Below are 72,089 nucleotides of genomic sequence, written 5' to 3'. Positions count from 1 at the left end.
GAGGGTGGAACAGAGAGGGAAACGGACGCTGCCGCTGGAGCTGCCCTGGAGACGAAGCAAGATCGCCGGCGCACCAACCTCCACCCCCCATCCCCGACGTTGTCGCCACCGCCTGGCCGTGTGGAAGTGCTGCTGCCTGCAGCGCTTTCACATGGAGGTGAGAGGCGCTCTCATGTCAGTGCAGGGGGCCCGGCACAGAGGGGGGAGGGAGCGGCGGTGAGGAGGGTAGCTGGACATTGTAAATTTTAAAGGCCCTCTTTGCGCCCTAGGAATACCCTTCTCCAGGGACAAAGGGTCTGTACTTCCAGTATGTGTTCGCCCGCCTGCCTAAATCCTACAACATGGGGGGAGGGCAGGGAGGAGAGAGGAGGGTTGCTGGACATGGGGAGAGAGCATGGCAGAGAGGAGGGTTGCTGGACATGGGGGAGGGCAGGGGAGAGAGCAGGGGGGAGGCCAAGGGACAGAGGAGGGTTGCTGGATATGGGGGGAGGGCAGGGGAGAGAGCAGGGTTGCTGGACATAGATCGGGAGAGAGGAGGGTTGCTGGACATGGGGGGAGGGCAGGGGAGAGAGGAGGGTTGCTGGATATGGGGGAAGGGCTTGGGAGAGAGCAGGGTTGGTGGATGGGGGGGAGGCCAAGGGAAAGAGGAGGGTTGCTGGATATGGGGGGAGGACAGGGGAAAGAGGGTGGATGGGGGGAGGCCAGGGGATACAGGAGGGCTGCTGGACATGGGGGGGAGGGCAGGGGAGAGAGCAGGGTTGCTGGACATGAATCGGGGGAGGGGAGGGCAGGGGAGAGAAGAGGTTTGCTAGACATGGATGGATGGAGGTGAGAATTATTACATTTTGCAAAACACAAATCTCGCCCGTTTTAACGGGCTTAACGGCTAGTTTGTTTCGATTTTGCTCACACCTTTTTCAGTAGTAGCTCAAGGTGAGTTTCATTCAGGTACACTGGATATTTCCTGCCACCATGTGATGAAGCCCATCATTGCAATATAGTCTTTTGTTTTTCCATGTAATGCCCCACCCTCCAATGTACTTAAAACCTTCTTGGTAACACCAGGCTTTGAGCCACTTATTGAAGTTCTCAGTATTTTGTAGTCTTTCCTGTCCCTTTCCGTAAGTAGGTAGAACTTCAGAAAAAGCTACAGTTTGTACCAAAGGTTTTAACTCCCCCAACTTCTGGAAAGCTCTCTGTGCTCTAAGCAGAGTATTACTGGCTACATCACTTGTGCACAGGTGGATGACAACATCAGTGTTAGAACCCTTAGTGGTCCTTTAACTAAGCTGCACCGAAAAATGGCCTGCGCTGTTGTAGATGCGTGTATTGGACGTGCGCAGGTCCATTTTTCAGCGCACCTGCAAAAAAGGCCTTTTTCGGGCCAAAAATGGACGTGCGGCAAAATGAAAATTGGTGAGCGCCCTTTTTTGGGCCTGAGACCTTACCACCACCCATTGACTTAGCGGTAAGGTCTCACGTGTTAACCGGGCTGTAATCGTCTGTGCACGTACAATGCCGATTACCACACTATTAGCGCTGCGCGCCATAAATTTTCCAGGGTGCATCGTGGGCACGTGTAAAAATGAAATTACCGCCTAGGTCGGTCAGTCATTCCAAATTGGCGCATGGTAGCACCTATGCAGCTTAGTAAAAGGGCTCCTCAATCTCTTCTCTGATTATAATCAGTATTTGCCTGCAATCTCTTCTCTGATTATATAGTCAGTATTTGCCTGGTCCTCCTGCTAGCTGAGGATCCAGGAAGGCATTTTACTTTGCTGGGCTCCTTGAACTGTGTTCCAAAGTTTATGCTTCTGATAATGGAATCCTCTAACAATTTTCTGATTTGAGTTTTATTTATGCTTTGGGAGTGTCTTTTCTCTTAAGCTACCTCCATTGGTTCTTGTTCCGTCTCAGTTCTATTTTCTTGTGCCTCACAATACTCTAGTGCAGTAAAAAAAAAATGATGTATGGGCAGCAGCTGTGAGGGCCGGTGCTTCTGTGTCATCCGTCTTAAATCTGCCTGAGCCTACTCTGACCCATCTATTCCTGGGTTGTTTTATTCTTTGAGGCAGGGGTGGTAAATTGGTAAGATTTTGGTAAAATTAAACTCTGGAATTTGTTGGCAGAGAATGTGGTAAAAAGCAGTTAGCTTAGCGGGGTTTAAAAAAAAGGTTTGGATACCTTCCTAAAGAAAAGTCCATAAGCCATTATTAAGATGGACTTGGGGAAACTCCACTGCTTATTTCTAGGATAAGTGGCATAACATGCATTATACTGTTTTGGGATCTTGCCATATTTGTTGGCTGACTACCTCTGGGAGCCTTAAATTGAGCCCGGGTGTGATGGCGGGGAGAAATTAACGAAGCTGAGCCGAGCGGACCGACATTTAAAACTTTTTGCATGTATAAATATAAATCTAAGGCAATAAAACAGCCTTCAAATCTTTCAGGCTTCAATTTTTTCCCTTTTTTAGATTAGTACAAATTCTCATTAAATCCTATAGAATTTCTCAAGTGTTGACAAGAGCAATTTTTTTTTTTAAAGGGATCATACTCCCCCTCCCACACATTTAGGGGCCCTTTTATCAACCAGCAGTAGGGATACCGCCGGGGTAGCATGAAACAAATTAGTCCTACCTCTGGGCTTTCCAAGGAGTCCAGAGGTAGTTCTGTTTCCGCCACACTCTGTTTCCAATGCTAGAAAGTAGTTTTTATTTTCTAGTGCCAGTGAGCGGGGAGTGGGTGTGGCCGGTGGTATTCGGGCAGTACCGTGTACTGTCTGATTACTGCCAGGTTACCGCTGGAGCCCTAAATTTATTTTGTTACATTTGTACCCGGTGCTTTCCCACTCATGGCAGGCTCAATGTGGCTTACATGGGGCAATGGAGGGTTAAGTGACTTGCCCAGAGTCACAAGGAGCTGCCTGTGCCTGAAGTGGGAATCGAACTCAGTTCCTCAGTTCCCCAGGACCAAAGTCCACCACCCTAACCACTAGGCCATTCCTCCACTCCCCAATTTTTTAAGTAGCGCACGGCCATTTACTGCCTCTATTCAGAAAATTCCTTTTACCCGCTGCGGTGGCCTCGGCATGCGGCAATTCCATACACTGATGCCACTGTGGGCCACCTTTTACTGCCACTTGGTAAAAGGGCCCCTTAATTTCTTCTGGATAATTTGTTTTATATATGCTTGATAATATTACTCCAAACTAACCTGTTTAAAAAGGCATACCCTACCGATCTCTGCAACACAACCAAACTAAAGCACGTAATGAACATAACACAACTCTTCCGTTCTCCGATTCCCTAATGTGGCTGTGCCCCATGAACTTTATCGTACCACAATATCACTTTGTATTTGTTCACACCGGAGTCTGCAAACGCCTCTCCGGTACTATGAGGGGCATAATCGAACGTCGCCGGCGAAATAGATTGCCGGCGATCTATTTTGGCGGCAGCGCAACAGCTGGCTGGAACCGTATTATCGAAAAATATGACCGGCCATCTTTTTTTTCGATAATATGGTTTAGCCCAGCCAAATGCCAGAGTTTGCCGGGTTTGAGATGGCCGGTTTTGTTTTTCAGCGATAATGGAAAAAAATGCTAGCCATCTCAAATCCGGCGAAATCCAAGGCATTTGGTCATGGGAGGAGCCCGCATTTGTAGTGCACTGGTCCCCCTGACATGCCAGGCACCAAACGGGCACCCTAGGGGGCACTTCTAAAACTTTTTAAAAAATATACAAATACCTTCCAGGTGCATAGCTCCCTTACCTTGGGTGCTGAGCCCCCCAAATCCCCCCCAAACCCACTGCCCACAACTCTACACCATTACCATAGCCCTTATTGGTGAAGGGGGGCACCTACATGTGGGTACAGTGGGTTTGAGGGGGGGGGTTGGAGGTCTCAACACTTAGCACCACAAGTGTAACAGACAAGTGTAAGAGGTAGGGGGGGGATGGACCTGGGTCTGCCTGCCTGAAGTGCACTGCACCCATTAAAAACTGCTCCAGGGACTTGCATACTGCTGTCAGGGAGCTAGGTATGACATTTGAGGCTGGCATACAGGCTGGCAAAAAAAGGTTTTTATTTTTATTTTTTTTAGTGTGGGAGGGGGTCGGTGACCACTGGGGGACTACGGGGAGGTCATCCCCCATTCCCTCCAGTGGTCAGTTGGGGCACCTTTTTGAGGCTTGGTCATGAAAATAAAAGGACCAAGTAAACCTGGTGAAATACTGCTTAACGCCGCTTTTTTTTCCATTATCCGCGAAAGCTGGCCATCTGGTAGCCACGCCCCTGCCCGCCCATGTCCCGCCTTTGCTACGCTGCTGACATGCCCCCTTGAAGCGTCGCCAGCGCGGTGACGGAAAAGCGGTGATGGTGTAAAAAAAAAACCGCTTTCGATTATACCGATTTCGCCGCTTTTGAGAGATCGCTGGCCATCTCCCGATTTATGTCGGAAAATGGCCGGTGATCACTTTCGAAAATAAGCCTGTATGTAAGCCACATTGAGCCTACAAATAGGTGGGAAAATGTGGGATACAAATGTAATAAATAAATAAATATTTCTGAACTTACTGGTTTTAATTGTTCCAGTTTCTTACACCCCCACTAATCACAGAATCAATGGTTTTAGGTTAACTCTAAGGGCCCTGTTTACTAAGCCACGTTATAAGCGCGTTAATCATGTACGTGCGTTAACTGTGTATACGCCTACAATATCCCTATAGGTGCCTACACGGTTAGCGCCCACACTAATTGTAGGTGCGTTAAAAACACTAACACGCCTTAATAACCAGGGCCCTAAATGTAGTTTTCACGTCAGCTCTCAGCCACGTTCACAAACGCTCACACAGACATTCCATTTTTTAAAACAAATCTTATCACACTTTCACTTTAACCTGGGCAAAGTTAACCTCGGTTCCTCAAACCAAATTTCTTCAGTAAAATTTCCCTTTTCGAGTCCCCTTCGTACCCAGCCGTGTTCTTCAACTGCCAACTCGTTTATCCCCTAGACTTCTATGACACAGAACTAAAGAGAAAAAAAAAACCTTGAGTACTTCCCTACATTTAAATACCTGTTGCACAAACTCAGATTCCGCACTTCCTTCTCACACACACAAACACAACCCCTAAAACACCAAATCTATTGCACAATCCAACACACAATCTACCCAACGTCTAACATTCCGCACTATCATGTGGACAAGAACAAACAAACCAGCCCTACTATCCAATCAAACTCATCTCCCCAGTTCCTGTTACTTCATAATTTTCCTTTTCCTGCCTCTGATCCATACATTCTATCCCCACAATCTCAATTTAACCCACCGCATTAAGGGGTCCTTTTACAAAGGCACGCTGAAAATGGCTTGCGGTAGTGTAGGCGCGGGTTTTGGGCGTGCACTGATCCATTTTTCAGCACGCCTGTAAAAAATGCCTTTTTAAAATTTTTTTGATGAAAATGGACATAGTAACATAGTAAATGACAGCAGATAAAGACCTGTACGGTCCATCCAGTCTGCCCAACAAGATAAACTCATTTTACATGGTATGCGATTCTTTATATGTATACCCGAGTTTGATTTGTCCTTGCCATTCTCAGGGCATAGACCGTAGAAGTCTGCCCAGCACTGTTCTTTTATTAAAAGTTCTGAAGATTCTGGAATCCTAAAGAGTTACAAGATTCCGGAATCCCAATTAGTAGCAATATTCCATGTAGAACCCCAAAGAGTAACTTGAGTAACATAGTAAATGACAGCAGATAAAGACCTCTATGGTCCATCCAGTCTGCCCAACAAGATAAACTCATTTTACATGGTATGTGATACTTTATATTTTTTATTTTAGTTACATTTGTACCCCGTGCTTTCCCACTTATGGCAGGCTCAATGCAGCTTACATATACAGGTACTTATTTGTACCTGGGGCAATGGAGGGTTAAGTGACTTGCCCAGAGTCACAGGGAGCTGTGCCTGAAGTGGGAATCAAACTCAGGTCCTCAGGACCAAAGTCCACCACCCTAACCACTAGGCCACTCCTCCACTTTTTATATGTATACCCGAGTTTGATTTGTCCTTGTCATTCGCAGGGCACAGACCGTAGAAGTCTGCCCAGCACTCTGCTTGTACTAAACGTTCTGAAGCTAACTTCGAAGCCCCTTAAAGTTTACACTCCGGCCCATCCCTATCTATTCAGCCACGATCAGAGCATAGACCTGATCGTGAAAATTGCCGTGCGTCCATTGTGGGTCTGAGACCTTACCGCCAGCCATTGACCTAGCAGTAAAGTGTCACGCGGTAACCGGGCGGTAATGACCTACACACATCAAATGCCACTTGGTGTGCATCCAAATATTTTTCAGATGTATGTATTGGACGTGTGCCAAACATGACAATTACCACAAGAGCCACGCAGTAGTAGGGCGGTAACTCCATTTTGGCGCATGTAGATGCTTACATGGCTTAGTAACCAGCCCCATTCTTTGGTCCCATGAGTCATCTGTGCATATGCTCTATGTACAACCATCTCATCTGAACCAGTTAAAACACAGACCTGTGCATATGTCAACTTTGTCTTCCAAGAAGACTTTTAACCACTTAACTCCTTTCATGAGCACCCTCAAGCATGCACATGCCCACTCCACTGCTGCTCCTCCATACCGGCCTCCAAACAACTGGACTCAGAGTGCCAATCGTACACTGCGTGCACTTCTGGGTTCACAGCTATGTTAGAACCCCATCTTTGGTCAACGCTAACAACCAACAACACCATGTCCTGTAAACATATGTGCTTCAGATGTCTCCTACAAACCACAAGGTAGGGGTGGACCAAAAATTCTTTGTAGCCAAAGATTGATAAAAAAAAAACAAGCAAGTATGAAAACAGATGATACATAAAGGACATAATACAACAAAAAAGAAAAAATTAATATTCAAAGAAACAAAAGATATAGACAATGAAATACAAAAATGTCATTTTTATTTTCTTTTTCCTTTTTTTAAATTGTTTTCTCTTTTGTTGTATTATGTCCTTTATGTGTCACCTGTTTTCATACTTGCTTGTTGTAACTTATTTGGTTGTTTTTATTACTTTCATTGCTGTAATATACATATATTTGTTTTGTACAATGTCAGACCCCTGAGGCAGACTGTTGTTCCTCGGTCGGGTCATACACTACTTTGGTGCAGACAGGGCCGCCGAGAGACTGGGCCGGGCCCGGGACAAGGCCGCCCCTGGGCCCCCCCCCCCCCCCCCCCCGAGGTCACTGCTGCTCCCCCCTCCACCCGCTCCTCTCCATCCGTCACCGGGCCGGGCCCCTGCACTATATGTAGATCCTTCAAGAGGTAGTGTGTCATGATTTAGGCTCTACACCTTTTCGGATGTTTTGGTGCCACCTCAGTAAGGCCAAAACACAGTCTCTCCACTGCAAAACACTATACACAAACTTGTGCAAAAACCCACTCATAACCTTACCAAACCATAACAGCACTAATTCCAAGGACAGGACAAACTACAACCTTATGCGTGGAAAGGCAGCACTGTAATTACACCAGGCTCTAAAACACCAGTACACAACCTAATGAAAAACAAAACAAAAAGGGGCTGCAAATACTACACACTAGCGGAATACTGTACCTTGATCACACATGAAAAACACATGGCAACAGATATGACACAAGGAACTAGAAATAAAAATAATATGAAGGCAAAATACTGAACTAGAAAGCTACCTCAAGAAGTCAGACTCAGCATGCAGCAATACTAGAAAAATTGAAACTTGTATGAAAAATATCACAGATACACATTTCCAAAAGCTGACATATTCCAATTAATAAATTCTGAATAAAATACTGTTTTCTACCTTTGTTGTCTGGTCATAGTTTTTCTATTCGCTTTGGTCCCGTCTTCTGTTTTATGCAGTGTCTTCTTTCCATTTGCTATTTTTTCTTTCACCATGTCCACCATCCTCCTGTGTCCATATGCGTCCTGTCTACCTTCTGTAGCCCTGTCCCTATCCTTCCTCAAGTTTCGGCATCTGTCCTGAAAGTGTTCCGATCCAGCCCTTAAATTCAGCAACTTTCCCTCCATCCATATCCAGCATTTCTCCTCACTCCCTTCGCCTCCATCCGGGTGCATCTCATTCCTTTGTCTTTCCTTCCCTTCCCTTCCCTTCATCCTTGTCCAACATTTCTTCTCTCTTCCCTGCCCTCCACTCCATCCATCCATGTCCAGCATTTCTCATCTCTTCCCTCCCCTCCATCCATGTGCATCTCCTTCCTGACTTTCTGCCCTCCATCCATCCATGTCCCGCAACTCTCCATTCTCCCCTGGCCTCTCCTCGATCCACCCATATCCAGTAAATTTCCTCTCTCCCCTGCCCCCTCCAATCATCCATCCATGTTCAGCAATTCTCCTCTCCCCCCTGCCCTGCCCTCTTGTCCAGCAATCTCTTCTCTCTCCCCCCTGCCCTCCCCTCCTGTCCAGCAATCTCTTCTTTCTCCTCTCTGCCCTCCCCTCCCTCTGAGATCCAAGGCCCCCCTCCATCCCTCCCTCCCTCTGTCCGAATTTCAAAAGCAATCTTCTTACTTCGTCAGGATTACGGTGACAGCAACACACAGTGAAAAGCGTGCAGGCTCGCGCTTCAGCCTTCCCTTGTCTGTCTCTCAGCTCTGGTCCCGCCCTCATTTCCTGTTCCCACAAGGGCGGGACCAGAGCTGAGAGATAGACAAGGGAAGGCTGAAGCGCGAGCCTGCACGCTTTTCACTGCATGCTGCTCTCGCCGTAACCGCAACGAGGTAAGAAGATCGCTTTTGAAATTCGGAGGGAGGGAGGGACGGAGGGCGGGCCCTGGAACTCGGAGTCGGAAGGAGGGAGGGACAGAGGGCGGGCCCTGGAACTAAGAGGGAGGGAGGGGCGAACACCTACGGACTCGGCGCCTATGCATGCAAAGGACATGCGGCGCCGGGCCCCCCGGAGGCCCGGGCCCGGGGAATTTTGTCCCCCCCTCTCGGCGGCCCTGGGTGCAGAATAAAAGTTGTTTTTATCAACCTTTGGCTACGAAGATTTTTTGGTCCATCCCTACTTTTTGGTTTGCTGTTTGTTTTTTTATGTAGGGTTTTTACCTCTACCTTCGGGTTCGATCAGATGTGTCCTGAACATCTCCAATACCATGGGTGAATTTCCTCTTCTTATTTTTTTAAACACCTTCCTTCCAATGAAAGAATTTAACCATTGGTTCCATAAGGTTCAAGGCAGGACAGGATATAACATTTCTTTAGATTCATTATCGATTGGAACACATATTTCTTGCTACTGTCCTGTCACTCCCTTTCAATTTCACAGGCTTAATAGTGATTCTATCAATGCATGTAAGACAATACTTAATAAGCACTAAAGAATGTAAACTAATAAAACAAAGGCATGATTAACAAGGTAGGAAAAAAAAATCTTAGTTCCAAGAGAGGCAAAACATTCTAAAGGCTGCATTATTCAGTCTTATAAAGCTTTGTTGCAATTGTATGTAGGTGATAATTCATAGCACTACTGTCCTTAGCGTCACCCTGTTAGATTTTTATCTTCCTGTTAATAGCAGTTCCTCGCCATGGTCTAAAGGACAATGAAAACAGGAAAAAATATCTCTCTAATGCTCTGGAGATCTCTAGTTCATGAACTGCTGGAAGTCCTCTGGGTAAATCAAAGCTTATTACTGAGTATGAGTTTACCTTAGGCTGGTCCTCCTTCCTAAGATCAAGTTTGCTGTAGATGGTTAAGGTTTCTTTCGGAAGGGGAGAGGTTGCTATTATGCTCAGGCCTGGTGATCCTGGGTGGCAGATGAGCCAGCAACATTGTTCATTCCCTCTGGTTAAGGTAGCTTATGAGGAGAAGGTCCTGATGCTGTTGGGCCTTGTATTTGGATATGGGCATTTTCATCGAGGTTTTAGTTAGGGTTCCATATGTCCGGATTTACCCGGACATGTCCTCTTTTTGAGGGCATGTCCGGGCAACTGGGTGGGTTTCGCCAATCTGCCCCTTTGTCCGGATTTCTGGACAAACGGGCAGGATGGTGGGTGGGCCGGACTGCCCATTTGTCCAGAAATCCGGACAAACGGGCAGATTGCTAGCCTTCCCTCCCCTTACTTACTAGTGTCATGATGGTCTAGTGATCTCTTCCGCCTTTGGGGCAGGAAAGAGCCCCCTCTTTCCTGCCCGGAGCACTGCCCTGCATCCTTCCTGTTGCTGATCCTCGGCGCCGATTCAAAATGGCCACCGAGAGTTGAAGTGACCTCATGAGACTTCAACTCTCGGCGGCCATTTTGAATCGGCGCCGAGGATCAGCAACAGGAAGGATGAATGCAGGGCAGTGCTCCGGGCAGGAAAGAGGGGGCTCTTTCCTGCCCCAAAGAGGTCACTAGACCACCAGGGCAGTAGTAAGGTAAGGGGAGGGGGGTGACGGGGAGAGGGGGGATGGGGTATGTGACAGGAGGGAGGGGAAAATGTGACAGGGGCGGAGCAAGGGTGTGAAAGGGGCGGGGCGGGGTTTGTGGTGTGGCAGGGCATATGTCCTCCTTTTTGGGGGACAAAAAATGGTAACCCTAGTTTTAGTGGAGACTTGCACTGATGCACCTTTCAGTGGCGTAGCTAGGTGGGGCCCAAGGGGAGCGGTCACTCCCCCAAACAGAGTTCTGCTGGTGCCGGCACCTATTTTTTTTCGTTTTGCAGCACTGAAACTGTGCACCGGCAGAAGTCTGCTCTCGCTCCCCCTGCGCTGTCAACTTGGCTACGCTTCTGGCACCTTTCACATACCCTGGTTGTGGAAGGTTACCCCTCCTCTGGCTCTTTGGGATGAACTGTGAATGAAAGACCTCAACAGATTTTAAGTGGAAGTTCTTCATAAGGTGCTGCAATAGCTGAAAACAATCCCTCCAAAATTCAGGCGGCGGCAGAGAGTGTTTTTTTAAATGCCTACTGTCACTGGTTAGTTTAGTCCCCAGTATTCAGTGCCAGGCCATGTTCGGGCACAGGCACTGAATATTGGGAGGTAAACGAGGGTGGGCTGGCTTCCGGAGCTTATGCGGGCCTGGCCAATATTCAGCCAGGACCCACATAAGAAAGTTGTGCGGACCCCAGCTGAATATCAAACTGGGACCTGTATATTTTAAAAAATTCTTTTCCCTTTTCCTGCTCTCCCCTCCCCCCACAAGGTCTGTAGGACCCCCCAATGTGTGGCAGTAGCACCCCCCAACAAAAGCACCCCCTGATCAGCATCCCCCTCCCATCCCCTCACCCACCCTCTACCTCCCAGTCAGGATAAGAGACATATCCCCTGGGCCTACCTGACCTCCCTGGTCATCCAGCAGGGTGTCGGGGGCAGAAGCGAACCTTCCTCGTCCCTATCTCTAGTGATAGCTTCCTCAAAATGGCTGCTGTGACAATTTGCAGCAGCCTCGCAGTACTGAAAATACCGTAAGAGGTCACAGGCAGCCATTTTGAGGAAGCTGCCACTAGGAGCAAGAACAAGAGGGGTTTGCTCCTGTCCTCAATGCCTTGCTGGACCATCAGGGGGTCAGGTAGGCCCCAGAGGGGTCTTTTCCTGACCAGGAAGTGGGGGGTGGATGCTGACCGGGAGGGGATTTTGTTGGGGAGGTGCTGCCGCACATCAGGGGGGCCAGGAGGGAGACCTACAGACCTCGTCAGGGGGAAGGGGGAAAATAAATTTTTTTAATGTGGGTCCTTGCCCAATATTCAGCCGGGGCCTGCATAAGATAAGCTGTCCTAAATTCACCTGCTTAACTTATGCGTGCCTTGGCTAAATATTGCTGGCATCTATGTAAGCCCCAGCACCACCCCCTGACCCACCCCTGACCGGACCACTATTTTGGGGCCAGTCAGAGGTGATATTCAGCGGCACTCCCCACTTTAGTGCTGGTGAATATCGGTAGTTGGGTGGTGACAGACAATTTAAGCAGGCAGGAGAGGATCTTTGGAGCTTCAGGTTAATAAGGTGGTACAAAAATCATTCTTATGCGAAAACTACAATGTATTCACAAATTCTTTCATACTTATCAGTTTCAGCTATCGGTTCAAGCTTTGTTATTGAGTTCATTGGATAACTGTAATGTTATTTATTTAGGCTGTTCTCAAGTTCTTATGTGCAAGTTATAGACAATCCAGAATACAGCGTTAAGGTTGATTTTTTTTTTTCTAAAATGTTCTGATCATTTATCAGAATATTATTCTAAAGTTCATTGGTTGCCAGTAGCCGCAAGGGTCATGTTCAAATTAGCCTGTTTGAACATGACCCTTGCGGGTCAAATTAGCCTGGTTTCTTATGGTCTAGCTCCTGTTTATTTGACTCGTTGTTTTGCTTTGTCAAATCTATCAATTTATTCTCCTTTCCATCAATGAGGGGCAAAGTAAGAAAGAAATGCAAAGACTTTCTGCTCTCTTATCAGGCAGCTAAATTAAGTAAAGATGCTTTTCCTTTTATAATTCAGGAGTCGAATTATGCACATTAGTCCATAACATCATTCACGGTGAAGCCCCAGCCTACATGTCGGATTTAATAGACTTACCACCAAGAAACGCCAAAAGATCATCCCGAACTTTCCTCAACCTCCACTTTCCTAATTGCAAGGGCTTGAAATACAAAACACTGCACGTGTCAACCTTTTCCTACATGAGCACGCAGTACTGGAATTCATTGCCACGCAACCTGAAAACGATCCACGAGCAAAAAACCTTCCGCAAACTACTGAAGACCCACCTCTTTGAGGAAATTTACGGAAAGAACCAAAACACATAAAACTGCACTCACTGTTCAACAATGCATCACTACAGCCACTCTGAATTCCCATCCCCTACCTCACCTTCTCATCTCCCGCAAACTTACCTCACTCATACCTTACTCACAGAAAATGTATACCAAATGCTTGCCTGTTATTATATACCGCCCCTCCTGCATCCCGCGGGTCCCCTCCAATGTATCGCCCCTTTTAGTTTCCCGTTCTTTCCTTCCAATGTCTCAATGATCTTTTCCATTATTATATTCCTTGTTACAAAACTTGTCTCTCAAAACGCTTCATAATGTAATCCATAACTGAGCTGTAACAAAATGTACTTCCAGTTTTCATAACGTATTGTAAGCCACACTGAACCCGCAAAAAGGTGGGAAAATGTGGGGTACAAATGCAATAAATAATAATAATAATTGGCTCCCACTCAAAGAACGCATCACGTACAAAGTGTGCACCCTAGTTCACAAAATCATTCACTGGGACGCACCAGCCTACATGTCAGACCTGATAGACTTACCACCAAGGAATGCAAAAATCATCCCGCACATTCCTTAATCTTCACTTCCCTAACTGCAAAGGTCTGAAATACAAACTAATGCACGCATCAAACTTTACCTACTTGAGCACACAGTTATGGAACGCATTGCCGAGCAAATTAAAAACGATTTACGAATTAACGAACTTCCGCAAACTACTGAAGACCCATCTGTTTAACAAGGCTTACCACAAAGATCAAACAATGTGAACATACACAACTCCTCCACATATATTCAGAACTGTCTTACAATATCTGCTTGTTATACTACCATTAGGTTTCATTATTATAATGTTGCCCAAGATCCTTCTGTAACACTAACCAGCTTATAATTGAAAAAGAAAAACGCCTATATTGCGACCCAAATCGGGAGATAGACGTTTATCTCACAAAAACGAATAAAGCGGTATAATCGAAAGCCGAATTTGGCCGTTTTCAACTGCACTCCGTCGCGGATGCGGACAAAGTTGATGGGGGCGTGTCGAAGGCGTGGTGAAGGCGGAACTGGGGCGTGGTTATCGGGCGATCAGAGATGGGCGCCTTTAGCCGATAATGGAAGAAAAATATGCGTTTTTAGCGAGAATTTAAGGCACTTTTCCTGGACCCTGTTTTTCCACGAATAAGGCCACAAAAAGTGCCCTAAATGACCAGATGACCACTGGAGGGAATCGGGGATGACCTCCCCTGACTCCCCCAGTGGTCACAAACCCCCTCCCACCACAAAATATGCCGTTTCACAACTTTTTATTTTCACCCTCAAATGTCATACCCACCTCCCTGGCAGCAGTATGCAGGTCACTGGAGCAGTTATTAGGGGGTGCAGTGGACTTCAGGCAGGTGGACCCAGGCCCATCCCCCCCACCTGTTACACTTGTGCTGGTAAATGGGAGCCCTCCAAACCGCCCCCCAAACCCACTGTACCCACATGTAGGTGCCCCCCTTCACCCCTTAGGGCTATAGTAATGGTGTAGACTTGTGGGTGGTGGGTTTTGAGGGGGATTTGGGGGGCTCAACACCCAAGGGAAGGGTGCTATGCATCTGGGAGCTCTTTTACCTTTTTTTTTTTTTTTTGTAAAAGTGCCCCCTAGGGTGCCCGGTTGGTGTCCTAGCATGTGAGGGGGACCAGTGCACTACGACTCCTGGCCCCTCCCATGAACAAATGTCTTGAATTTATTCGTTTTTGAGCTGGGCGCTTTCATTTTCCACTATCACTGAAAAACAAAAACGCCCAGCTCACAAATTGTCGAATAAAACATGGACGTCCATTTTTTTCGAAAATACGGTTCGGTCCGCCCCTTCACGGACCCGTTCTCGGAGATAAACGCCCATGGAGATAGACGTTTTTGTTTAATTATGCCCCTCCATATGTCTTACATTATCTGCTTGTTATTCTACTATTATGTTTCATCATTATCATGCTGCCTAACATAGTAACTTAGTAAATGACAGCAGAAAAAGACCTGCATGGTCCATCCAGTCTGCCCAACAAGACAAACTCATATGTGCTACTTTTTGTGTATACCCTACTTTGATTTGTACCTGTCCTCTTCAGGGCACAGACCGTATAAGTCTGTCCAGCACTATCCCCGCCTCCCAACCACCAGCCCCGCCTCCCACCACTGGCTCTGGCACAGACCGTATAAATCTGCCCAGCACTATCCTCGCCTCCCACCACCGGCTGGCTCTGCCACCCAATCTCTGCTAAGCTCCTTAGAATCCATTCCTTCTGAATCGGATTCCTTTATGTTTATCCCACGCGTGTTTGAATTCTGTTACCGTTTTCATTTCCACCACCTTCCGCGGGAGGGCATTCCAAGCATCCACTACTCTCTCTGTGAAAAAATACTTCCTGACATTTTTCTTGAGTCTGCCCCCCTTCAATCTCATTTCATGTCCTCTCGTTCTACTGCCTTCGCACCTCTGGAAAAGGTTCGTTTGCAGATTAATACTTTTCAAATATTTGAACGTCTGTATCATATCACCCCTGTTTCTCCTTTCTTCCAGAGTATACATGTTCAGATCATCAAGTCTCTCCTCATACATCTTGTAACGCAAATCCCTTACCATTCTCGTAGCTTTTCTTTGCACCGCTTCAATTCTTTTTACATCCTTTGCAAGGTACGGCCTCCAAAACTGAACACAATACTCTAGGTGGGGCCTCACCAACGACTTATACAGGGGCATCAACACCTCCTTTCTTCTGCTGGTCACACCTCTCTCTATACAGCCTAACAACCTTCTAGCTACGGCCACCGCCTTGTCAGACTGTTTCGTCGCCTTCAGATCCTCAGATACTATCACCCCAAGATCCCTCTCCCCGTCCGTACCTATCAGATTCTCCCCGCCTAACACATACATCTCCCGAGGGTTTCTATTCCCTAAGTGCATCACTTTGCATTTCTTCGCATTGAATTTTAATTGCCAAACCTTAGACCATTCTTCTAGCTTCCTCAGATCCTTTTTCATGTTTTCCACTCCCTCCCGGGTGTCCACTCTGTTGCAGATCTTAGTATCATCCGCAAATAGGCAAACTTTACCTTCTAACCCTTCGGCAATGTCACTCACAAATATATTGAACAGAATCGGTCCCAGCACCGATCCCTGAGGCACACCACTACTCACCTTTCCCTCCTCCGAGCGAATTCCATTCACCACCACCCTCTGGCTTCTGTCCATCAACCAGTTCCTAATCCAGTTCACCACTTCGGGTCCTATCTTCAGCCCTTCCAGTTTATTTAAGAGCCTCCTGTGGGGAACCGTGTCAAAAGCTTTGCTGAAATCTAAGTAGATTACGTCCATAGCTCCTTCTGTTACACTAATTGTATATTTTCTAATATATTTCCACCATCCATGTTGTGCTGTAAGTCACATTGAGCCTGCAAAGAGGTGGGAAAATGTGGGATACAAATGCAATAAATAAATAAATTGCTTAAGACTTAATCTATTTAGAAAGAACAAACCTTTGCACACAAAAGCAGAAGTTCAAACAGCAAAGGTGACACAAAAGTCCAGCAAACGAATGTTGTGTAGTAATTTATTCAAATATTAATAACAGCTGACACAGAGTCTACTCATTCCTGAAGCTCTTCACAGTGAATAAATAGTCCACACAATTAGGTTGCTTCAAACTTTGATGGGTTTACTGCAACTTTGATAGCCAACAGAGGTAATATCAGCAACAACTCTGTATTCCAGCAAAGTTAAAGAAGTTCAGATTAGATATCAACAGTTATACTCTTCAATATTCTCCTTCCTCATTCTCCTCGCTTAGTAGCAGTATTTAAAGCAAAGGTGTTACTCTCCCCAGAGGGAAATCTGGCATGGAGGCTTTTACCTTAGATACAGTGTGGGTCCAGTTAGATTTTCAAGCTTTTCCTCTCCCTTTCTTCTTTCTGTTCACTCAGGCAGGGGTAGAGGACAGGCCAGGGAGCTGAACCAAAGACAAATACGCTCCCCTTAGTCTGAGTATGTACACTAGCCTTGTTTTCCCTCCACTAGCCTTGTTTTTCCTCCAAGGGCTGGATCCTCCCACCCTTTCAGTCAGGCAGGAAAAATGCAGGCCTTGTTCTGGAAGTTTTAGAGGTCAGTTAAAGGCAGTGCTTTTTTATTGTAGGAACATAAAGGGATCTTTCACTTGCTCATCTTCCATTGTGGTATATATCATTCAGTGTAAAAAATGTAACGAAGGATGCTATATTGGAGAAACAGGCCAGATGCTTAAGACAAGATTCAATTTACATAGACATCACATGAACAATACAGCCAGTAGGGCCCCCACCCCGGTGGGACAGCACTTCACAGAACCAGGACACTGTACCAGTGATTTCACAGTGAGAATACTGAAAGGTAACTTTAAAACCATACAAGAACATAAGACCTTTGAAGTCAGAATGATTGAATATTTTAACACCCAACAGAAAGGACTTAACAAGGATCTGGGGTTCCTAGCCCATTATAAACCATAAAGCTGTATGTCTCTGTTGATCACCCTCACCTATCCACACCCATCCTGTTAGAATATCAGTGATATGCTTTGATGTCCCCATGCATACCTCCTACTCACCCCCATCCTCCCACCCTGTCAGACTGTCATAGTAATGCTTGAATGTTTTCACTTATATACACTGTCAGCTAGCACATTTGCTTATTTCCGATCTGACGAAGAAGGGCAACCTTTGAAAGCTAATCAAGAAATGTATTAAGTTATGTCCAATAAAAAAGGTATCATCTTATTTTCTTTTCCATGTTTTATTTTGTTTGATTTCTATTGATAACCTTAAGAGTGGACTAACACGGCTACCACACTCCTCTACTTATTGTAGGAAAAAAGGTACTGGTACTCATTATGGGTGAAGTCACCATCTATGGCTCCGCCCATATGGTAGCCACACCCCTTATACCAGCCATGGCGCATATAAACAGGTATCACTGAAAATACTATACCACTATAGGAGAAAAAAAATAACTTGTGATTTTTTTTTCATTATAAATAATTTCTGTACGCTGTTACAGCTCCAGGATACCCAGTGCAAAAAAAACACAGATGTAAATTCTCAAATTGAACATATTCCAAACACTAAAATGAAAATAAAATGATTTTTCTACCTTTGTTGTCTGATGACTTTGTTTTTCTGATCATGTTGGTCCCAGTATCTGATTCTGCTGCTCTCTATCTGTTTCCTTAACTCCGTTTCCAGGGCTTCCTTTCCATTTATTTCTTAACTTTCCTCATTTCTTCTTCATTTCTTGCTCTACATCCATAGGTAAAAGTTGGGTCCTCCGCAGACTTGACTGGAGGCACTGTGTATACAGGTATGAGTAGTGTTTCTTGCTACAAAATAATGCATTAGAATGCACTTGATGATGGATTAATAAGTAGTATGCCCAACATCTGCCCTGCATCAACATATGGAAAAAATAATATTTTTAAATATGGCTACATTATCCCATATCTTAAACTTGACCAGGCGTAAGTCTACTATAATGGCAAACATCTCAACACACATGACAGGATCCTACAGTATAATTACAGCAATGATATTATCCTTCAAACTTTGATTCTCTACCCCTCCATCCATCCCCGTAGCCCGGCATCAGCCCTTCTCTTCTCTACCCTATCCCCCCCACCCATAGCCCAGCATCAGCCCTTCCCTTCCCCATCATCCATCCCATTGCTATGCATCAGCCCCACCCTAACCCCCACCCCTCCCTGTAGTCTAGCGTCAGTCCTGTCCTATCCCTTACCCATCCCCCATAGTCTGGCACCCCCCCAAACCGTGAAGCACACCAGCATTAAATATAAAACCTTTTGTTTTTTTAATGTCCTGGGCACTGCATAGGCCACCCCCATCCAGGAACCTGCCTACATTAAATATGAAGGGTTTTTTTTTTTTTTATTTTAAACCTGGGCACTGCAGAGACCATCCCCACCCAAAATCCCACCAACATAAAATTAAAAAGAAAGTTTGTTTTTTTAACCTGTGCAATGAGCCTACCCCAATATTATTGGTGGGTTTCTGGGTGGGGGTGGGCTCTTCACTGTCTAGGGAAAAAAGATTAAATATACCTTTTTTCCCCTAGGCAGTGAAGAGCCCATTCCCACCCAGAAGCCCACCACCAACATTACACTCACAAAAAAAAAACATTCAGACAAAAACTGAAATGGAGACCCCCCTTCCCTCCACCCAAGAAAGCCAGTCTCTTCAAGCAGGGCAATATGGGTAAGAGAAAAACATACATGTTTTTTTCTTCTGTACTGTGCAAAATACAAAACTAAAAAAAATTTTTTTTTTTTTTTTTAAAAGGTACATTTCACAAAGCAGGCACATCTCAATCTTTAAAAAATATTAAATAAAAATAATTTTTTTTCTTTTCTAACTTTGTTGTCTGAGCACTTTATTTTTCTGGGTAAACTGGTCCCACTCTCTTCCACTTTCCATGTATCAGTCTTCTAAATTCTTTTCCAGGTTGGCTTTTCCATTTCTTGTCTCTCCTCTTGTCGTCATCCTTTCCCATTCAGTCACCGAGTCCCACTCATCTTCTGCTCTGTTCCCCTTCCCCCCCCCCCCCCCAGTCACATCCATCTTCTGCTCCTTCTCCCTCCCTCCACCCGCACCCTCTAGTCTCATCCATCTTCTGCTCCCTGTCTCTCCCCCACACCCCCTAGTCCCATTCATCTTCTTCTCTGTTCCCCTTCTCCCACACCCCTAGTTGCATCCATCTTCTGTTCCCTCCCACCCCCTCTAGTCCAATCCATCTTCTGCTCCTTCTCCCTCCCTCCACCCACACCCTCTAATCCCATCCATCTTCTACTCCCTCTCCCTTCTCTCACACCCCCTAGTACCATTCATCTTCTACTCCTTCTCCCTCCCCTCATATCCCCTAGTCCCATCCATCTTGTGCTCCTTCTCCATCTTTCTCTCTTACTCTCCCCCCCCCCCCCCCACATGGTCTCTTTTTTTCTTTTTTTAACCCTTCTCCAGCCGGTCTTGCCCCTGTCTCTTTCTTGCTTTCCTTCCAGCACACTTCCCCCCCAGCCGCCACCACCAGTACTGGAGTCTTCAATCCCTCGAGTCGCCAGTAGCTTCAGCGAGAAAGCAATACACACACTGCTTTAGACCTACCCCGGAAGCCCTTCTGTCTCCTACAGTTTCCCTCCTACACGAGAACAGGAAGTTGAAGCAGAATGAAAGGCTTCTTGGGGCAGGTCTAAAGCAGCGTGTGTACTGCTTTCTCGTTGAGGCTGCCGGTAGCTCGGGGATTGGAGGATTCGGGGCAGGGACGTAGCCAGACAGCAGATTTTGGGTGGGCCTAGGCAAGAAGTGGGTGGGCACCAAGCGTTCTCCCCCCGCCCCCCCCCCCCCCCCCCCCACCAAAAAAATATCTCAGCTGGTGGGAAAATGCTTCTCTCCATCTTGGCAGTCTGCAGCAGGCATGCGCTGAAAACTGAGCATGCGCAGGTAATAGTATTGTGGAGAGCAGCATTTTCGTTACCATCAGGGGGAAGTCTTCAGCTGGTGGAGCTTGGGATCCCCACCAGCTACCGCTAAATGTGTGGTTAAGATGTCTCCTTATGAAAAGTTACATTGTTTCCCTAATGAGGTTTAGGTTCAATTCAAATTATGTGTTTTAATATTTAAACTTTTATAGGGGGTTTTACCCCACTACTTTGATACGCAGTGCTGAGTTGATAGTTGCAACACTGCTTATATTCTTTGAATTTACCTTGGCTGGAAATGACTTCTATAAGATTACAGAAGCAGTAGCGGCCGGGGCTGCCAACTTCCCCTCGATTTCTACCTCCAGCCACCGATGTGATGCTCGTGAGTATGGAATCCCTATGCCCTATATCCTCCCACTAAGTTGTTGCACTCTCCAACCACCTAGCCCATGCGACTCCCACCTGTTCCACCTGGAGTATTGTGTTCAGTTTTGGAGGCCGTACCTTGCGAAGGATGTTAAAAAAATGGAAGCGGTGCAAAGAAAAGCTACGAGGATGGTATGGGATTTACGTTCCAAGACGTATGAAGAGAGGCTTGCTGACCTGAACATGTACACCCTGGAGGAAAGGAGGAACAGGGGTGATATGATACAGACGTTCAAATATTTGAAAGGTATTAATCCGCAAACAAATCTTTTCCGGAGATGGGAAGGCGGTAGAACGAGAGGACATGAAATGAGATTGAAGGGGGGCAGACTCAGGAAAGATGTCAGGAAGTATTTTTTCACGGAGAGGGTGGTGGACGCTTGGAATGCCCTCCCGCGGGAGGTGGTGGAGATGAAAACGGTAACGGAGTTCAAACATGCGTGGGATATGCATAGAGGAATCCTGTGCAGAAGGAATGGATCCTCAGAAGCTTAGCTGAAATTGGGTGGCGGAGCAGGTGGGGGGAAGAGGGGGTGGTGATTGGGAGGAGAGGATAGGGGAGGGCAGGCTTGTACGGTCTGTACCAGAGCCGGTGATGGGAGGAGGGACTGGTGGTTGGGAGGCGGGAAATACTGCTGGGCAGACTTATATGGTCTGTGCCCTGAAAAGGACAGGTACAAATTCAAGGTAAGGTATACACATATGAGTTTGTCTTGGGCAGACTGGATGGACCATGCAGGTCTTTTTCTGCCGTCATCTACTATGTTACTATGTATTTACTCACCTCTACAATATAACTTACCCTCCTCTGATTCCTACCTCCAACCATTATTACAGCTCACAGAATACGGAGTCTCTGTGCCCTGAGGCAACATTTCAAAACATCTAACCGTGAGTAAATCATCTATATTTATTCAATAATTGAAACCTTACAAAGAGACTTCAGTTGTATTCTGTTATGCCAAGGACACCCTCAAGACACTGAAACTTCACAGTGGAAGTAACTAGTTGACAGGAGACAAAGACCTATTCCCCCCCTCCCACCTCCTCCGCTGACCAATATCATACAGGTCTGGAGCAACTATTGATCTCAATAGCTCAAGGCAAGCCGAAAATACATAAACCACACAAGACCAGAACACAAGCTTCCATCACAAAGAACAAAGTCCTACCACGCACTCTATCAAACATGGCCTACTTGCAGCCCAAAGTGAATTGAAAACATCATGAATACCATCAAACTACTCCTAGCAATCTACTCCTTATCGCTGATCCACCTAACACTAACCACTCCACTCACAGAAAGTAACACCATACCAATACTACATAACTATCATAGACTGAACAGATACACCACACCTCACCACACTGACAACAACCAAAACGATGGAAGAACATAAACAAACAGACAACCTCAACAGAAGGGAAAGAAAGATCATTAAAAATCCACACAAACTAAGAAACGACAACTGACAAAAGTCCACATAACACCGAACACAGAAAACCCATACCAAAAAATTCAAGTAGGTTACATTAATGCCAGATCCGTGGTAAACAAAACAACAATAGTAACAGACTGGATCATGTCAGAAAAACTTGATCTACTCTTCATCACTGAAACCTGGATCCATGATCAACAGGACCCTATAATCCTAAACCTATGCCCCCCAGGTTACAAAATCACTCACTGGACCAGACAGGAAAAGAGAAGCGGAGGCATAGCACTAATATATCGATCCCATTTTACCATCGAAACCACTGCCGAGTCCATAACAACCCAACTCGAAATAGCCTCAAGCAAAATCCACCACAAAACCCTGCTCGACCACCTAAATTGCGTACTGTTTTACAGACCACCATGCAATTGGAACGAAAGCCAGCCAATCTTCATGGACTTCATTTCAAATACTTGTGTATCCAACACTAATATACTAGTATTAGGAGACATTAACCTACACCTAGAAGACCCAAACTCTACCAACGCACGAGAATGCAAGGACTTCCTTCACTTATGGGATCTTAAATGGCCACACATGCAAACAACCCATGTGAAAGGACACACACTTGACCTCATCCCACACAAACTGTTCACAGACCAGAACCTAATAATAACAGAAACTAAATGGACAGAAATACCATGGACCGACCATTACAAACTAAACTTATCCCTAAAATGGCGGAAAAGGGGTTCTCTTCGCATACGAGAACACATAACCCACAGCACAAGAGGCCAGTTAGGCTCACTTCCACTCCAATCTATTATACCTTCTTCAAGATCTAGAAGCTCACAGGTTTACTTCTGTGCTTTGAGTGAACGCCAATGACGGCTGCATGTGGCACTGGAAACAGAGATTAACCAAATGGCTTCCTTGCTTACAACGGACTAGACAGGTTCACTTCCACTCCAGTCTATTAAACCCCCTTCAAGACTCTTCAAGTAAGAGGAGAATAAAGAACCTCAGCGCTGGGTTGGGACTGGTGATCGCTGCATACTGTGAGGCTGCTGCCTCGTGGCAGGATTACAGGCTGGGTGGCTGGTTTCAGATCGGGGGTGGAACGAATCGCAGAGGGGATCGAAAGCTCCTGGAAGCCTGGTGCTAACCACTCCATACAGGAACGCCGGACAGTCGAGCGAGGCTCCCCGCCGGTCCTCCCCGTGAGCGAAGCAACGAGCTCGGAGCTACCCAGAGTGCCTCTGAGGAGGCGCATGTCCGCCTCGAAGAAGCGCCATGCATCAATCAAAGCAGACGCTAACCTCCCCACGAGAGGTGACTTCTCCGCGAGCAGACGACTGGACCGAACGCTTGCAGGAACCGACTGTGACCCCGCTGACCGGAACAAAACGTCGGGTCACCCACTTCGAGGCCAACCTGCCTGGTCGGAACTGTAGGAAGACAAGGAGATCGAGGTACGAGCATAGGACGGGGCAGGAAATGCGTGATCACACCAACCACCCCAACTCCCATGCCTAGGAGCACCGATTGAGCGCCGAGACCACACATGATGCCATCGAATTGAACCTGGGCCAAGACGGATGAATGGAGGAAGGGATGACCAAATGACCACAAATACTACTGACCGTGAAAACTGCGGACAGAGCCACAGCACGTAAGCGATATTAAACCGAGACGGCTGAGTGCAACACTGTGGACCTTTAATGTTAATACTGATCTTCCATCTGCTTCTACAGTGCCTTACTGTATCGTACAGTATCACATCTGATTATGCCATATCTTACTATACTAAACTGTACTGGAGATGGTAAGGCCCCATCAGCTACTACTGCCACTACTGCATAGCACTGCATGGCACCGAATGGTACTGCTTGGCACTGACCTCTGGTTGCTCCCACTGTATTCCATTGCACTGTACTGTATTGTATTATACTGTACTGAACTGCACTATTGACTAGAAATTCCCATAAGCTACTACTGCATTTTACTGCATTACACTGTAATGTCCCAGAGACATACTGACCTTAGAACTCTAAATACTATTGCTGCTCTCTATTGCGTAATACTAAATTATAATACTTACCCACATTGCTAACCCCTGGCCTGTAATTACTTCCACTACACCTAGCCCATTACACTGAACTTCACTATTGACTATAAATTCTCACAACAGCTCCATACTGCATAACACCGAATTGCACTATCGATAATAAATCTTCATCAAACAATACCACTTTATACTACCAACCACTAACCGCTCTCAGCTCCTATTGTAACCTACAATCAACGCTAACATGAAAATCAACAAATTGCTTTTAATAATCCATTTTCTTCCCCTAATCTACCACGCATTGACAACCCCTTGCACAGACAATAACTTACCTACAATACACAAACCTTACAAACAACACTTAAACAACACACCTGTCCAAAAGAACAACAACCAATTAAAAGGAAAACCTACTTCACCTGGCCACAATCAACAGAAAGGAAAGAAAGGGCACAACAAATCCAGATACCCAGAAGATAGACAACTAATAAAAATTAATACATCCTCGTCCCTAACCGAACCCTACCAATTGATCCAATTGGGATATATAAATGCCAGATCAGTAGTTAACAAAACAGCAACTATAACAGACTGGATCACAACAGACAACCTAGATCTCTTATTCATAACTGAAACCTGGATTCATGACCTTAAAGACCCCATAATTTTAGATCTATGCCCCCCAGGTTACAGAATTACTCACTGGACAAGGAATGGGAAAAAAGGAGGAGGAATAGCTATAATCTATAAATCCCAATTCATCGTTACAACGATAACTGAATCCATATTCCCCAACTTGAAATTGCCTCAGTTAGAATAAATCATCCAACCCTACAGGACCACCTAAACGTAGTGTTGTTCTATAGGCCACCAGGTAACTGGCAGGATTGCCAAACATACTTTATGGACTTTATATCGAATACATGTGTTTCTATCTCCAACCTTCTTATAGTAGGAGGTATCAACCTCCATCTTGAGGACCCAAACTCACGAAACGTGTGTGAATGCAGAGATCTCTTTCAACTGTGGGATCTTCACTGGCCAAACATGCAATCAACTCACACTAAAGGACACACACTTGGCATCATTACCCACAAATTCTCCTCAGACCTAAACCTCGTGTTAATAGACACAAAATGGACGGCTATACCATGGTCCGACCACTACAAAGCAAACCTCTCCATTCAATGGAGTATAAAAGATCTACACCAAGAACAAGAACGATTAACTTATACCACGAGAGGCAAAATAGATCCATCAACATTCTGGCAACAATTCTATAACAACGAATGGACAGCACCAACGGAGTCACACCAATTTCTTCAAGAATGGGACAACAGATGCAAAAGCATATTAGACAACATAGCACCTCTTCAAACCAGAACCTCACATAGAAAGAACTCAATACCTTGGTTCAGCGAAGAACTGAAAAAACTAAAAACACAAGTTAGGAGGCTAGAACGAGCATGGAACAAAAGGAAAGATGATTCCTTACTTAATGCCTGGAAACAACTACAAAGAAAATACAAATACACCATTAGACAAACTAAAAGATCATATTACAAAACTAAAATTGGACCAGACTACAAGGATACACATAAAATTTTCCAACTCGTCAACAAATTAATAAATACTACACCAGCTACTTCTAACAGCATAGACACCCCATCAGCAGACAATCTCGCGAAATACTTCAAAGAGAAAATCGAAAAGTTACGACTCACAATACCCATCAATACCATCGAATACATAAATCTTGATTGCCTAGACCTAATCCCTGGTGAACATCCAGCTAACTGAACATGGAACAACTTCGATACTCTCTCGGAGGATATCATCTCCCAATCGATCAAAAGATTCGCCAAGTCTCACTGCAAACTAGATACATGCCCTAACAACCTTATAAAATCCGCCCCTCAACAACTCACATCAGACCTTACAAAGCATCTGAACTATATGTTCCAAACTGGACTCTTCCCAAAGGACAAAGGTAATATTCTACTTACCCCTATACCTAAAGATGCAAAGAAAAGTGCTAGCGACATAACCAACTATCGCCCAGTAGCATCAATCCCGCTAATCATCAAACTAATGGAAAGCATGGTTACCAAGCAACTTAACACCTACCTACACAAATTCTCAATTCTTCATGACTCCCAGTCAGCATTCAGGGCCAACCACAGCACCGAAACAGTACTAGTTACTCTCCTGACTAAATTTAAACAAACAATTGCAACCGGCAACAACATACTTCTCTTACAATTTGACATGTCCAGCGCCTTCGACATGGTTAACCATGAAATATTGCTACACATCCTAGAATACTTCGGAGTTGGAGGCAATGTTCTTAGTTGGTTTAGAGGCTTCCTGACCACGAGATCATATCAAGTGACATCTAACTCAACTACATCAGCCCCATGGATACCTGAATGCGGAGTCCCTCAAGGTTCCCCCCTCTCACCGACCCTCTTTAACCTAATGATGACACCCTTGGCCAAGTTACTATCCAATCAGAACCTCAATCCATACATATACGCAGATGACGTCACGATCTACATCCTGTTCAAACAGGATCTAATGGAAATCACCAACGACATCAACAAAAGTTTCCAAATTATGCATTCATGGGTGGATGCATTTCAGTTGAAACTTAATGCAGAAAAAACACAGTGTCTCATACTTACTTCACAACACAACAAAAATACATTCACCACTATAACCACACCAAACTTCTCCCTTCCAGTATCAAACACTCTGAAAATTCTTGGAGTTACCATCGATCGAAATCTTACTCTTGAAAGTCATGTGAAGAACACAACTAAGAAGATGTTCCACTCAATGTGGAAACTTAAAAGAGTAAAGCCATTCTTCCCAAGAGACATTTTTCACAACCTGGTACAGTCAATGGTGCTAAGTCACCTCGACTACTGCAATGCACTCTATGCTGGCTGCAAAGAACAAATCATCAAAAAATTTCAAACAGCCCAGAACACCGCAGCCAGACTCATATTTGGAAAAACAAAATATGAAAGTGCAAAACCACTAAGAGAAAAGCTCCACTGGCTGCCACTTAAAGAACGTATCATGTTCAAGATCTGCACATTAGTTCATAAAATCATTCACGGAGATGCCCCGACCTACATGTCAGACCTTGTTGATTTACCACCCAGAAATGCAAAATGATCAGCCCGCACATTTCTCAATCTACACTTCCCCAGCTGTAAAGGACTGAAATATAGACAAACAAATGCGTCCAGCTTTTCATATATGGGCACACAGTTGTGGAATGCCTTACCACGTAATTTAAAAACAATTTACGAACTAACCAACTTTTGCAAATCTCTGAAAACATATTACTACTACTACTACTTGACATTTCTAAAGCGCTACTAGGGTTACGCAGCGCTGTACAATTTAACATAGAAGGACAGTCCCTGCTCAAAGGAGCTTACAATCTAAAGGACAAATGTACAGTCAGTCAAATAGGGGCAGTCTAGATTTCCTGAAAGGTATAAAGGTTAGGTGCCGAAAGCAACATTGAAGAGGTAGGCTTTGAGCAAGGATTTGAAGATGGGTAGGGAGGGGGCTTGGCGTAAGGGCTCAGGAACATATCTCTTCAACAAGGCATATCATGACATCGATCAACTATTGTAAATGCTATACATCACCACTTCACCTTATAGTCTAACTGGTCTCTTTCTATGCCTATTATCCTATTCTCTATGCAACTCCAAGTGTAACTTTCTACTCTGGAATGGCGAATGCCATAACTGAACATTGTAAGCCACATTGAGCCTGCAAAAAGGTGGGAAAATATGGGATACAAATACAACAAATAAAAAAATAAGAAACTATACCAACTCGTGAACAAACTACTAGACATAACTCTGGCCACCAAAACCAATACTGACATCCCATCTGCAGACAATCTTGCTAAATACTTCAACGAATAAATAGTAAACCTACAGAAAACTCTACCCCAGGACAACACGGATACTGAAAACTTCATCAATGGTTTGGACCCAACCCCTAGTGAATACCCAGCGGACTGAACCTGGTCAAACTTCGCTCTCCTCACCACCGATACAGTAACCCAGGCGATTAACAGGTTCTCCAACACTCACTGTCAATTGGATACCTGGCCAAGTTACCTAATAAAATCCGCCCCCCACCGCTTCATAGCAGACCTCACATCCCACTTAAACTACATGCTTCAACAAGGTATCTTCCCTAAGGAAAAAAGCAACATCCTACTCACCCCTATCCCAAAATACACCTAGAAAAAAACGAATGACATCACCAACTACCGCCCAGTAGCATCTATCCCACTGGTAGTCAAGTTAATGGAAAGCATGGTAACCAAACAACTTAATGATTAGATAAACAAATTCACAATACTACACAAATCATAATCAGGATTTCGCCCCCTACATAGCACCGAAACAGTATTAATTACTCTCCTAACAAAATTCAAGCAGGAAATAGCAACAGGTAAAAGCATACTTCTCCTCCAATTCGACATGTCTAGTGCGTTAACCATAAAATACTACTAAGATCGGGATTGGTGGAAACACAAATGGGTCAAGGGTTTCCTAACCACTAGAACATATCAAGTGAAATCAAGCTCAACCGTATCATCACCGTGGAAAGCAGACTGTGGAGTACCACAAGGATCACCATTATACACCGATCCTTTTCAACCTTATGATGACCCCACTAGCCAAGTCCTTATCCAACCAAGGCCTTAATCCATTCATCTACGCAGACAACGTCACAATATACATCCCTTACAAGCTCGATCTGGCAGAAATCACCAACGAAATTAAGCTCAGCTTGAACATCATGGACTCATGGGCAAATGCATTCCAACTAAAACTCAACACAGAAAAAACACACTGTCTCACCATCTCATCCCAATACAACATGTATAAACCCACAAACATAAACACCCCAGGATACACCCTTCCTATCTCAGACAGCCTGAAGATTCTCAGCGTTACAATCGACCGGAACCTCTCACTAGAGAACCAAGCAAAATCCACAATAAAGAAAATGTTTCACTCAATGGGGAAACTCAAATGCGTGAAACCATTTTTCCCGAGGGAAATATTCCGCAACTTGATACAATCAATGGTACTAAGCAACACAGACTACTGCAATGAAATTTATGCGGGATGCAAAGAACAAATCATAAAGAAATTTCAGACCGCTCAAAACACAGCAGCCAGGCTTATATTTGGAAAAACGCGGTTTGAAAGCACCAAACCCCTCCAAGAAAAACTGCACTGGCTCCCAATCAAAGAACGTATTGCTTTCAAAATCTGCACCCTGGTTCATAAAATTATTTACAGCGAAGCCTGGGGATACATGACAGACCTCATAGACCTGCCAACCAGAAACACAATAGGATCAGCTCGAACGTACCTAAATCTCCACTACCCAGGCTGCAAAGGAATCAAATACAAATCAACTTATGCATCCAGCTTTTCCTATTTAACCGCACAACTATGGAACATACTGCCAAAAGTCGTAAAAACAACGTATGACCACCTAAATTTCCGGAAATCACTAAAAACAAACCTGTTCAAAAAGGCATACCCCACCAACCCAACATAAAAGCCTGAATATCTGCAACACAATGAAACCGAAGCTCGTAATGGACATAACTTAACTCTTCCTCTCTAAGATCCCCTAATGTATCTGTCATAAGACATAAGACATAAGCATCGCCACACTGGGACAGACCAAAGGTCCATCTAGTCCAGCACCCTGTCTCCGACAGTGGCCATTCCATGTCACAATCACCCGACAAGATCCAAGGAGCAAAGCATTTTGTACTGCTTGTCCCAGGAACAGTGGATTTTTCCCTACGTCCATTTAATAACATTCTATGGCCTTTTCCTTCAGGAAGTCGTCCAAACCTTTCTTAAACTCTGCTAAGCTAACCGGCTTAACCACATTCTCTGGCAACGAATTCCAGAGTCGAATTACGTGCTGAGTAAAGAAAAATTTTCTCTTATTTGTTTTAAACTTACTGCACTCCAGCTTCATCGCATGCCCCCTTGTCCTAGTATTTTTGGAAAGCGTAAACAGACGCTCCATATCTATCTTTTCCACTCCACTCATTATTTTATATACCTCTATCATATCACCCCTCAGCCGCCTTTTCTCCAAGCTGAAGAGCCCCAACCACTTTAGCCTTTCCTCATAGGAAAGTCGTCCCATCCTGTTAATCATCTTTGTCGCCCTTCTCTGCACCTTTTCTAATTCTACCATATCTTTTTTGAGGTGCGGCGACCAGAATTGAACACAATACTCTAGGTGCGGTCGCACCATGGACCGATACAGTGGCATTATAATATCCTCATTTTTGTTTTCCATCCCTTTCCTAATACTACCTAACATTCTATTTGCTTTCTTAGCCGCAGCAGCACACTGAGCAGAAGATTTCAACGTATCATCAATGATGACTCCCAGGTCCCTTTCTCGTTCCGTGACTCCTAACGCTGAACCTTGCATGACGTAGCTATAATTTGGGTTCCTCTTTCCCACAGGCATCACTTTGCACTTGCTCACATTGAACGTCATCTGCCATTTAGACGCCCAGTCTCCTAGTCTTGCAATATCTTCTTGCAACTTTTCACAATCTTCCTGCGATTTGATGACCTTAAACAACTTTGTGTCATCAGCAAATTTGATAACCTTGCTAGTTACCCCCACCTCCAGGTCATTTATGAAAATGTTAAAAAGCAACGGTCCCAGCACAGATCCCTGAGGGACCCCACTAACTACCCTTCTCCATTGCGAATAGTGACCATTTAACCCTACTCTCTGTTTCCTATCTTTCAACCAGTTTTTAATCCATAACAATACATTACCTCCGATCCCATGACTCTCTAATTTCCTCTGGAGCTTTTCATGAGGGACTTTGTCAAACGCTTTCTGAAAATCCAGATACACAATATCCACCGGCTCACCTTTGTCGACATGTTTGTTTACCCCTTCAAAGAAATGCAGTAGATTGGTGAGGCAAGACTTCCCTTCACTAAATCCATGCTGACTTTGTCTCATCAGTCCATGCTTTAGAATGTGCTCTGTTATTTTGTTCATAATGATAGTCTCTACCATTTTGCCCGGCACCAACGTCAGACTCACCGGTCTATAATTCACCGGATCTCCCCTGGAACCTTTCTTAAAAATCGGTGTTACATGAGCGACCCTCCAATCTTCCGGTACCATGCTCGATTTTAAGGATAAATTACATGTCAACAACAGTAATTCCACAAGCTCATTTTTTAGTTCCATCAGTACCCTGGGATGAATGCCATCCGGCCCAGGAGATTTGCTACTCTTTAGTTTGCAGAACTGCCCCATTACATCCTCCAGGTTTACAGAGATTTCATTAAGTTTCTCCGACTCATTAGCCTCGAATACCCTGTCCGGCACCGGTATCCCAACCAAATCATCCTTGGTGAAGACCGAGGCAAAGAACTCATTTAATCTTTCCGCTATTTCTTTATCTTCCCTGAGTGCCCCTTTTACTCCCCGGTCATCCAGTGGCAAAACTGATTCTTTTGCCAGTTTCCTGCTTTTTATATACCTGAAAAGATTTTTACTATGTGTTTTTGCCTCTACAGCTATCTTCCTTTCAAAGTCCTTCTTAGCCTGTTGTAGGTTTTTCACCCTATCCTTCGCTCCTCTAAGTTCTTTTTTTTACCATTCTCCTCATTTTATCATAGCTCCCATTTTTAAAGTTAAACACCAACATATTTGACTTCCGTCACACATGAACCTTATTCTACCACAACATCACCGGAATTGACGAACGCCGATATGGTACTATGTAAGCCACACTGAGCCTGCAAATAGCTGGGAAATTGTGGGATACAAATGTAACACATAAAAAATAAAAAATATTTTATTTATTTGTTACATTTGTATCCCACATTTTCCCACCTATTTGTAGGCTCAATGTGGCTTACATAGTACCAGAGAGGCCTTTGCAGGCTCCAGTGTGAACAAATACAGGGTGATGTTGTGGTAAGATCAAGTTAATGTGGCACAGCCACATTAGGGAATCGGAGAACGGAAGAGTTGTGTTATGTCCATTACGTGCTTTAGTTTGGTTGTGTTGCAGAGATTAGGCATTTAAGTTGGATCGGTAGGGTATGCCTTTTTAAACAGGTTGGTTTTTAGTGATTTCCGGAAGTTTAGGTGGTCGTACGTCGTTTTCAAGGCTTTTGGTAATGCGTTCCACAGTTGTGTGCTTATGTAGGAAAAACTAGATGCGTACGTTGATTTGTATTTAAGTCCTTTGCAGCTTGGGTGGTGCAGATTTAGATAAGATCGTGTTGATTTGGTTGTATTTCTAATTGGTAAGTCGATCAAGTCTCTCATGTAACTCGGGGCTTCTCCGTAGATGATTTTGTGAACAAGGGTGCAGATTTTGAAGGCGATGCATTATTTGATTGGGAGCCAGTGTAGTTTTTCGCGGAGGGGTTTTGCGCTTTCAAATCGCGTTTTACCAAATATAAGCCTAGCTGCCGTGTTTTGAGCGGTCTGAAGTTTCTTTAAGGTTTGTTCTTTACATCCCGCATAAATTTCATTGCAGTAATCTAAGTGGCTTAGTACCATTGATTGTATCAGGTTGTGAAATGTTTCCCTCGGGAAGAATTGCTTCACACGTTTGAGTTTCCACATTGAGTGGAACATTTTCTTTGTTGTGGATGCCACTTGGCTCTCTAATGTTAAGTTATGGTCCATTATAACGCCAAGGATTATCAAGCTCTCTGAGATAGAAAGGGTGTGATCTAGGGTGTTGATACTTGTGGGGATGTCCGCGCTGTGTTGGAATGAGAGGATGAGACAATGAGTTTTTTCTTTATTGAGTTTTAGTTGAAATGCATTTGCCCATGAATCCATGATGTTCAGGCCGAGCTTGATTTCGTTGGTGATTTCTGTCAGTTTGGTTTTGTAAGGAATGTATATTGTGACATCGTCTGCATATATGAAAGGGTTAAAGCCATGGTTGGATAAGGACTTGGCAAGTGGGGTCATCATTAAGTTGAATAGGATTGGTGATAGCGGCGATCCTTGCAGTACTCCACAGTCTGCTTTCCACGGTGATGATATGTTTGAATTTGATGTTACTTGATATGTTCTTATGGTTAGGAAGCCCTTGATCCAGTTAAGTATGTTTCCACCAATCCCGAACTTATCTAGTAATCTTATTAATATATTATGCTTTACCATGTCGAATGCACTAGACATGTCGAATTGCAGGAGAAGGATGTTTTTGCCTGTTGCTATTTCCTGCTTGAATTTGGCTAGAAGAGTGAGTAATACTGTTTGCATGCTGTGGAGTGGGCGAAAGCCTGACTGTGATTCGTGTAATATTGAGAATTTGTTTATGTAATCTGTAAGATGTTTGGTTACCATTCTTTCTGTGGGTAGGATAGATCATTCTTCCTGAATCTATACCTTATTCAATTCCCATATATAAAGCAAGTCAAGTGCTTTAAACAATTGGTGTCTTCCTTTTTGTACCAGGCCCAGGTCCCTCCCATTGGAGTAGCCTATTTTCCTTTCTAAATATTCAATAACTCCTTTCAAATCTGAAAAACTTTCCTATTTTGGAAGTTTATGTTATCCAGGTGCTGTTAGCTTTTTATCTTTCAGTTTATTTTGTTATTTACATGTCACGATGATGGGTTTTTATACTTCTTTCACTGTGTCTGTCTCAGTAGCTTATGGCCAATATGTGATCTGCCACGAACTGTATTGGTAATGGTGAAATATAGATCCTATTGTAATGTATTGTCTAAATCACTGATTCCCAGACTAGGTTCCTCAAACTCTCTTCCAGGGCTTCCTCATGAAGTTATTGCTTATATACTGCTCAAACAAAAAAAACAGCACCACGGGCCTTTAAAAAAAATGGAACACAGTTCTTTAATGAATGAGCAAGCCATAACGAGATCAGAGCAGCTTACAGAAAACAAAATATAGGACAGTTTCCTACAAAAACATACTACAAGTACAAATCTAAGGCTGGCCAGCTCAGTCAGTAGAGTATGAGACTCTTAATCTTAGGGTCGTGGGTTCGAGTCCCACGCAGGGTGGCTACAGACCTTTTAACAGAGAGGAGGTTGGAAAGAAGCAGATAGGTGGGGGTCACCCTCAATGTTGGCCAAAAAAGTCATGGAAACCTTACAGATGAAAAGGAGAGGGAAGTAGCTGGAAGCAGGTAACTTGCTGGATCTGAACAGAGGTGGTTTTACGTTGGTGACGGGTTATGGGGAGTTCCTTTTTGTAATTAAACTCTGGAATTTGTTGCCAGAGAATGTGGTAAAGGCAGTTAACTTAGCGGAATTTTTTAAAGGTTTGGATGGTTTTCAAAAGGAAAAGTCCATAGACCGTTATTAAATGGACTTGGGGAAAATCCACTATTTCTGGGATAAGCAGTATAAAATGTTTTGTACTTTTTTGGGACCTTGCCGGGTATTTGTGACCTGGATTGGCCACTGTTGGAAACAGGATGCTGGGCTTAATGGACCTTTGGTCTTTCCCAGTATGGCAATACTTATGTACTTATCCAGCTTATTTTCGAAGGAGATCGCTGGCGATCTTCCAACACAAATCAGGAGATGGCTGGCGATCTCCTGAACCCAGCCAAATCAGTATAATCGAAAGACGATTTTGGCTAGCACCAACTGCTTTCCATCGCAGAGCTGGCCAAACTTCAAGAGGGCGTGTCAGTAGGGTAGCAAAGGCGGGACTGGGGTGTGGTACGAGATGGCCGGCTTCGCCCAATAATGGAAAAAAGAAAGCCGGCCTTGACGTGCATTTCGCCAGCTTAACTTGGTCCCTTTTTTTTCAGGACTAACCTTCAAAAAGGTGCCCCAACTGACCAGATGACCACCAGAGGGAATCAGGGATGACCTCCCCTTACTCCCCCAGTGGTCACCAACCCCCTCCCAATCCAAAAAAAATATATAGTGGAATTAGAAAAGGTGCAGAGAAGGACGACGAAAATGATAAAGGGGGTGGGACGACTTCCCTATGAGAAAAGGCTAAAGCGGCTAGGGCTCTTCAGCTTGGAGAAAAGGCGTCTGAAGGGAGATATCATAGAGGTCTACAAAATAATGAGTGGATCTGAACGGGTAGATGTGAAGCATCTGTCCACGCTTTCCAAAAATACTAGGACTAGGGGGCATGCTATGAAGCTACAATGTAGTAAATTTAAAACGAGTCGGAGGAGAACTGTGTTTCGTGGAGGTCACGTGATGCTGTGAGAGAGCCAGACATGTAGCGTTAGCTCTCCGAGGCCCCAACCCGAAAATCGAACCTTAAACTCTCAATAAGAAAGTTTTGGAACAAATCTTGATAACTGCAAGGGTGTGGAGTGAATGGAAAAGTTTTTGGAGAGTTCCCCGAGCGGCATGGTAGGCAAGGGTGTGAAACGCGAGAATGAGAAGACGAAAGCGCTGGGAACAAAAATGGAGGAGAAAAAGCAACAGGAGGGACCAGTCTTTTCCGAGGAACAAGTTTAGCAAATAATAGCTGCAGTTGGGAAAGCACTAGAGCCGCAAATCACCCGTTTAGAGGAAAGAATAGTAAGTATCGAAGCGTTACTTACAGACATTAATAGAAGAGCAGGAGAGCTAGAGAATCGGGTCACCGCATTAGAGGATGCGGCCCCAGCAACAGAAACTGCAGTGGAACAGCTTCAAAAGAAAGTGAGCAGGATGGCGGAGAAAATGGACGACCTAGAAAATAGGTCTCGACGAGCGAATCTCCGAATCATAGGACTCCCAGAAGAAATAGGGGATAGAGATCTCTCGTCGATCCTGGAGAAGTGGCTGGCTGAAGAACTTGCCTTATCGGACACATTCGGGCCCTTGTGCTTAGAAAGAGCGCACCGTGTGGGGAGACTTCAAGATGGCCGCCGAACTCCAAGAGCGGTACTGATAAAAGTCCACAACTATACCCACAAGGTGGAAATTCAAGGGGATATCGCATGAAACGTGCCACTCTGCAGTATAAAGGACATAAGATTCTAATATTCCAGATTTACTCAATGATGCTTCAGGAACAACGAAAGCAGTTTACTCCCTTGTGCAAGAAGCTTCATGAGCACAATATAAAGTTTTTGCTGCTATATCCAGTGATTCTCAAAATCTACCTCAATAATCTGTGGAAATCGTTTACCACCATTGAGTCTGCACAAGAATATGTGACACAGTTATTGGACAAGTGAGACAGTTATCATCTAATGCTGAGGGTGGTAATATGGTTTGCCTGATAATGCAGTATTAGTATGAAATGCACAGAGTTTATCGTTTACTGTTAAATAAGACACCTAAAAGGAATGTTATAAATAATTGTCTTATGAGAGTTAATTGTATCATATCGGACTGGGATGGGGCCGATAGCATTGAACATGACCTGGATATCTGACTCATTTGTGGGTTGGATGCATGTACGGGATACAGAAGGGACGGGAGGGGAGGGGAGGGGAGGGAGGGTGGGAAGGGTAACTGGGAACAAGAATCCAAGTATATTAGAGGGACTAATATAGTCTGGGTAGAGAGAAGGGATGGACGAATGAATAGTAACTGGGTGCGGTGGACACCAAATAGACACACTAGAATGAATAGTTTGGGCTTCCCAGGGGAGAGGCTGGGCGCCCTAGGGTTGAGATTTAAAGTATCATACACTGTGGAATCTTGGTTCATGGATAATGGTTAAGCAAAAAGGTAGATGTGTACGAATTGTATCTTGGAATGTTTGTGGCATTACATCGCCAGCCAAGAGAACAAAAATTCTACAAGCTTTGAAAAGGCAAAATGCAGACATAGTTTGCCTTCAAGAAACGAGGCTCTCATCAGAGGAGCACAAAAAATTAATACGTTATTGGGTTGGGGAAGTGTATGATTCTCCTGCTGATGGGCGAAAAGGGGGAGTGGCCATTCTGTTTAATAAATCCCTGCAATACAATGCTAAACTACTCTTTAAAGACATAGAGGGCCGATTTGTGGGGCTTCAGGTAAATCTGCAGGGATGAGAGTTTTTATTGGTGGCTCTCTATGCTCCTGTAGGGAACAAGACAGAATTGTTTGCACACCTGTTGAAAGAATGTCAGAAATATCCAAACCTGCAACTAGCGATAGCTGGAGATATGAATGCGGTGATAGATCCAATATTAGACCGCACAGGGCAGGGATCCCATCGACCCACACATTCACCTACTGAGTTAGAGTTGTTCACCACAGCGTTGGGGGTGGTGGACCCTTGGAGACTTCTCCATTCGGAGGAACTAGACTTCACACATATTTCTAGGGCACATAAAACACAATCTCGGCTGGATTATATTTTTGTGACACAGCATATCTTCCAACACATATCTGAAGCTATAATAGGGCCCGAGGGGATTTCAGACCACGTGATGATATGGGTGGACTTGGAGGCGCCTCACTATTTTCAGTGCGCGCCACATTGGAGGTTCCCAACTTACCTATCATCTTCAAGGGAGTTTGTCACCTATCTACAATCTAAATGGCAGGAGTTTATGTCCACTAACAGCCAGCATATAGATGACCCCGTACTGTTCTGGTCAACTGCGAAAGCAGTGATCAGAGGGGATATAATATTGTATGTCAGTGGGAGAAACCGTAGAATAACTGCTAAAATAGTGGAACTGGAAAATAAGTTAAGAGCACTAAAAAAGAGATATACAAGACGTCCCATACAGGCCACACATGAAATCTTGGCAGCCACTAGAGTGGCTCTCAATAGTTTAATACATGAGAAAACAACTAGAGCACTCCTTTACCAGAAATACAGATTCTTTAGATTTGGGGAGAGAACTGGTGGCATGATGGCGCGCTTGGCTAAAAGAATGCGGAGACCTCATTACATATCAGTGGTGAAAGATGAACACGGTACTCCCACTACGGATCTCTCTGAGATTGCCAAGATTTTTAGGAATTATTTTGCCAAATCATATGCACCAGAGATCTCGCAGAGGTCAGAGGTGGAAATGAAGGAATATATAGAACAATCTAGTATGCCACATTTATCGGAAGAGATGGTAGAGACGCTTAACTCCCCAGTCTCCACTAGGGAGATTCAGAGAGCCATCAAAACATTAAAGATCTCCTCGGCCCCCGGACCAGATAGCTATACGGGAGAATTTTTTAAGATCTTGCAGAATCAGGTTACTGGTCCCTTATTAGACTATTACACAACAGTAGTAGAAGAAAAGAAAATCCCCCAACACACCAATACAGCACTGATTAGCCTTATACCCAAACCAGGGAAGGACCCCATGCACCCGGGTTCTTACCGACCAATCTCACTGATCAATGTGGATATAAAGATCTTGTCCAAAATTTTATCAGAGAGATTGTCACCGCTGATACCCGGGTGATACAGGGAGACCAGGTGGGGTTCGTGAGGGGTAGGCAGTCTGTCATCAATGTTAGGAGACTCATAGTTGCCCTGCTGCATGGAAGGGCCAGCCGTAACCCATATCTGATCGTGAGTTTAGATGCAGAAAAGGCACTTGATAGGGTGGGCTGGCCTTTCCTGTTCACAACTTTGCGGAGGGTGGGATTGCATGGGTGGTTTCTGGATGCTATACAAGCTATGTATTCCACGCCCCATGCTCGCGTGTTAGTGAATGGAGTACAGACGGATTCCTTCCCCATTGGTCGTGGCACCAGGCAGGGTTGCCCCCTATCTCCCTTATTGTTCCTTTTAGTGTTAGAACCATTATTATGCATGATTCGTGCAGATGGGGACATAAGGGGAGTGTGTCTGAATGACTGTAAACTTAAAGTGCTTGCATATGCAGATGACCTCCTTGTTCTTTTAAGTGAACCACAGAGCTCCTTGTCACGACTGCTTCAAGTAATAGAGGAGTACGGTATCCTTTCGGGGTACAAGTTAAACCTTATTAAATCCTTAGCTATGCCAGTGCAAGAGGAGACTCAATTGGCCTGGAAGGGGTCATTTCCACTAACATGGGCAAGGGAACAACTTGTTTATCTAGGGGTGACCATTTCTGTTGATCCCATGAAATTATATGAGAAAAATGTACTTCCATTACTTATTGAAACAAAACGATTGTTGGGTCTTTGGGGCGGGTTTCCCTTGGCGCTAGTGGGACGCATTTCATTATTTAATATGATGCTAGCGCCTCGCTGGCTATACTTGTTCCAAATGCTACCACTGGCGCTGAGGAGAAGAGAAGAAAGAATATTGCACAAAGCTTTGCAAGGATTTTTATGGAGGGGAAAGAAGCCGCGATTACCAATTTCTAGCTTGCAGAAACCTAAAGAGCAAGGAGGTATGGGACTGGTCAATATTAAATATCTGTCTGTAGCATGTGCCATGCGACACATACGAGACTGGATTGCAGAGACTAGTGACTTCTCGGACAGAGCAGTGGAGGGGGCTTTGATGCCGTCCGCACACCTCAATTGGCTATTACACACAATACCTAGGGCACGGGTCCAGGGTCTGGTGAACAACCCATTGTTGCGGTCGTCCAGAGCAGCATGGAGATGGCTCTGTCGGAGGCATGGCTTCTCTGCAGCGAGCACCCCGTATTTGCCCATCAACCACAACCCAGACTTTATAGCAGGTACAGAGTCGAGAGAGTTTCGTCACTGGACAGTACAAGGGATAAAATATCTAAGCCAAATCATCACAGAGGAGGGAGCTGTCAAACCCTTTGCTGAACTTAGACATTCTTTTGGCTTAAAGCCCACTGATTGGTTTGCATATTTGCAGATAAAGCATTACATTACCTCCTTAGGGTGGTCCAACCTGACTGAAGATGTGCAGGATGTGTTGAGCGAAGCACTCACCCTAAACGCTAGTACTGCAGTTCCCTTGCGTTTCCATCACAGATACCTTAAGGACACGACTGAATAAATAAATTTCAAGCAACTAATTGGTCAATGGACTGAGGATTTACAAATTGTCGTAACAGAGGACCAATTTCGTCAACATTTCACTTCCATCCAAAGGCGAGAGACATTCCCAAGATATTGGGAATTACAGTATAAATTTGCCTTAAGGCTCCACATATCACCAAGAAGAGCATACAGAGCGAGGATGGACACTACGGGAGCTTGCCCCAAATGCTCGCAGGAACTGGCCACCTTGGCGCACATGTTTTGGCAGTGCCCAGACATTAACAACTTTTGGACACAGATCATGCGTACCATATCTCAGATTTGGAAGAGATCCGTCCCAGTTTCAGCGTTGATTCTTTTTGAGGACTTCCAGCTGGATGATAGACCCCCATCGGGCTTGCTGCAATTCTTACGCAAGTCAGTACTGATGGGGAAGAAAGTGATCCTATTGTATTGGAGAGAGACGCACGGACCCTCGGTGTCAGTGTGGAGAACACATATGATAGATTTGTTAAAATTGGAGAGGTGTAGCTTGCAAAAGGCCTCATTTGCTGTGCAACGACAGTTTAAATACACGTGGCAACGTTTTTTGATGACACTTCACCTAGTAGCACATAAACGGCTCCTTTTCTCACCAGACTTGTCTCATGATAGAGTTTATCAGGAACTGAAAGGGGGGGGGAGGTTGGAAAGGGGAGGGGGAACGGGTAGGGTTGAGAAATTGTTGTAAAATGATGACATGAATCTACAGTATTTGTATTTGCTTCTTTACTGTTCAATAAAAATGTTTAAACATAAAACGAGTCGGAGAAACTTTTTCTTCACCCAACGTGTAATTAAACTCTGGAATTTGTTGCCAGAGAATATGGTAAAGGCGGTTAGCTTAGCAGAGTTTTAAAAAGGTTTGGACGGCTTCCTAAAGGAAAAGTCCATAGACCGTTATTAAATGGACTTGGGGAAAATCCACTATTTCTGGGATAAGCAGTATAAAATGTTTTGTACATTTTTGGGATCTTGCCGGGTATTTGTGACCTGGATTGGCCACTATTGGAAACAGGATGCTGGGCTCGATGGACCTTTGGTCTTTCCCAGTATGGCAATACTTATGTACTTATAAGTTGAGGGTTCCTCAGGGTATGAAAAAAAAAAAGACACATTAGGGTATCCATCATAGTGAAAAAAAGTTTGGGAATCACTGGACTAAATGGTAGTGATATTTTAATAATTGTAATTCCTGGGATCTGCTTAGAGCTTTAGTAGTGGAATATAAGCAACATAATATAACGTAACTCTGCCATTTCTACCGCCTTGTGCCGCAAAGGCTCCAGTCACAAGAAAAAGGAGAACAAACCCTTCCACAAATAACCCACAGAAGAATTTTAAAAAAAAAGTAGAAGGCACCAAGGCAAAACTGCCAGGATGGCCAAAGCCCCAGTTTATTTCAAGTTCAGAGATATATACAAGGTCACTTTCCAAGAACCCAGCACAGGCTGCATTTCAGCATTAATGCCTTCATCAGGGGTCCTCCGAATGGCGCTATCAGAAAACTGGACTGCTGACTCACAATATAATGAAAGTCAAATGGGGAAATAAATCAAAATATGCCTCTTACATCCGGAATAAACAGCAAATGAATGGCTCCAGTGACATCTTACATTCCCTCCCTTGTGACTGAATCTGCAGCACCGTCTCGGTTCTATTGCTGAGCTCTGGATTATGCACAAAGGATCTAATGAAAACCGCCACAGAACAGCTTTGCTGAATTTGTATGTTTTATTTGAACAGTAGTTGCTACGTCTGGCAAGATGAACAGTCAAGTAGGTTGGGCTCCCACAGGATCCCATCAGTAACGGGTTAGAAAGACCGAGGTCACGTTTCTTCTGCTCTTCTTTACCGAGCTTCCTGGCTGATGTTCACTCTCTCTTGAAGATCTTCTTGGCTTCTACTCCTTCATACAAGTAGGTCTAAAGTTTAAACAAAACAAAAAAAAAGTTTAACTGACATGTTCCCTGTTGCATAATATTATGTCTGTAGGTGCTCAGAGTCCCTGTGATGTTAAATGAATGAGAGATCCATAGCTGAAGCTCCTTCACTTCATCCAGAGAGGAGTAATTTGTTTAGCCCCTTTCGTTTGAAATATTAGCTTGTGTGTCTAGGAGTCAGCCAACATGGTATCACATTACAGAACTCCCTCCCCCCTCTAAAAAAAAAATCAGCCACCCCATCAGAGAAGCTTGTCAGCTGGAGTCAGCTCCTGAGCTCCACTAGAATAGCCACCACTATCACCAGGAGTAACTCAGGGACACTATTCACAGGAAAACCAGAACCTCCACAGCCATTTCACAAATGAGTTCTGAAGCTCTTACTAGCCTAGGGATGGACAACCTTGGTGCCCAAGGCCCACAACCCAGTCAGGTTTTCAGATTTCCCCAACGAATATGCACAAGATCCAGTTACATGCATTGCTCCATGGTATGCAAATAGATATCATGCATATTCATTGTGGAAATCCTGAAAATCTGACTGGGTTGCAGCCCTTGAGGACCAAGGTTGCCCACCCCTGCACCAGCCCATTTGGCTATCAGGATATCTACATTAATATGTAAGTCTTGTGTATTATTTCCTGTGGATACAATGGAGGTAGCACATGAGAGATCATGAAAACTACATGGGATAGTGAGAACCTCAGGACCTGCTGTACAAAGACAGTGGTGCATGGCGTAGCCACAGGGGAGGGGTGCCTTAGGGGCTCGGGCCCCCCTCTGCAAGGGGAAGAGAATACCAGCAGACATGCTTTGACTGCCAATATTAGCTTTGCCGCACATGCTCAGTAATGCAAAGATAATTTTATTGTGGTGGAGGGGAACACAATAGACCTAACCAACTATCGACCAGTAGCATCCATCCCACTCATGACCAAGCTCATGGAAGGCATAGTAACGAAACAATTGACTGAATACCTACATAGACACTCAATTTTGCACGAGTCCCAATCAGGATTTCGGACGAATCACAGCACCGAAACTGTACTAGTGTCCGCAATGAACGCATTCAAACAAGCAATTGCGACTGGTAACAACATCCTCCTCCTGCAATTCGACATGTCCAGTGCCTTTGACATGGTTAACCATGATATACTAATACAAATACAAGAATACTTCGGAGTAGGGGGCACTGTTCTCAAATGGTTCAAAGGATTCCTAACCACAAGATCATACCAAGTAACAACGAACGAGGACAGATCACTACCATGGATACCTGAGTGTGGAGTCCCCCAGGGATCCCCTCTCTCACCAACATTATTCAACCTAATGATGATACCTCTAGCCAAGCTACTAGCCAATCAAAACCTCAACCCCTACATTTATGCAGATGACGTCACAATTTGCATTCCATTCAAACATGATCTAAGTGAAATCACCACGAGATCAACCAAAGCCTCCAAATAATGCACACCTGGGCAGATGCATTCCAACTAAAACTTAACGCAGAAAAAACACAATGCCTTGTACTCACCTCACAACATAACACAAAACACTTCAACACCATAACCACGCCATACTGTTCCCTTCCGGTCTCACAAAACTTGAAAATTCTTGGAGTCACCATTGATCGAAACCTCACTCTCGACACCCACGTGAAAAACACGACCAAAAAGATGCTCTTCACCATGTGGAAACTTAAAAGAGTAAAACCTTTCTTCCCGAGATACATCTTCCATACCCTGGTACAGTCAATGGTAATAAGTCATCTGGACTACTGCAATGCACTGTACGCCGGGTGCAAAGAACAGACAATCAAAAAACTCCAAACTGCCCAGAATACAGCCACCAGACTCATATTTGGAAAAACTAAACATGAAAGTGCAAAACCACTAAGAGAGAAACTTCACTGGCTTCCACTGAAGTAACGCATTGCATTCAAGATCTGCACAATTGTACACAAAATCATTCATGCAGACGCCCCAATCTACATGCTAAACCTTGTGGACCTACCACCCAGAAACGCCACAAGATCATCTCGCAAATTTCTTAACCTGCACTACCCCAGCTGCAAAGGACTGAAGTACAAACTGATGCATGCCACTACCTTCTCGTACATGAGCACGCAGTTATGGAATGCATTACCCACAGACTTGAAAGCAATCAACAAAACAACTATCTTTCGTAAATTGCTGAAAACATTCCTCTTCAACAAGGCCTAAAATGAGCACCCACAACCTCATTAAGTCACCTCACCAACCCTCTCAACTACGAAAGCTTACCTTATACAGCTATCCTATTCACTCCCTCCCTTCTTCCCTCTTCCCTTTCTTGATCGTTACACACTACTAACTGTATCTGATATCCTGTTATGACAATGTCAACAAATCTATGTAAGCCACATTGAGCCTGCAAATAGGTGGGGGAATGTGGGATACAAATGCAATAAATAAATAAAATAAATAAAGAGGGAAGGGGGAGAGAATACCAGACCCCCTTAAGTCCACCTTTTGGGGGAACCCCCAAAAATGGAATTCTGGCTACACCCATGGTGCAAGGATTAAGGGAACAGCATTTTCCTAATCAATCATTTAGAAGTAGGAAGCAATACAAATCTATAGGATGCAATCTCATTCCAAAGCTGCCAAATAAATTAAGTTTGTGGAATATCAATGCATATGCATGAATATTTTGCATTTCTTCAACAGATGAGTTGAACTGTTATAATCCTTTATGAGGTTAACATGTTGGGAGAAGCATTACACAGGCCTATCCAATCTACTCAACCATACCACACTGATACATCTAGCAGTCTGCTTAGATGAGTGTTAAGATCCCAAAGTTAACAGAGTAGAAGTCTTGGCAGTAAGACACAGGTATGGGGCTAACCACTGTCAAAACTAGTAAGGTAGGGCTCCAGCTTGTCCTGAGGACTCCCAGCCAGTTGGCTTTTGGAATATCCACAATGAACATGCTTCAGGTTCATTGCATGCAATGAAGATTCTCTCAAGCATATCCATTATGGATATCCTGACTACCCAAGTGGCTAGGAGTCCATAGGAGAAAATGGGAACCACTGCTCTTGAAGACAAAGTCAGGAGTCATGACTGACTACCACAGTCCTCTGAGCCGAGGTTTAAAAACCTGAACAGATCTGTTCTGCAGGGAGGGATGGCAGCAGTAAGGTATAAACGCTGCATCAGTGGCTTGTCTAGGTGGAGACTGAGTACACAGGAAGGATGGTGGATATGTGAACAGCCTCCCAGGACAGGAAGAAGGGCGGAGGGAAAGCAGTATTCATAGAAACAGTTTTGAAGAATTAGAGGATCCTTTGGGTGTGGTTCTGCTAAATGTTGGGAAAATCCACTGCTATTTCTGTGATAAGTAGCATAAAATGTATTGACCTTTTTGGGGATCTTGCCAGGTAATTGTGACCTAGATTGGCCACTGTTGGAAACAGGATGCTGGGCTTGATGGGCCTTTGGTCTGTCCCAGTATGGCAACCAGTGCAAGTTTTCTAGCAAAAAAGGTGCCGGTACTTAAATGTCAGGCCACCCTTCAGGGGTGGGGTGATCACTGAGGGACTCACTCCACAATAGCCAGGGCCCCTGCAACCAGTCACAGAATCTATGACAAAGGCATAAAACTTGTGGCGCATGGGTCAATTTTAGGAGACAATGGAAAAGGTGCCGGTACTCAGTACCCCCGAGTACCCCCTCAAAAAAAGCCCTGATGGCAACACTTATGTGCTTGGGATTCTGAATGGAATGTTGCTATTCTTTGGGGTTCTACATGGAGTGTTGCTACTCTTTGAGGTTCTACATGGAATCTTGTTATTCTTTAGAATTCTAGAATCTTCCTACTCTTTTAGATTCTACATGGAATGTTGCTACTATATGGGTTTCTGCCAGGTATTTGTGACCTGGATTGGCCATTGTTGGAAACAAGATACTGGGCTTGATGGACCTTTGGTCTGTCCCAGTGTGGCAATACTTATGTACTTATGATAAGCCGAGGGTGCCTAGTGCTGGGGGTTACAACAGAAGAAAGGGCAATTTCTCATGGACTCACAGCTATGTCCTCAAGACCTCAGTTCTAGAAACCTTGTGCCTACAACTCATCCTCCAGTGCTCAGTAGGGATGGGTTATCTTTTGCAGCAACGTGGCCGATGATTCCTAGATTGGCATCGGGGCATACATGCAAACTTGTGTATTTATGTACACAGTATTGGGGAAAGGGCACACTCTTTCTACAGTGTACATTATTTTTGGCAAAGAAAAATTCCTGTAAACACAGGATGAAAATTCTCTAGCTGCCCATCCCTAGTGGTCAGACATCAAACTGTGAAAGGATGCCTCTCATCGTTTTCTACACATGCTCTCACACTGCCTAATTTATTAAGAGCTTAAAGGGGGCTGGTTCTGGGCTACCCCATCCCAAGTGTCCTGTGCTGGATACATGTAACAGCACTACTCTGATGCTCTTTAGTCTGAGTTTTTGAATGAGTTGGAAGCTTCCATCAGCACTGGAGAGATCTATTAACACATTTAACTCAAATGAAAGCTCTGGAACTTTCTGGAAAGTGAGAAATCAGAAGTGTAAACTTACCTGTATAAACTCATCCCCCACAATTTCTTGTTTTATCTTCAGATGTTTATTGTTATCTTTACGAGTAAAATTGCCTTCCATTTTTTTTCCTTGTAGTTTCCACGTGCCCTAAAACCAGATAGGACATGATGGTAGTCACAAATCCTGGCCTTTGACACAAGAAGTGATGACCGAGAGGCATATTTGATATAACCTAGTACCTGGACAGCAACAAGGGTGACATCATTTCCACTAATTGGCCAGATAAATTATGGTTTATGTGTTTATGGCTGTTTGTAAAACGTAATTCAGTGGTCTACTTTAAACACAAAGAACAGAACATCAGAGGTTAGAACTAATTAGATGTTTTGACACCATAGCGAGCAATGTGTTACCTACTTATACTGCCGATCTCTGACTCCTTTCCAGAATAGAATAGAATAGAATAGGTTACTTCCTGTTCCGGGGCAGAGGAAGCATGGAAACGAATGAAGCTGACCGGTGCGCGGCACCCCCCCCCCCCCCCAGCAGCGTGCACCCGGGGCGGACCGCCCCCCCCCCTCCCTTGGTACGCCACTGTTGATTGGGAAGAGGAGCCAGGTGTGAGAGGGTTTCAGGCAGCTTTATTAAAGCAATGGGGGAAAGCTGGGAGGTGGAGATGGAAACACTGGGTAAGGGCTCTGCTGGAAAGGTGACAGCTGCACTAGCCTCTGAGAAGTAAAAGTAAATGCTTTTGTTTTGCTGTTTTGAACTATGAAGGAATGAAAGTAAAGTGCTTTTGTTTTGCTGTTTCTGGTGGAAGCCTGAGGAACTGCTCTGGGTCTGAAGAGGTTTAACTAAAAGACACTGAGTAAATGTTTGATTATGTTTAAGTTAAAGAAGACATAAGCAATGAAGATTATGTTAAATGGAAATTAATAAAACCTTTGGTCATAAGAAGCCTGGTTGTGATGAGCCTTTGTGAAAGGAGCCCAAACAAACCAGGGAATACTGATCACACCTTTACAGATGCAAACCAAATGGGGATAATAAACCTCTCGAACCATCAATTATCACAACATGAGGTCTCTGTGCTCTCAAAAGGGCTTTCATTCTGCCCATCTAGTAAACTAGATGAACTCCAACTATACTCAGACCTAGAAGAATTCTTTAGAAAAATGCACCTTAAAACACATTTCTATAATAAAGGGACACCAAACAGACCGGAGTACAGTCTTAAACAAAAGAACACTTATTTCACACCACAGGAGGGACAAAACTACAAGCTGGATAATTACATAGAAAGTTTCAGACATAGGGTGAAATCCCAACTTTCCAACAAACAAAAGAGAATCCTGTACAATATTACCCCACCAGAAAGAGCGGCCATAAGAACCCTACAAACTAATGAACGCATAATCATCAAACCCGCAGACAAAGGAGGCGCAGTGGTAATTATGGACATACAAAAATACATTGAAGAGGGGCACAGACAGCTCTCAGACAATAAATACTAAAGGAAACTAACTGAGGACCCCACACAGGATTACACAAAACAGCTGAAAGACCTTATCAAAGCATTTCCTACACAAGCGCAACCTCACCTGAAGAAACTCATACCAAACCAGCCTTCTGTAGGCACATTCTACATGCTACCCAAGATCCACAAACCGGGAACCCCTGGCAGACCAATCATATCAGGTATTGGCACACTCACGGAAGAAATATCTGGATTCATAGAGGAAATTCTGAAACCTCTCGTACACAAAACTAACAGCTTCATACAAGACACCACAGACTTTCTGAATAAATTGAAAAATATCAAGCAACTACCACCTAACACCCTTCTGGTCATGATGGATGTAGAATCACTATACAGCAACATTCCACATGCGGATGGCATAACTGCATGTGGAAGACTCCTAAAAAAATCCACACTGGACCATCAATACTCAATACAAAATTAATCAGATTCATTTTAACTCACAACTACTTCCCCTTTAACAATGATATCTATCTGCAAATAATGGGCACTGCGATGGGCACCAGGACAGCACCCCAATATGCCAACCTTTTTATGGCTGAGCTGGAAGAGACATTTCTGAATACACACCAGACCAAACCTCTAAAATACTACCGATACATCGATGACATTTTTATGATTTGGACGGAGGGTGAAGAAACTCTGAAACAATTTTATTCTGCCTTCAATACATACCACCCTACAATCAGATTCAAAATTGACTACTCCCCAGAAAAAGTCAATTTTTTGGACACCACGGTCTCAATCAGCAATGGCTGTATACAAACATCTATGTACAAGAAACCCACAGACAGATGCAGCTACCTCCACAACTCCAGCTTCCATCCTTCACATACAAAAAGATCCATCATTTACAGCCAAGCCACAAGATACCACCGTATCTGCTCTGACCCAGGGGACAGAGACAGACACCTTAAAAGCCTGCGTGCATCCTTCAAACAGAAACGCTACAACCCCAAAATAATCTCCAAGAATATTGCCTCCTCCCTCAAAACACCCAGGGAGAATCTGCTACAGTACAAGGAGAAAAAATCCACAGACAGAATTCCCCTTGTAGTGACATACAATCCAGAGCTGGAAAAACTGAGGAAAATCATAAGAGATCTACAACCTATACTCCAGGAGGATGAATTACTGAAAGAGATATTCCCATCCCCACCAGTACTGGCCTTCCGACAACCACCCAACTTAAAACACAAGCTAATCAGAAGTAAACTTCCATCACAGACTGAAAAGGAACAGAAGGGCACACGTCCCTGTAATTTATCCAGTTGCAAACTATGCCAAAATATTTCACAGGACCCCACAGTTACCCACAAAGGAAAGATATTCAACATAAAGGGATCTTTCACTTGCTCATCTTCCAATGTGGTATATATCATTCAGTGTAAAAAATGTAACGAAGGATGCTATATTGGAGAAACAGGCCAGATGCTTAAGACAAGATTCAATTTACATAGACATCACATGAACAATTAAGCCAGTAGGGCCCCCACCCCGGTGGGACAGCACTTCACAGAACCAGGACACTGTGATTTCACAGTGAGAATACTGAAAGGTAACTTTAAAACCATACAAGAACGTAAGACCTTTGAAGTCAGAATGATTGAATATTTTAACACCCAACAGAAAGGACTTAACAAGGACCTGGGGTTCCTAGCCCATTATAAACCATAAAGCTGTATTTCTCTCCACCCCTCACCTATCCACACCCATCCTGTTAGAATATCAATGATATGCTTTGATGTCCCCATGCATACTTCCTACCCACCCCCCTCCTCCCACCCTGTCAGACTGTCATAGTAATGCTTGAATGTTTTCACTTATATACACTTATAATAAATTCGGAAGGCAATCTCCTCCTACCTCTGCTGTTTGTATAACAAATACAATAATGAAGGAGATATCTGAGCACAACTGGCACTACTTCTGACCAAAGATCGAATCTTTTACTCATAGAGATATTGCCTCAAAATATTAGGTCGTGGTTGTGCTCAGCATCAAATAAAAAAGAAAAATATTGGACTTCTACAAAGCTTAGTAGTTTTCAAGTTCAGAATGATGTACAGTATATATATTCTCATATCGTAAGAGAAGCATTAAGAGAATGAAAACGATTAGATATATGTAAAAAATATAAAATTTTATATGAGGTGTTTGACAGTGATGAAACAGCCCAGCCCCCGTGAGCTTTTTTTGCTATACAGCCGGGGGTTTTTTGAGGCAATATCTCTATGAGTAAAAGATTCGATCTTTGGTCAGTAGTAGTGCCAGTTGTGCTCAGATATCTCCTTCATTATTGTATTTGTTATTCACTTATATACACTGTCAGCTAGCACATTTGCTTATTACCGATCTGACGAAGAAGGGCAACCTTCGAAAGCTAATCAAGAAATGTATTAAGTTATGTCCAATAAAAAAGGTATCATCTTATTTTCTTTTCCATGTTTTATTTTGTTGGATTTCTATTGAAAGGAGACAGGAAAGCAGAGGACACCCTATGTGGGAGGCAGAGTCCTGGTGAATTCCAGGGAGCTGTGGAGCCAAAGGTGACGGTGTGTGCAGAAAGCTAAGCAGGGTCAGCCCTGACCAGGTCCTGGCAGGGTGACCAGCTCACAAGAGGCAAAAGCGAGTGAGTGTCCTCTTAAGTGTTTGAGGGAGGGGGAGCTATAGGAGAGGAGGCAGCTCAAGGATCCCAGGAAAGTGCAGTACCTTAGATCACTCTCTGCTCTTGCACTAGATTTTACTGTGCTTTACAGAGGGGAACATTCTAGTTTTAGCTATTTGAAGCGCAGCTCATTACCCTTTGATGCAGTATTTTTATGCTGATTTTCCCACGCTGATGTCTGATTAGCGCAGGGAAAGTCCAGCAATACGAAATGCGGTTTAGTGCCTAGTCCTGTAACTTCCCAGAGCTGCAGACTGGCAGATCTCAACCTTTGTTATGCAAATGCCATGCTAAGTTTCTTAGAGCCCCCCCCCCCCCCCCCCCACACACATAATTTCCTATGTTCTTGCTCTGTTCTTTCACCCACTATACAATTGCCATTTACAAAGGCTCCTGAACAGTCTGAAGGGCATTCAAGGCCATCCGAGACAATAGTTCATAGAAGGAAACCTGGGTTGGCAGGAAAACAATTAAAATCTGTATTGATTTGCCAGAAAACCTAAAGCATTCAAAGCAAGACATGCTATCAGCTCCCAAAAGCAGCAGGTGTTGTGTCATGTGTAGATACCACAGCAGTGTTATTCTGTGGTAAGGTAGTGCTGTCTGTTAGATTCACCTCATCCTCCTCAGGACAAGGTATTAGATTTGCCTTCCCTGGATCAGCTGTTCACAGGACCCCTCTTACCACCACATTTATGCTAGCATCAGACAGGCGAAACTCAGTTTTGCCATCCAATATGATGATTTCCACAGGAGTGTAAACCCCCACTCTCTGGAAACTGATTTGATTTCCATTCTGTTTGATTGTCATCTTCTGGTTGTCCGGAGCTGCTAACTTCCCATCCACACCTGCAAAAAGAAAACAGTTTTTACCTAGGCCAGTGGGAGGGGAAAAAAATTCTTCCATATGGATGTGCAGGAGGCAAGTGCCTCTGCCTTCTGCCTCCCCACCCCACCCACTCAGGTTGTGGAGAGCCCACGGGGAGGAGGGTGCACAACAGAGGATCAGTACATGCTTAGAGCTCTGTACCTTTCAGTAACACATGGATACTGGAGTGGAATAAATGGAATGAGCTGAAGGGTCTCAAGAAGTCTTCTATATGAGGCAGAGCTGCCAAGTTATCCATTCCAGGAGGGAGACTTTTTGGCCAGTCCTGGATTTCTACCAACCTCATCTGGTACATTATGGGACCTGCAGCACTGATTTCAATGGATAGAATCATAGACTACAAATTTATTTATTTATTTGTAACGTTTATACCCCGCGCTTTCCCACTTATTAGTAGGTTCAGTGCGGCTTACATAGTATATCAGCTTTACAAAATAACATAGAATGGATATAGCTGTAATATAGTGAATAAAGAGGTTGTCAATTTGATGTGGGTAAGTAAGATGGGTAAGGGAGGAGGATAGTAGAGGTAGGGGAGTGGGAGGAGGGTGTGTATTGGGAAAAACATGTTGTTTGGTAAGGAAGAATGTATAGTGAGGGGTTGGAAGAGGGATGAACATAGAAAGGATTAAATAGGGGAGCATATTCCAGGTTCTGTCTTCATAATCAAATGCTACACTGCTTTGGGATGCAAGTTTAAAACCAGGACCAGCCAAAGTCTCCCTTCTGGAATGGGTAACTTGGCCGTTCTGTGTGAGAGCAGACAAGCCCAAGAGGTCAGCTTATAACCTTCATACTCACAATGTGCCTCATCTCATTACCATTCAAAAACAGGGAAAGAGCTTTAATGCACTTAGGTTAGTGTTACTGATTAGCTCCTTTTCCATCATCCAGGCTTGGTTTTACCCTCACTGTCCACCGAGGCTTTTCTTAAGAAAAGGGAGACAGGTCTACTACTACTACTTATCATTTCTATTACGCTACTGGATGTACGCACCGCTTTACACTTGAACATGGAGATGCAGTCCCTGCTGGACAGAGCTTACAATCTAATTAGGACAGACAGACAGGACAGATAAGGGTTAGAGCAGACAGGACAAATAAGGGATAAGAGACAGTTGAAGTGAGGATGATAAGGTGAGGGTTCTGAACGGGCAAGTGGGGGTTAGGAGTTAAAAGCAGCATCAAAAGGTAGGTTTTTAGCTTAGATTTGAAGATGGCCAGAGATGAGGCTTGACGTACCGGCTCAGGAAGTCTATTCCAGGCATATGGTGCAGCAAGATAAAAGGAACGGAGTCTGGAGTTAGCGGTGGAGGAGAAGGGTGCAGATAAGAGAGATTTACCCAGCGAGTGGAGTTCCCGGGGAGGGGTGTAGAGAGAGATGAGCGCGGAGAGGTACTGAGGAGCTTCAGAGTGAATGCATTTATAAGTCAGTAAGAGGAGTTTGAACTGTATGCAGAAACGGATAGGAAACCAATGAAGTGACTTGAGGAGAGGGGTAATATGAGCATAACGACATTGGCGGAATATTAAGCGTGCAGCCGAATTTTGAACAGATTGAAGAGGAGAGAGACTGTATATGTGTTTGGGCTCATTTTCAAAGCACCTAGCCTTCTAAAGTTCCATAGAAACCTATGGAACTTTGGAAGGCTAAGTGCTTTGAAAATATGCGGGGTCCCTGTGAGAAGAATGTTGCAATAGTCTAAGCGGGAGGTGTGATAAGAGTGTGGATGAGTGTTATGGTTACGTACTCAGAAAGGAAAGAGCGAATTTTAGTGATGTTATAGAGGAAGAAATGACAGGTTTTAGCAGTCTGTTCAATATGTGAAGAGAAGAGGGAGAAGTCGAAAATGACCCCAAGGTTGCGTGCTGATGAGACAGGAAGGATGAGCGTGTTATCCACAGAAATAGAGAATGGGGGAGAGGAGAGAAATAGAGAATGGGGGAGAGGAGAGGTTGGTTTAGGTGGAAAGATAAGGAGCTCAGTTTTGGTCATGTTTAGCTTCAGATGGCAGTGAGACATCCAGGCAGCAATGTCGGACAGGCAGGCTGAAAGTTTGGCCTGAATGCCTGCTGAGATTTCTGGTGCGGAGAGGTAGATCTGGGAGTCGTCGGCGTGAAGATGATACTGAAAACCATGGGATGAGATCAGAGTACCAAGCGAAGAAGTATAGATGGAGTAGAGGTCCCAGGACAGATCCCTGAGGTGCGCCAACAGACAGCGGGATAGAAGAAGAGGAGGATCCATCAGAGTGTACACTAAAAGTACGTCGGGAGAGGTAAGAAGAAAACCAGGAAAGAGCAGAGCCTTGAAATCCAAGTGAGGATAGCGTATCAAGGAGTAGGCTGTGATTGACTGTGTCAGAAGCAGCAGATAGATCAAGAAGGATGAGGATAGAATAGAGCCCTTTGGATCTGGCCAGGAGCAGGTCATTGGAGACTTTAGTAAGTGCTGTTTCGGTTGAATGAAGGGGGCGAAAGCCATATTGAAGTGAGTCAAGAATTGCTTGAGATCAACATGGATCAAGATGGCGTTCTGAGCAGTAGCAAGGACGCGACGCTCTGTAAGCTGCTGAGTAATCTGCCGTGTGGGCTCTGCTTTCCGTCTGAAAGATGGGGAAGCGGAAGGGGAAAATTGCGGCACCTACCTCCCTGGTCCCGCATTCGACGCCATCCACCCGTCAGACAACTCTCGACAGCTTTGGCATCGCCTCCCGGATTCAACGGACCTCCGATTCGACTAGCCCTGCTCTTTTGGAAGCGGAGCACAGCATTGAGGGAGTCTCATTGAGCCCTCCCTCATTTGCAGCGCCCCAGCAGCCCGGTGTCGTGTTTTCCCCGCTGGGGCCGCGGAGAATGGAGGAGCTCCCAGCCATTGCCGTGGATGGAGGACCCAGGGGAACTTTAACCCCAGGAAGTGAAACAGCGGAACAGGGGCTGAGTCAACCCTGCTCTTCTACTCCTGGGAGTTTGGTGCCGGGGAACTCTGGAGGAATTATAAGACCTGCTGTAGTCACGCTGGAGACCCTATGGGACGCTATACAGGGTGTGAGTAATGTTTTGTTACAAATGAATACCTCTACGAAAAATGAAATTTTGGAATTGAAACAATCTTACCAGGACTTGTCTGTTAAATTTCAAGAGCAAACTGAAAAAAGTGTTAACTTCGATGGGGAACTGGAAAAATTACAAAATACTACCTCAGAATTGATAAGAGAAAGAGAGCTACAAGAAAGGAAAATTGAATATTTGGAAAATAATGCTCGTAGGAATAACTTGAGGCTGTTAAATTTTCCAAAGTGCCCATTGATACCCGCAGGTGAAATGCTTAAGAAATACTTTAGAGAAATACTGGAGATCCCGATGGAGGGTTATCCGCCCATTACGAGGACCCAGTATCTATCAGGAATAAAGGGATCTAAAGGGCCAAATCAAGATGATCTTAATTTAACAGAATTCCTTGAAAACTCTCTTGAGATAATTACTGAAAGAACAACGTTAATTGTAACGTTTGCTCTGGAACCTGATAAAAATAATATATTTCGACTTTACTTTCGTCATTTGAATGACTCTTTCCTTGGGGGTAAGATCCAGATTTTCCCGGACATTGCAAGAAACACACAAAAAAGGAGAAAAGAATTCCTTTTATATAAATCCAGGGTTTTGAATTTAGGTGGTCTTTTTGTGTTAAAGTTTCCTTGCAGATGTTGCATATCTTTAGATTTAGTTAATTATGTATTCTATACCCCAAGGAAATTGTTGGAATTTGTTGAACTTAAAGAAAAAGCGAGAAGACCCCTGGAAACGACCTCATAGGAAATGCTGTAAAGTCGGCTTTCGGGCTCCGTTGTCCCAAACTGCTTATATTTGATTTATTTTTTCCTTTTTCTATATCCTAGTATTTTGATTCAGATATTGATATTGGGGACTAAAGTAAAATTATATTTCAATAATATATTTACTGATGTAAAATATGTTATCTTTATATTTCTTACTATTTTTTTTTCTGAATTTCCACATTTATGTTTTAAATATGTAAATGTAAAAAAGAAAAATAACTAATAAATATATAAAAAAAAAAAAAAAAAAAAAGAATTGCTTGAGATGAAAGAAAGTCAAGGCAACGATGGTGAACAGCACATTCAAGTATCTTGGATAGGAAAGGGAGGAGGGAGATGGGGCGATAGTTGGAGGGACAGGTAGGGGCCAATGAGGGCTTCTTTAGGAGTGGTGTTACTGCGGCATGTTTGAAGGCCTCGGGAACAGTCGCAGAGGAGAGTGAAAGATTGAGGATATGACAGATAAAAGGGATGACAGTAGGTGAGATAGTGTTGAGTAGATGAGTGGGGATAGGATCAGAGGAGCAGGTGGTTAGTTTGAGGAGGAGAGAAGGAGTGTAGTTTCGTCTTCAGTGATTTCGAAAAGGAAGCAGGGGTTGGAGGGTTGAGGGAATGGACTAAGGGAAGGAGAGGTGGGGGTGAACTGGTTGAGAATTCAAGTTTGATCTTGTGAACCTTATCGTGAGAGTACTCAGCTAGAGTCTGGGGAGAAAGTGAGGGGGGTGTTGGAGGAGAAGGCACTTTGAGGAGAGAGTTCAGAGTGGCAAAGAGGCATCGAGGGTTTGAGCCAAGAGAATTTGTCAATTGGATGTAATACTCCTGTTTGGCAAGGAAAAGAGCAGGCTGGAAGGAGGTCATCACGAATTTGAAATGTATGAAGTCAGCATGGGCACAAGATTTTAGCCAGAGGCGTTCGGCAGAGCGGGCACAGGAATGTAAGTAGCGGATTGTAGAGGTCAGCCAAGGTTGGGGTTGGATACGTTTTACGGGATGGGGCATGGGAGGAGCGAGAGTGTCCAACGCAGAAGAGAGAATAGTATTATAGGAAGAGACAGCCTCATTGACGGACTTGGATACCATAGCGGTGGAGAAGAGATTTGAGACATTGGAGGATAGGGTCGAAGGGTCAATAGCCTGGATTCCTAAATGTGTTGGTTAGGATTGGACAAGCCTGGGGAGGAGGGTGTTTAAGTGTGAAAGTTATCAGATGATGGTCAGAGAGGGGAAGAGTTGAGGTGCAGAAACGGGAGAGTGAGCAATTTGAGGAGAGGATAAGATCGAGACAGTGGCCATTCTGGTGAGTCGGGGCAGTGGAGCACAGTTGGAGATTGAAGGAAGATGTTAAAGCAAGAAACTGAGAAGTGTGAGAGTCAGAGGGATGAATGTTAAAATCCCCTAGAATGAGAGAAGGAGATAAGAGTTCAAGAAAGAAGGAGAGCCAGGCATCAAAATCGGTGAGAAAGGAAGAAGGGGATTTATCAGGGGGTCGATAAATGACTGCTACTCGGAGAGGCAGGGGAGTGAATAAATGGATGGAATGGACTTCGAAGGAAGAAAAGCAGTGAGATTGAGGTGGGAGGAGAGGTTGAAATCTACAAGAGGGTGAGAGTAGTAGCCCGACACCACCTCTGTTCTGTCCTCCGACAGTCTCGCACTAGTTTATGTTTCAATGATTTTTATTGACAACAAGTGCAAATAAGCATGACATACAAGAAACTTGTACCACATCTCAGTGCTGTCACAACATTTTGTTATTCTCCCCATCTCCTCCCTCCCTCCGGTTCCCCCTCCCCCCCCCCCCCCCCCCCACCTACCCACCTAGTACATCATATTAAGGTTCACAAGGAAGCAGGAACTAGGTTTTGAGATTTGTCTCTTTGCTAACGGCTGCAGTGTATTCCAAAATCTGCTCCAGGTCTGCTCCAGACCCCTCTCCGCCACCGAGTCTAACTCCTTAATTCCGCTCCGCTCCATCTTCAGCAAATCTATCATAAGTGTTCTCCATTGAGTCACAAGCAGACCCTGCTGCTCTCTCCAACAAAGTAGTATCACTTTCTTCCCGATCAGAATTGATCTCTGTAGGAACCGCTGGTATCCAGTCAGCTCTGGTTTAGCATATCGATACACTCCAAACAGCATCCGTGGTTGTAGGGTCAACCTCCTTTTCCAATATGTCCAGACCGCCTCGAGTACTTGTAACCCAAAGCTTTGTACCCTCGGGCAGGTCCAGAACATATGTCCCAGCGTGGCCCGTGCCGATGCACACTTAGGGCATGTTCCTGCTGTGCCATAGCCAGCTCGATGTGCTCTGTACGGCGACACATACAGTCTGAGTGCAAATTTGTACTGCAGCTCCCAGTGCCGTATAAACGGAGTACTATGTAAGATAGAAAGCATAAAACTTTGTAGCACACTCTCCAATACTTCCTCTGCAAGGTCTATCAACCAAGCCTGCGCTCTGCCCCTATAATCAATATCCTCCATGGTATCCAGCAAATGTCTATGGTGGAATTTTAACGGAACTTCATTTTGAGCTCCCAGGGTCAGCGCAGTGTTCAGTGTGTCTTGCACATCTTCGCATAAATTAACCCAGCCCAAGGATAGTGCATAGTGTCTCACTTGTATGTAGGCAAACAAGTCAGAGGCTGGTAACGCATACTCTCTTTGCAAGTCCGTAAAAGGCTGTAATTGCCCTTCCTCATTTACCAATTGATAAAGGAATCGGATGCCCTTCTGGCGCCATCAGGCAAACACTCTCGAGGTGGTTCCAGCTGGAAAGTCAGGATTATGATATAAAGACACTAAAGGTGAGAGTCTTGCAGAAAACCCATGCCACCTACAAAGCCATCTCCAGTAGCTCTGGCTGAAGTCACAAATGAGTTATCCATGATCTTTAAGTCCTGCTTCAGTTTATTTGAGTGCAGCAGCCAACTGAGGTGTATGTTGGGGAATGCTGCAGCTTCCATCTGAGTAGCTGAGAAGTCCTGGCACCCTGTTAACCAGTCCCTTATATGCCTCATGCTGCTAGCTATTGTGAGATACCTAATATTTAATAAACCCATTCCCCCATGCAGTTTAGGTTTTTGAAGAACACTAATTGGGAGACGGGGTCTCCACCCCAGCCAGAGAAATCTCTGGATCGTTCAATTTAACTCCCTCTCCTCCCTCTGCTTTAAGTGTAAGGGGAGCATTTGAAATGTGTGTATAGCCATCTGGGAGCCACCAGCATGTTAAACAAGGTGATTCGCCCTGCTAGGGAGAGCGGGGCACCCCCCCCCCCCTCCACAATTGAAGCTTGCGCCTGGTCTCTATCAACAGTGGCCGCACGTTAATATTGTAAAGCAACCTCAGGTCTGTGGGCACCACCACCACCCCAGGTATTTCATCTGTTCGCTTACCCATTTTAGTGGGAATGGTCCTTGCCAATTAGTCTGTACTTCAGCTCTCAGCGGCAACACCAAAGACTTTGTCTGATTTAATTTAAACCCCGAGAGCTTCCCATAATCTCCTATCACGGTAAGCAGGCTATCCAGTGAATGCTGGGGGTCGTCCAAAATAAGCATCAAATCGTCTGCATATGCCATCAGTTTTATCGTATGTTCTTGCAACTGCTCCCTTAATGGTGTCTGTTTTCCGAATTATACACAGTAAGGGCTCCAATGTAATTAAGAACAAAAGTGGGGATAGCGGGCAACCCTGACGGGTCCCCCGTTCAATCGCTAATTCACCCGTCCTAACCCCATTGACTAGAATCGCGGCCCTTGGTCATGTGTATAGTGCTTGAATGGCCTCTAGATACCAGCCTTGTATACCCACCCACTGGAGTGCCTCAAACATAAACGGCCACTGCACCTCATCAAAGGCACGTTCAGCATCCAGGCTGATAACCAACCTGTCGGTGCCAATCTCTCTAGCGTGCATCATTGTTGCCAGAAGTTTCCGCACGTTAAGCACCGATTTCCTGCCCCTAACGAATCCCACCTGGTCCTCGCATATGACTTGGGGTAGAATGGGAGCTATTCTGTCAGCCAATATTTGGGACAGAATCTTGATGTCCACGTTGATCAGTGAGATCGGCCTATACGACCCGGGCTGTAACGGATCTCGCCCAGGCTTGGGTACTAGGCTTATCAATGCCGAATTTGCGTGCCTGGGGAAGCTCCCCTGTTCAACCACCGTGTTGTATACATCCAGCAACGGCCCCACCACCCGATCTCTTAGCATCTTATAAAACTCTCCAGAATACCCATCGGGCCCTGGCGCTGAATGAGACTTTAACGCTTTAATACTGTGCAGAATTTCTCTGGCTGTCAGCGGTGCATTTAGGGTCTCTACCACCTGTGGTGACAATTGTGGCATTCCTGAATCTTTTAAATAATCTTGTAGGCTGGTCTTCCTATTCTCCGTGTTCCCCTTTTCTTTATATAAAGCTGCAGCCACTTCATCTATTTTGGTAGTGGTCCCTCCCCCTGGTGTACGTACCACTGGGATAAAATGCTGTTTCCTAGCATTTTTTACTATTCGAGCCAGATAACCTCCAGGCCTATCTCCAAATCTCTGGAGTTTATACTTCCTATAAATAAGAGTACGCATTATTCTTTCGTGCAGGAGACTATTTAGCGCCGTTCTCGCCACCATGTGGGAGTTTTAGTGTATGCTCTCCTCGCTGCCCTTAGTTGGCGTTCTAAAGCAAAAACGTTTTGGGCAATATTGCGATTACTCTGGCTTACATATGCAATTATATCCCCCCTTAACACTACCTTTGCCGCAGACCAAAAAAGGCCGGGGTCCTCCAGATGTTGCTCATTGTGCATTAAGTATTCCTCCCACTTCTCATGAAGAAACTTATTAAAATCCACAGAAGAGGAAAGGTAAGCAGGAAACTGCCATCCCGCAGAATGCTGAAAAAAAGGCTGCGCCTCCAGATCTACCCAAACTATCGCGTGGTCCGAGATCTCCTCATGGCCGATGCTTGCATCGAGTATCTGGGAAAACAGAGACCGTGATACAAAAATGTAGTCCAGTCTGGTTTGCGTGCGATGTGCCCGAGAAGTATGTGTGTAGTCTCTTTCCGTCTGATGAAGTATTCGCCACAGATCCACTAACCCTGTTGACCCACAGAAAGACTCTAGTACAGATTCTCCAATGGGCCCCCCTTCCTTGTGCCTGCCTGACCTATCTATGCTCACATCATATACCTGATTCATATCTCCCGCTACTATCAGCAGGAGGTGCGAATAGCGCTGACATCTCTGCATTAAGTCTGCATAAAAGTGTTTACATTTCACCAGGGGCACATAGACTGCCACTAATAACATTTCCTTCCCTTGCATATTGATTTGAATTCCAATGTATTTCCCTTTCCTATCTTTGAACTTTAATTTGGCAGTGCACACCAGGGTCTTAGCAGAATTGCCACTCCTACCTTTCTCACTGCTGGAGAACAAAACACCTCTCCCACCCAATGCCATTTCAGCTTGTCATGTTCCTCCAGAGATAATCTCGTTTTTTGTATGCATGCTATCTGTGCCCCATGGTGTTTCAGGGCCACTAGGATTTTAGTGCGCTTGACGGGGGACATGATGCCACAGACATTCCAAGAGACCAGGCGCACTCCCTTTCTCCCTAACCTAACCAGGCTCCTTTAAGAGATGTTCCCCAAACGTACTCTGATTAGGATCCCCTGGGGCACCCAGCCTCCCCCCAGGGTGCCATTTTTCCCACCGCAGTAGTTCGCGTTTCTCGTCCCTGCCCACTTCCCTGCTTTCATTCTCTGTCTGCATACTCCCCATGACCCTTCCCCTCCCCCATACCCACTAAGTGCCCCCCTCGATCCTACTACGCTACCCCTCCCGCCCTGCCCTTCCCGTCCCCTCCCCTCTCTGATCCTCCGAACCATGCAACTGGATGGTAGAGTCACCCCCTTGCCCAGGGCCACCAAAGAAGATCCCGCCCAGAAGGAACAGAGCAGTGTCCCAACACTCTATAAAACAGTCTCTCCAGCAGATTTAGGAGAACACCTGGGAAGCTCAGTGTTCCAGACCACCGAAGATGGAGACGAACCTGCCTTCTCCATAAAAGATAAAGTGTTCCTGAGCATGATGAACAAAGAGTTCAGTAAAGATGAGTCATTCCCTTCAGTAGACCATGCCAGAGACCTGAAAGACCTAGACTTGGGTGCGGACATACCCTAATTTCAACGCCGCCTTGGCCTAAGCTGGGAATTCACCCTTTGGGTCTCTACCCAGCTGCAACAGCGCACCCAACGAAACATCCTGTCTACAGTGAATGGCCTGTATGGTCCACCACCAAGATTTTGCTTCCTGGATCACCCGAAGAAGCACAAGCACAGAGAGTCGCCATCCTCCCATGAAAACCAAAGACCCAAAGACTCTCTCTCTCTTTTGTGTTGTCTAGTGTTGTTGTTGTCTGTCTCTCGTTTCAGCTCCTGTGTGATGAAGAAAATGACCCTACAGCCAGTGTCTCGACCATGGTAGTGATCCCTCTCTGACTCACCCTTTGTCCCGAGGGTCAGCTGTCGTGTTGGTTACTGTCTGCGTGTTTCTTTCCTGTGTGTTTCAAGCCTCACTTTGGGTTCTGTGTATTTCCTGCCTCTGTCTTGTTTATAAGGAAGTGTAGCACTTCTACCTTGTTCATAGTCTGTGTGCCTGTGGGCACTTCTGCTCCTGTCCTCCTTGGTCTGTTTGTGTGCTAGGTTCAGCCTTAAGCCGTAATTCTTTTGTTTGTCTATGTAGGTCAGCTTTCTGTCCTGCCTAGTCTGCCTTGCTTGTTCTAGTCCCCTCTATCTTAGCTTCAACCTTAGTCCTGTTGTTCGTCTGTAAGGGCCAGCTTTGTATCCTGCTTGTGTCTGTCCTGGTTGTCTTCAGCTCCAGTCCCCTGCCTGCTCGTCTCTGCTCTGTTTGCTTTCAGCTCCTGTTCCTGCCAAGTTGTTCGAGTATCCTGAACCTTGGTCCAGCATCCTGAATCCTGTTCCTGTCCAGCTTGTTTGAGTATCCTGAACCCTGTTCCAGCATCCCAGCATCCTGAATCCTGTTCCTGCTAAGCCAAGTCCATCCCAGCATCTGGTTCCAGCCAAGCCAAGCTTGTTAGTCCAGTCCTGCTTGGGAGGTTTGCCTCCTGCTGCCGTTCGACAACAACAGGCCAAGGACTCACGTTGTTCCATAGTTTGTGACTGTTTGTTTGAAGCCTGGGATCGTGACAGCCTGAATGTCAATAATGGACCTTGCATGCGATTAATTTGATAAATTGTGATAATAAGGATAGTAGATACCAGGCGGGGAGTGTTCTGTCCTCCGACAGCCTCGCACTAGTTTATAACGTGATCCTAAAATGTGTATAATGCTTTTACTGTTATTCTCAGTTCTAAGGACTATCATTGCTGCAGTTTCTCACTGCAAAGATACATGAGCCATGCACTGTGGGTAATGTAGTTCACAGGCAGTGCAACCACTCTTACTTGGCTGTGTAAGAACTGTTACCACTGGTTGTGAGGCGACCCAGACCCCCCCTCTCTCTCTCTGCCAAGCTTGGCTCCTTTGTCTTCCTGCTATCATTTTCTGGTCATTCTCACTATCCCTGTCCTGGAAGGTCAGCCAAGTATGACCTCTCCCGCCAATCGAGAGCTGTCCTCTAGGACCACCTCTTACTATCCAATGGCAGGCTCTGTCCCCATTGGTCTCTATCTGCTCCTCCCTGAGCCTGTGTGAAGCCCCAAAACCTCTTTGACCCCGAAGATGGCCAACTGGGAGGACGCACTGTAAGGAGCTCCGGTCTGAGGATCGTATCCCCAGCGCTCCCGCTGCAGTGCGATCCCCCCCGGAAGAGCCGAGTCGTTGGTTGGCTTGGCGTGGTGGCCTCTGCTGTCCCGGGTCCAGGTTCGCCCTCGGTCGTCGCGCACTCGCGCTCCCAGGCAGGAATTGCCCGGGACCGAGTCAGCTGGGAGTCGGAGGGAGTTCGCCTGCGGCCTGTAGTGCAGGCCCGACCTCGTGGCACGAGCCCGGTCTGGGTGGCGCGGTGCACGGGCGGTGAGCACTCTCGCCGCTTGAATTGGTGTTTGCGGACCTGCGTGGTCCTGGCCCAGCGGTCCGGGGGACCCACTGCACCACCGCAGCAGTCCCGGGCCCAGCAGCCCGACGCCCACGCTGCCCTTCCCGTCACGTGGCGTGGCCTGCCTGCACCGTGAGTCTTCCAGACTGGGCTGTTGGGGTGGCGCACAGCGAGGCAGTCTTCCACAGGCGCCCTGGTTGCTCTGTTGCTTGAGGGCAGCCCAGCTGCTCCGGCACTGTTGCTCTGAGAGCAGCCCAGCTGCTCCAGCTTTCCCCAGTCCACCCGAGCCAGCTTCTCTCTGCTTGCTGCCCCAGTCCAATGGTCCCAGCTTGTTCCAGTCCGCCGATCCAGCATCCCCCCTGATTGTTCCAGTTCATCTGCTCAAGCCTGCTTGTTCCAGTCCAACTGCCCCAGCGTGTTCCAGTCCGCCTGATCTGAACTTGTTCCAGCCTGCCTGATCCCAGCTTGTTCCAGTCCGCCTGATCCCAGCTTGTTCCAGTCCTCCGATCCAGCTTCCCCCTTGCTTGTTCCAGTCCATCTGCTCCAGCCTGATGCTCCAGTCCAAATGCTCTAGTGTGTTCCAGTCTACCTGTTCCGCCTGCTCCAAGCTCGTTCCAGTCTGCATGATCCCAGCCAGTTCCAGTCCGCCGATCCAGCTTGCCCTGCATGCTCCAGTGTTCCAGTCCGCTTGTTCCAGCTTCTCCCTTCTTGCTCCAGTCCATCTGCTCCAGCCTGCTTGCTCTAGTACACCTGCTCCAGCCTGCCTGCTCCAGTACATCTGCTCCAGCGTGTTCCAGTCCGCCTGAACCAGCTTCTCCCTGCTTGTTCCAGTCCGCCCGATCCCGGCTTGTTCCAGTCCGCCGATCCAGCTTCCCCTGCTTGCTCCAGTGTTCCATTCCGCCTGTTCCAGCTTCTCCCTGCTTGTTCCAGTCCATCTGCTCCAGCCTGCTTGCTCCAGTACACCTGCTCCAGCCTGCCTGCTCCAGTACATCTGCTCCAGCGTGTTCCAGTCCGCCTGAACCAGCTTCCCCCTGCTTGTTCCAGTCCACCTGCTCCAGCCTGCTTGTTCCAGTCCGCCCTATCCTGGCTTGTTCCAGTCCGCCGATCCAGTTTCCCCCGCTTACTCCAGTGTTCCAGTCCATCTGCTTCAGCCTGCTTGCTCCAGTCCATCTGCTCCAGCCTGCTTGCTCCAGTACACCTGCTCCAGCCTGCCTGCTCCAGTACACCTGCTCCAGCATGTTCCAATCCGCCTAACCAGCTTCTCACTGCTTGCTCCAGTCCATCTGCTCCAGCCTGCTTGCTCCAGCTTCTCCCTGCTCGTTCCTGTCCATCTGCACCTGCTTGCTCCAGCTTCTCCCTGCTCGTTCCTGTCCATCTGCACCAGCTTGTTCCAGCCCACCTGCTAGCTTGTCAGCCGGTGACTTACTTGCCTGCCTGCTAACTTGCTAACTTGTCAGCCATTGACTTACCTGCTCTCCAGTTTCTCCCTGCTCGTTCCTGTCCATCTGCACCAGTATGCTCCAGCCCACCTGCTAGCTGTTCAGCCACTGACTTACTTGCCTACCTGCTAACTTGTCAGCCGTTGACTTCGTTCCTGTCCATCTGCACCAGCTTGCTCCAGCCCACCTGCAAGTTGCCTGCTGCTAACTTGTCAGCCATTGACTTACCTGCTCTGCAGTCCATCAATCCCTTCAATTCCAAGTCTCCAATCCAGCTATCTGCTCTATCTATCTGCTTCTCACCTCTATCACTACACATACACCTGTTACACCGCAATCACTACTTATGGCCCCTGTCCACATCCTCTTCCTTGTCCTGTCCCTTCCTAATCTTTTTCCCCTCCTCTTACCGCTGTCTACCGCTGGAACTCATTGCCCACCCGTGTTCCCTCCTGTCCTGCTCGCTACGGCATCCCTCACCACCTCACCATCTCTCTTGGCCCCCTCCTCCTTCCTCGCTCTTAACCTTCAACACCTCCTTCCTGCCATTAACCCATCACCATTCCTCCTCAGTGCACCCCGTCTTCGTCACCTTCATTGCCCAACCTCCCCCACCCTCCTCCGCACTCTCTTGCTCCTCCTCCTGCTATCTGCGGGAGACATTAATCCTAATCCAGGCCCCCCTAACCTGTCCTCCTATCCGTGCAAACGATTCCGTGATGTCTCCAATCTCATTTCTATTCCCCTCCTCCCCCCTCTTCCCTCCCCTTCTCATGTGCCTTGTGGAATGCCCACTCGGTCTGCAACAAACTGCCCTTCACCCACGATCTCTTCATCTCTCGTTCCCTTCAACTGCTCGCCCTAACTGAAGCCTGGCTCTCCCCTGACGACTCTGCCTCAATCGCGGCCCTTTGTCATGGAGGTTATCTCTTCTCCCACACTCCCCACCCAGCTGGCCGCGGTGGAGGCGTTGGGCTACTTCTCTCGCCCTCCTGTAGTTTCCAACCCCTCCTCCTACCGCAGTCTCACTGCTTCTCATCCTTTGAAGCTCACTCCATCCGGCTATTCTACCCATTACCACTCAGAGTGGCAGTCATTTACCGCCCCCCTAATAAACCCCTCTCTTCCTTCCTCACCGACTTCGATGCCTGGCTTTCCGTCTTTCTTGAACCCTCATCTCCGTCCCTCATTCTCGGAGATTTTAACATACACGTTGATGACCAGTCCGACCCTCACGCTTCTCAGTTCCTCACTCTAACATCCTCCTTCAACCTCCAGCTTTGCTCCACCACCCCTACTCACTGAGACGGCCATTGTCTTGACCTCGTCCTCTCCTCTTCCGGCTCTCCCTCCAATTTCCATGTTTCAACTCTTCCTCTCTCCGATCATCACCTAATCACCTTCACACTTCTTCACCCCCCCCTCAGCCCCGTCCAACTTTAACCACTACCTCCAGGAATCTCCAGGCTATTGACCCCCCCCCCCCCCACCTATCCTCTAATATTTCTAATCTCCTCCCTTCCATCATGTCTTCCGAGTCTATCGACAAGGCTGTCTCCGCTTACAATGCCACTCTCTCCTCTGCTCTGGACACCCTCGCACCTTCCACCTCCCGTCCCACAAAGCGTACTAATCCCCAGCCCTGGCTGACCCCTTGCATCCGTCACCTTCGCTCCTGCGCCCGATCTGCTGAACTCCTCTGGAGGAAATCTCGCACCCATTCAGACTTCCTTTACTACAAATTCATGCTATCCTCCTTCCACTCCTCTCTTTTCCTTGCCAAACAGGACTACTACACCCAATTGACCAATTCTCTCAGCTCCAACCCCCATCGTCTCTTCTCCACCCTTAACTCTCTCCTCAAAGTGCCCTCCGCTCCCACCCCACCCTCGCTCTCTCCTCAATCACTGGCTGATTACTTCCGCGACAAGGTGCAAAAGATCAACCTTGAGTTCACTACCAAGCTATCTCTTCTTCACCATGCAACCCTCTCCCTCACCCAACCAACCCAGGCCTTTTTCTCCTCCTTTCCTGTCATCACCGAGGAGGAAACCGCTCGCCTTCTTTCCTCCTCGAAATCCACCACCTGCTCTTCTGATCCCATCCTCACCAACTTACTTAACATCATCTCTCATACTGTCACCCCCCCCCCCATCTGTCATATCCTCAACCTCTCTCTCTCCACTGCAACTGTCCCTGACACCTTCAAGCACGCCGTAGTCACACCTCTCCTCAAAAAACCATCACTTGACCCTACCTGTCCCTCCAATTACCGCCCCATCTCCCTCCTACCCTTCCTCTCCAAAATACTTGAGCGTGCCGTTTACAGTCGCTGCCTTGATTTTCTCTCCTCTCATACCATCCTCGATCCACTTCAATCCGGTTTTCGCCCTCTTCACTCGACAGAAACAGCACTCTCTAAAGTCTGTAATGACCTGTTCCTTGCCAAATCCAGAGGCCACTACTCCATCCTCATCCTCCTTGATCTATCCGCCGCTTTTGACACTGTGAATCATGACTTACTTCTTGCCACACTGTCCTCATTTGGGTTCCAGGGCTCTGTCCTCTCCTGGTTCTCCTCCTATCTCTCCCACCGCACCTTCAGAGTTCACTCTCATGGATCTTCCTCCACCCCTATCCCCCTATCTGTTGGTGTTCCCCAGGGATCTGTCCTTGGACCCCTTCTCTTCTCAACCTACACCTCTTCCCTGGGCGCCCTGATCTCATCTCATGGTTTCCAGTATCATCTCTATGCTGATGATACCCAGCTATATCTGTCCACACCAAACATCACCGCAGAGACCCAGGCAAAGGTATCAGCCTGCCTATCCGACATTGCTGCCTGGATGTCCAACCGCCACCTGAAACTGAACATGCCCAAGACCGAGCTCATCGTCTTTCCACCAAAACCCACGTCTCCTCTTCCTCCACTTTCTATCTCAGTTGATAACACCCTCATCCTCCCCGTCTCATCTGCCCGCAACTTCGGAGTCATCTTTGACTCCTCCCTCTCCTTCTCTACGCATATCCAGCAGATTGCCAAGACCTGCCGCTTCTTTCTCTTTAACATCAGCAAAATTCGCCCTTTCCTCTCTGAACACACCACCCGAACTCTCGTCCATGCTCTCATTACCTCTCGCCTTGACTACTGCAACTTACTCCTCACCGGCCTCCCACTTAGCCATCTATCCCCCCTTCAATCTGTTCAGAACTCTGCGGCACGTCTCATATTCCGCCAAAACCGATATACTCATATCACCCCTCTCCTCAGGTCACTTCACTGGCTTCTAATCAGATACTGCATTCAATTCAAGCTTCTCCTTCTTACCTACAATGCATTCAGTCTGCTGCCCCTCACTACCTCTCTACCCTCATCTCCCCTTATGTTCCCGCCCGTAACCTCCGTTCACAGGACAAATCCCTCCTCTCTGTACCCTTCTCCAACACCGCCAACTCCAGGCTCCGCTCATTCTGCCTCGCCTCACCCTATGCTTGGAACAACCTTCCTGAGCCCTTACGCCAAGCCTCCTCCCTGCCCATCTTCAAGTCTTTGCTTAAAACCCACCTCTTCAATGCTGCATTCGGCACCTAACTCTTACCGTTCAGTAAATCCAGACTGCCCCAGTTTGACCGCCCCTATTGGACTGTCCGTTCACTTGTCTCTTAGATTGTAAGCTCCTTGAGCAGGGACCGTCCCTCTATGTTAATTTGTACAGCGCTGCGTAACCCTAGTAGTGCTTTAGAAATGATAAGTAGTAGTAGTCACGAGGCATTCCAATACCATCTAGCCAGAGACATGGAGCATGCATCATCTTATGCCAGACAGCTCTGTCCTGCTGAAACTCCCTGTAACGAACCTGGATTTTTACCTTGAAAATATCTCCTCCCTAATGAGATATCGCACGTCCCAGTCACCCAGCTTTGGACCATTTCTACCTGTTCAACTATTCTTCCCCCCCTGCAATATCGGGATTGATGTACCCAGTGGAGAGCGGGAGAAGGAGCAAGAGAGTATGGAGAACAGTAGGAGAGGTTTGACGACGGCAATGAAGGCGAGATGTACTCAGGTAGGAAGGGGAGAGATGAATGGACGGAAGGAAATGATGAAGGTTGAGAGCTGAGAAGAGGGAAGAGGAAAAAGGGGATGGTGAGGTGACGAATGGTGAGATAACGAATACAGAGAGTGGACAATGTGTTCTGGCAGTGTACAGTGGATTCAGGTGGGGAAACAGATTAGGCAGGGACAGTGTCAGGAAGAGGAAGTCCATGAAGGCAACAGGTAAAACCAGGCCTGGAACAACAATTGCCAAGTTCCTTGTATTCAGATGTGCCATCTATGCTGGTGAAGATGACTTTGTGCTGCTAGATACAACCGAAAGTCACTTCCCTGGACACAATGAAGGAGCTGGTTCAGTTTGGTACAAAGCGACTCATTTTCTTGAGTACGAGCGAGACCACAGACCCCTTTGGGCAAAATCTGAGCATTCAGCCCTATGCCTAGAATGGTTACAATAACCCTGCCAACTAGACCCAGTTAATTCAGTGCTGGGTTTACCCCGTTATAGCTTTGCATTTCTTAGGGAATGCAATGGGGGGGAACCCAGGACTGGATCAACCTTCTTACAATTTCTGTTTTAGGTGCAGATTTCCCCAATCCCTCTCCTTTACAATTGGTACCACACCCATACAATCAGCTTTTCATATTCCACATTAGGTGAAAGCTGCTGTGGAAAAAGATTACAAGTAAAACAGCAGCACCCTGATGATTACAAACAGAGCGCTTGAAGAGCACAATCTAATCAGCTTCGCCTCCCTAACAGCTGGGTCGCTATTAGGACACTCCGTACCTTGTTAGAAGGAAATGTGACAGACACTGTTCTAAGAAGGACCACCTCCAACTTATACAAAACGTGGGTTTCTTATTCCTTAGTCCCCCTAGTAGTAACTTACAGGGGGAGCCACAGCTGCACCCCGTCTGCTTCTAATGCCCTGGAATGAGGTGTCAGAGAGGTAGAAAATACCCACTGGTGCTGTCACTCCAAAGGAGGAAGGTGTTACCACATTTAATCAAATTCCCTCTGCGAGGTTGTGGGATAAAGAAAGCCCACCATCCCCTACAAAGCATGCACCAGCCCTGCAAACAAGAGATACGTTTTGTTTCTTATTCTGCACTGAGTAGACTAGATCCAGCTCACCCATTACTTCCATGAACTTGTCATAGTTCTCAGTGCGATCCAACTTCCAGGTCCCATCAAAAGTCATGCTGGAGAGTGAGTGAGAGGAAGCCGGGCTCAACCTGAGATGAAGAGTCCCTGCTCAGCTGCAATTTATACACTCACATATCTGAGCTCCCATCAAGCTGCTGAGGTGGCTGGCTAAAGCTCCCACCCATTGATCCCACCCAGAGCTGGAAGCCTGGTACCTGCTGTTCTGGGAGGGTGATGTTCTTTATAGTAACTACAGCTTAGATGCTCCTGGAGAGGGCAGAAAGGCTTCCAGGTCCCTGGCATGTGCAGACCTGCTCACTGTATGGCAACCAGCTCTGCCCTACAACCAGCTCTCCTGCCTTTCACCTTGTCCCTTCAAAAGGTCCTGCCTGTTCCTTCCTACCCAGGAGGAAAGGAGAGGCACAGCTAAGACCACTTCCCAGCTCTCTCGCCTTTAAAATGTTCCCTGGTTTTAGGGACAGATTTGAACGAGAAAGAAAGGAGAACTGGCTGAATTTTCTTCCTACAGGTGCTTAATGAATCCCCAATAAATAAACAAGGGAAAGAAAAACTGAAAATCGTGATAAAGAGGGAAAAGTTGATATTTGTAGTAAGGTTAGCACCTGAGTGTTGCTTCTGGAAATGTAGCCCTTTTCACAGTAGGAGAACTGCATAGGCAAATGAAAAACACTGCCTTACCAAACCAGGGAGTAAACATGTGGATAAAGATGAGCCGGTTTATGTAGTGTATCTAGATTTTCAGAAAGCTTTTGATAAATGTTCCACATGAGAGACTCCTGAGAATATTAAAGAGTCAAGGGATAGGAGGCAATATTCTGGTCTGGACTAAAAATTGGTTATTAGAAAACAGAGTGTAGGGCTAAATAGTCATTTATTTCAGTGGAGGAGGGTGAACAGTGGAGTGCCGCAGGGATCAGTACTGGAACCGGTGCTATTTAACATATTTATAAATGAAATTGAAATTGCAACGACGAATGAGGTGATTAAATTTGCAGACAACACAAAACTATTCAAGATTGTTAAAACACATGCAGTCTGTGAAATATTGCAGGAAGACCTTTGAAAATTGGAAGACTGGGCGTCCAAATGGCAGGTGACATTTAATTTGGACAAATGCAAAGTAATGCACATTGGAAAGAATAATCCGAATCATAGTTTCCTGATGCTAGGGTCTACTTTGGGGGTCAGCAATCAAGAAAAAGATCTAGGTGTCATTGTAGACAACACACTGAAATCTTCTGTTCACTGTTCACCCTCCTCCATTTTACATTGTTGAAACTGATATAATTATTGAGAATATCTGGATTTATTTATATTACAACAAGGAAAGGTTTTTTTTATATTCTAGGACAATTTTGGAAGTTAAATCATTTGAAAATTCTTGACCAGACTGTACCAATTCTGGTCCCATCCAGAGAATTGCCTTAACAACAGTAGTTAGCTGACACTTTGGGACTTAGATGTTGTTGCAATCACAGAGACGTGGCTCAACAGTTCCCACGAATGGGATGCAAGCATACCAGGCTATAATCTATTTAGGAAGGATAGAGAGGGTCGTAAAGGTGGAGGAGTAGCTCTGTATGTGAGGAATGATATCATGGCAACTGAAATGACAGGGACCTGGGGAAAAGAAGAAGCAATATGGATCACCTTAAAAAGAGAGGATAGAACCTCTGTCCACGTGGGTGTTGTCTACAGACCCCCCACACAATTAGAGGAACTAGATAAAGATCTGATCGC

The 72,089-nt window shown here is 45.6% G+C and overlaps 1 protein-coding gene across 1 annotated transcript; it reads right to left on the bottom strand.

The window, feature by feature from the left end:
• Positions 1-41,886: 41,886 nt before the first annotated feature.
• On the bottom strand, positions 41,887-70,461 carry LOC115462821 (fatty acid-binding protein, intestinal-like). Its single transcript, XM_030192849.1, has 4 exons — positions 70,317-70,461; positions 51,573-51,736; positions 46,719-46,826; positions 41,887-42,091 (listed from the first exon to the last, which is right to left on the bottom strand). The coding sequence occupies exons 1-4, from the start codon at positions 70,381-70,383 to the stop codon at positions 42,041-42,043; spliced, it is 390 nt and encodes a 129-aa protein (XP_030048709.1). The 5' UTR covers positions 70,384-70,461; the 3' UTR covers positions 41,887-42,040.
• Between the last annotated feature and the right edge of the window lie 1,628 nt (positions 70,462-72,089).

Source organism: Microcaecilia unicolor, chromosome 2, assembly GCF_901765095.1.
Source record: "Microcaecilia unicolor chromosome 2, aMicUni1.1, whole genome shotgun sequence".
Taxonomy (NCBI): Eukaryota; Metazoa; Chordata; class Amphibia; order Gymnophiona; family Siphonopidae; genus Microcaecilia; species Microcaecilia unicolor.
This window is presented reverse-complemented; position numbering and strand designations above follow the sequence as displayed.

What these genes read in the sequence shown, in the direction of transcription:
- LOC115462821 (XM_030192849.1), bottom strand. Translation starts at nt 70,383, where the DNA reads ATGACTTTTGATGGGACCTGGAAGTTGGATCGCACTGAGAACTATGAC. An exon ending in CAAGTTCATGGAAGTAATGG is followed by an intron (nt 51,737 to 70,316) that starts GTGAGCTGGATC and finishes TTCTTTTTGCAG; the next exon opens with GTGTGGATGGGAAGTTAGCA. An exon ending in ATGCTAGCATAAATGTGGTG is followed by an intron (nt 46,827 to 51,572) that starts GTAAGAGGGGTC and finishes ATCTGGTTTTAG; the next exon opens with GGCACGTGGAAACTACAAGG.